At 44.1% G+C, this 72,089-nt stretch overlaps 1 non-coding gene across 1 annotated transcript; it reads right to left on the bottom strand.

The window, feature by feature from the left end:
• Positions 1 to 42,807: 42,807 nt before the first annotated feature.
• Trnak-uuu (transfer RNA lysine (anticodon UUU)) lies at positions 42,808 to 42,882 on the bottom strand. Its single transcript has one exon. It is a non-coding gene; the product is annotated as a tRNA-Lys (tRNA).
• Between the last annotated feature and the right edge of the window lie 29,207 nt (positions 42,883 to 72,089).

Here is a 72,089-nt window from a genome sequence, read left to right as displayed (position 1 = left end):
CAGCGATCTTACCTTGTGGTGGTCAGACGTGGTCGAGCAGAACCTTCACGAGGAGTATGCCTGTTCTCACGTTCCCATTCAGTGCCACATCGGACCGCAGCCACATCAGGACGCCCCACAAAACTTCGTATTGCACAATTCGACCAGACGGCCAAATGGAGCCCCATACTGAGTCCTGTTACAGATTAAATGATAATTAAGTCAAGATCCTAAGCTGTCGGACAAGTCCGAAAGAAATGATACCATCGCCCGCATCTCGTGGTCGTGCGGTAGCGTTCTCGCTTCCCACGCCCGGGTTCCCGGGTTCGATTCCCGGCGGGGTCAGAGATTTTCTCTGCCTCGTGATGGCTGGGTGTTGTGTGCTGTCCTTAGATTAGTTACGTTTAAGTAGTTCTAAGTTCTAGGGGACTGATGACCATAGATGTTAAGTCCCATAGTGCTCAGAGCCATTTGAACCATTTGAACACTTCGTCGCTAAATACACTCCTGGAAATGGAAAAAAGAACACATTGACACCGGTGTGTCAGACCCAACATACTTGCTCCGGACACTGCGAGAGGGCTGTACAAGCAATGATCACACGCACGGCACAGCGGACACACCAGGAACCGCGGTGTTGGCCGTCGAATGGCGCTAGCTGCGCAGCATTTGTGCACCGCCGCCGTCAGTGTCAGCCAGTTTGCCGTGGCATACGGAGCTCCATCGCAGTCTTTAACACTGGTAGCATGCCGCGACAGCGTGGACGTGAACCGTATGTGCAGTTGACGGACTTCGAGCGAGGGCGTATAGTGGACATGCGGGAGGCCGGGTGGACGTACCGCCGAATTGCTCAACACGTGGGGCGTGAGGTCTCCACAGTACATCGATGTTGTCGCCAGTGGTCGGCGGAAGGTGCACGTGCCCGTCGACCTGGAACCGGACCGCAGCGACGCACGGATGCACGCCAAGACCGTAGGATCCTACGCAGTGCCGTAGGGGACCGCACCGCCACTTCCCAGCAAATTAGGGACACTGTTGCTCCTGGGGTATCGGCGAGGACCATTCGCAACCGTCTCCATGAAGCTGGGCTACGGTCCCGCACACCGTTAGGCCGTCTTCCGCTCACGCCCAACATCGTGCAGCCCGCCTCCAGTGGTGTCGCGACAGGCGTGAATGGAGGGACGAATGGAGACGTGTCGTCTTCAGCGATGAGAGTCGCTTCTGCCTTGGTGCCAATGATGGTCGTATGCGTGTTTGGCGCCGTGCAGGTGAGCGCCACAATCAGGACTGCATACGACCGAGGCACACAGGGCCAACACCCGGCATCATAGTGTGGGGAGCGATCTCCTACACTGGCCGTACACCACTGGTGATCGTCGAGGAGACACTGAATAGTGCACGGTACATCCAAACCGTCATCGAACCCATCGTTCTACCATTCCTAGACCGGCAAGGGAACTTGCTGTTCCAACAGGACAATGCACGTCCGCATGTATCCCGTGCCACCCAACGTGCTCTAGAAGGTGTAAGTCAACTACCCTGGCCAGCAAGATCTCCGGATCTGTCCCCCATTGAGCATGTCCAACTGAGGCGCCAGGTGGAAATGGCATGGCAAGCCGTTCCACAGGACTACATCCAGCATCTCTACGATCGTCTCCATGGGAGAATAGCAGCCTGCATTGCTGCGAAAGGTGGATATACACAGTACTAGTGCCGACATTGTGCATGCTCTGTTGCCTGTGTCTATGTGCCTGTGGTTCTGTCAGTGTGATCATGTGATGTATCTGATCCCAGGAATGTGTCAATAAAGTTTCCCCTTCCTGGGACAATGAATTCACGGTGTTCTTATTTCAATTTCCAGGAGTATATATATATATATATATATATATATATATATATATATATATATATATATATATAGTACAGAGTTACAGATTAATATTTCTATTATTAACACCATTCCCTTGAACGGCACAAAATGCGTATACTATATTTATAGGTTTATTTATTCCTATTCAAGAATTCATCTATGGTATAGAAGGAGTTGTCAAAGAAAAATGGTTCAAATGGCTCTGAGCACTATGCGACTTAACTTCTGAGGTCATCAGTCGCCTAGAACTTAGAACTAATTAAACTTAACTAACCCAAGGACATCACCCACATCCATGCCCGAGGCAGGATTCGAACCTGCGGCCGTAGCGGTTGCTCGGTTCCAGACTGTAGCGCCTAGAACCGCACGGCCACTCCGGCCGGCATTTGTCAAAGAGATATGATTTAAATTTATTTTTGAAGCTATTATAGCAGTCTGTCAGACACCTTATTTCATCCGGTAATTTGTAGAAAATTTTTATAGGAGCAAAGGATAGTGTAAGTCTTTCTTTTTTCTGATATTATAATCCTGAATATCACTGTTGTCTTTAAACTGGTCCATGTTTTTGAGAACAAATTTCATTAGTGAGTAGATGTATTGTGAGCCTGTTGTAAGAATTACCATTCTTTTAAAAAGATGCCTACAAGATGTGCGACTATGAACCCCACACATTATTCTAACCACATTCTTTTGAGCAGTGAATAGTTTTTGTCTAAATGTTGAGTTACCCCAAAATATTATGCCGTATGACATCAGAGAGTGAAAGTATGCAAAGTATGTTAGCTTACTAATTTTTACATCCTGAAAATTGGCAATTATTCTGATCGCAAAAGTTGCTGAACCTAGTCGCTTTATGAGATTCAAAATACGAATTTTCCAATTAAGATTCTCATCTATATGTACACTCAAAAACCTAGTATGCTCTACCCTGTCTACTGACTTCTGTTGATGTGTTACATTTATTGAAGGAACTGTATTTTTTGCAGCAGAAAATTGGAGGTACTGTGTTTTTTCAAAGTTTAGAGCAAGCCCATTTGCAAAAAACGAATTAATGACTTTTCCAAAGACCTTATTTGTATCATTTTCAATTGGACTTTCTTTTAGAGCCCACACAGAGGCATACCGACAATCTTACTTTCCACGAACAATACGAGACTGGAATAGAAGGGAGAACCGATAGAGGTACTCTAGGTACCCTCCGCCACACACCGTCAGGTGGCTTGCGAAGTATGGCTGTAGATGTAGATACTGGATTAATAATGATGCTTGTATCATCAGCAAACAGTGTCATTTCAGCTTCCTGTTTCAGTTAGGAAGGTAGGTCGTTCACATATATGAAGAAAAGAAGGGGAACCATGATTGAACCCTGTGGAACACCTAATGTAATTTCACCCCAGTTAGATCACTTGACCCATATAAGGAAACTTTTTCCTTCCTGTTCTGTTCAAATGGTTCAAATGGCTCTGAGCGCTATGGGACTTAACATCTATGGTCATCAGTCCCCTAGAACTTAGAACTACTTAAACCTAACTAACCTAAGGACATCACACAACACCCAGTCATCACGAGGCAGAGAAAATCCCTGACCCCGCCGGGATCCTGTTCTGAAGGTATGACTTAAACCACTCATATGCTATTCCATTTATACCATAGAATTGTAATTTCTATAACATAATGTCATGGTTCACACAATCAAATGCTTTCGGCAAGTTACAGAAAATTCCTATTGATGACATTTTACTATTTAAAGACTCTATTATGTGGACAGTGAAACAGTATATTGCTGTCTTAGTGGAACAGCATTTTTGAAATCCGAACTGTGATTTACTAAGTATCCCATTACTGTTGAGATGGCTAACCACTCTTGAGTACATTACTTTCTCGAAGATTTTTGAGAATGCTCTCAAAGGCGTCAAGAGAAGCGCCCAGATGTGGTTAAAGGGGTGTGGGGGGAGGGGCGGGTGAGGGGGGGGGGAGGTGGCGTAATTGCCACCGTGGGACACGTCCACGCTAGCGTTGAGCGGAATTGTAGTGAAATTTGGTTCCAGTGTGTACTCCTTAATCCACCTTGCACCTCACATGAGCTTCCGAGACCTGGCCTTTTTTTTCGAATGTGTCGACACTTTGTTGTTCAAAGCGTCGCAGAGCCTGAGATGTCGCAGGGCACCTTGCTTTCGCACCATCACAGATGAAGGTTGTAGGCACTTTTGAGACAGATTTCTCATTTATGCATCACAACGTGGGAAAATGACGAGGTTTCAAAAAGTTACCCTTTATTCATTTACTCAGTGTATAAACGAAGTTTGAAAAAGGTAAGACTGTTTGACACTGCTGTTTTATGTTTGCTGATACGAATGATAGCAACAGGCATAATTGATTGTTATTAAACTTTAAAAGAGCTTCCGAATGTGAGCCCGGTTAATGTGAAGAACTACGTCGTTGTACTAGGCTGTGAGTCATCCATCATGTCCACACAAAGCCCTTAGAGTGTGATGCCATGTACCATTTTCCTTCGTTCGAATCGAACGACGTGGCGCGCAGTGGTTAGGGCAACGAGGAGCGGATTTCAAACCTTCTTCGTGTCATCCAGGTTTCTAATGGTCAGTCTGAATCAGGTAACGCGAATCCGGTGATGGCCCCTTTGCGATTATCCCAGCTGATTTCTTTCCCTAACCCTTGTCCTATTCGAGTTTGCACCTGTCCTAAGGCCTTGTATTCGATGGGAAGGGCAACCGTAATCCATTTTTATTATTCCACAAGCCACAGATGGTACTTTTATACAACTCTGAGTGACCTCATATGTATATTCTTTTAGTAAGCAGTTTTTGGATGGTAGTATGGCCCTTAAAATCCTTGTCCTATCGCCTCTCGATGGTTCGTTATGTCTCCAACTTCTGCACAAGACCTGTAACGCATATATCATACAATAACTGACAAGGATAAACGTTTATTGTGACGTACAGAACGAATTGGAATTCAGCAGTACTTATCATTTAATTTCTTAGCTCTAACTGATGATTATGTTTAGTGATCTTTGATGATTCCACCTCAAAATGCTGTTGCTAATTGTGCATCTAATGACACGAAACTCTTGTTAAATCACTCTGATGGGCTGTATGCTCACACTCAGCTCAGACACTGTCTAAATTGTCGGCTTTAATGATTATTGGTGGTGGCGATTTAAAATTAGGAATGTTTATTCTGTTATACACACACACACACACACACACACACACACACACACACACACAGAGTGTTTCAGAAGTGGTGGTCCATAATTCACACATGGAAAGTAAAGACCAAAAGTAGCTAAAAAGCTCCAATAAACATGGTTTCACTATTCGACCGTTGTCGAGATACAAAACATTTTCTGTTGCGGTTCGTCGGTATCTAGGAACATATGGCAGCTCTAAATAACAGTAGGTGTTCGAAACGTTGTCCATGTGTCTGAATGCAACAGTTAAATCGTCTCTGGAATGAGTTGCGAATCCTCTCAGGGCCGGCCGCTGGTGGCCGAGCGGTTCTGGCGCTACAGTCTGGAACCGCGCGACCGCTAGGGTCGCAGGTTCGAATCCTGCCTCGGGCATGGATGTGTGTGTTGTCCTAAGGTTAGTTAGGTTTAAGTAGTTCTAAGTTCTAGGGGACTTATGACCTCAGCAGTTGAGTCCCATAGTGCTCAGAGCCATTTGAACCATTTTTGAATCCTCTCAGGAAGTCCTGTCCAATTCTGTAAATGCTGGAGGGCTGCTTCAATCCGCAAGTACAATTCCTCAAGAGAGTTGACCTCGGCAGTGTACACCACGCTTTTGACATCATCCCGAGCACAGAAAACCATGGGATATCAATACGGAGACCTTGGAAGCAACGACACAGGCCCTCCTCTACCTGTCCTATGTTGACCATACGCCTGAGTTAGAAGCCGGCGCACTCGTAAATGAGAATGTGCCGGAGTACCGTCATGCATGAACCACATGTTCAGTCGTTGGTTCAGTGGGACATCATCATGTAAATCTGGAAGTACAGTCCGCAGAAATCGCATTTACTGCTGTCCAGTTAGTCTTTGGTAGTAAGAGTGGTCCAATTATGTGGTCTCCAAGTAGTCCTGCCCAGATTTTCAACGAATAACGCTGCTGATGTCATGATACGTGTGTTGCATTAGGATTGACATAGGCCCAAATGTGACAGTTAGGGTAGTTAAAAGTACTGCCACGGGCAAATCCGCGTCAGCCATGAACGTAATACTGCTAACAAACAGGGAATTCAGGGTACACTAGCCGGCCGAAGTGGCCGTGCGGTTAAAGGCGCTGCAGTCTGGAGCCGCAAGACCGCTACGGTCGCAAGTTCGAATCCTGCCTCGGGCATGGATGTTTGTGATGTCCTTAGGTTAGTTAGGTTTAACTAGTTCTAATTTCTAGGGGACTAATGACCTCAGCAGTTGAGTCCCATAGTGCTCAGAGCCATTTGAACCAACCAGGGTACACTATTGTTGCACCCACTGGCAGAAATTCTCTCTAGGAAGGAAGTGTGCATTGTTGAGAGCTTGCACTCGCTGGAGATGGTATGCTTAGAGTATTTGCCGATGTAAAACCCGTCACACGCTGCTATGACTCACGACACGCTCTTGGGTAACAGTCCTCCTTGTTGAAATAGTTGGATGTTCATGTAGAATGCGTAACCCCCTTCCTTCAACGTCAGGTGTTATGATTATTGGTGGACCTCCTCGTATGTGGTGTGTGAAACTCTCGGTTTCTCTAAGGGACTGATGTAACTGGCTACATGTACGCCTGTCGGACTGCCTGCAGTGAGGAAAAGCTTCATCATACAATGACGCAAGCTTAACGGCACTGTCATTCGCTTTGCCATTCATAAAGTGCATGTCAGCATATTCTTCACTGGTATAAACTCTGTCTATGGTGCCTTCACGTTCGTAACAGATTGTAATTTTCATTGGCTGGATGATAAATATTGCGAGTGATGACCAGTAAAGGATCTTGTGTGCAACGTTGGCTCGGTTTCAAATAGTGCAGTTCATGACATAAGTTCATGTCTTGTAGGAAATAAACTAACGCTAAATCGCAGTAAGACTCAGGTTTTACAGTTTCTAACACAGAATTCAACAAAACCCGACGTTTTAACTTCACAGAATGGGCATATGATTAGTGCAATTGAACAGATCAAATATCTAGGTGTTCAGATAGTAAACTGTCCTGGAAAGCCACATTTAGGATGTTGTTCAAACACTTGATGCTGCCATTTTTACTATTCGGACGGTATCTGAAGTAATTGATCGTTCGACACGAAAATTAGTCTACTTTGCTTATTTCCATTCGCTTATGTCGTATGGTATTATATTTTGGGGTAATTCTTCCCATTCTAAAAGTATATTTTTGGCTCAGAAACGGGCGGCTCGGGCAATGGGTGGTCTAAGTTCGCGAAACACTTGTTGACCCCTGTTCACGAGTCTGGGTATTTTGACGTTGGCCTCTCGATATGTATATTCCTTATTATCATTTATTGTTAACAATATTAGCTTATTCCCAAGAATAAGCAGCTTTCTCTCAGTTAATACCCGGCAGCAATCAAACCTGCATTTGGATCGGACTTCCTTAACTCTTGTGCAGAAAGGTGTGCAGTTTACTGCTGCATCCATTTTCAATAAGCTACCACTAGAATTCAAAAATCTTAGCAGTAATCCACGCGTTTTCAAATCGAAACTGAAGAGTTTCCTCGTGGGTCACTCCTATTCTGTCGAGGAGTTCCTTGAAAAATTAAGCTGATTCTTGTTGTATTGTTGATTGCGTTTACTTAAACTTATGGCTTGACTTTTTTTCGGTTCATAAACATTTTATTTTTATCTGTTATTACTTTAACGTTGTAGTTTCATCTACTGACACGTTCTATGACCTTGGAGATTCGCTCTTCAATTTGATCCTACGGAACTTGACGTGTAAATAAATAAAAGTAAGAAGCTGTCTTAAAAGAAGTTGATGAGAACTTGGCGTGGTTAATCAGTTACAAAATTCGTTATATTTGGCGCCACAAAAGTTTTTCCTACTCTCTCTCTCTCTCTCTCTCTCTCTCTCTCTCTCTCTCTCTCTCTCTCTCTGTGTGTGTGTGTGTGTGTGTGTGTGTGTATGTGTGTGTGTGTGTGTGTGCGTGACTCTCTGTCTACGTTCATGTGCTGGCCAATGAGGGTGTATCTTTACAAGCAGAGCTGTATTTGTATTTCTTACTCCCACTTCTAAATTATTTCGGTTAACTAGTGTTAATTGTTTTTACAGTTGGTCAAACATTTTTTATTGCATGAGCTGGGCATAGTGGCTGTGTCTCACCATCTCCAAAGGTGCCCTGATCTTATTTGTTCTCATTCCACTCTCGCAGATGTTATCTTAACGGTCTGTGCATTTAGGAAATTTCTGACTGCCTGGAGAACTATCCACAATGGGTGTTCTTCAAGGACTCTGCTCAAACAGCATGTATCCACAGACCACACAAAACTCGCTGAAAACAGTCTCCGTTGTTCCCGCAACGCCTAGAAATACAATCCGCATTGTCACTTTTGGTGTGTCAGGTGCCAAGTGGACATTTTTCAAAGCACTGTCCAGTGTGACCGCCCAGGAAGGTCCTTGGCGACCGAGCAGACCATCCGTGGGTTCTGCTGGGGCTGTTTCCCCTGCCGATTTATGACACAGGGCGCGTCCCTTCGCCCACAGCCAAGTGCAAGATGCTTTCAAAGGGGCTTCTTATAGAGGTGACACATGACATTCAATACCTTAAATTGTTAGTCTCATAGCTAAGTACTGTCTATCACTGGTACTGATTAATATTTCATTTATCGGTGGGGATTAATTTATTCCGATTTGATTTGTGATTTTTTTCCTGGTTTTACATCAGTTACGTAACAGTTTGGGAAAAACAGTCGCGTAACAACAGTCAGTTCACTTAGTCGACTTCTGACAGAAATAACTTCTATAGTATAGAAATATGGTCCATACATACGTACCGAGTGTCTCTTGACAGAGATCAGAAGTTTTTCACTGGTATTTCTGAAGACATTTTCTTGTCAGTTTTTGTAATGTGTCTGTGGAGTAAGTAAGAAAAATTGGTCATTATGTGTTTTATACCGACATTCAGTGTTAAATGAAAATGTCGCTGTCTTTCTCATTACAAATAAAATGAGGTTTTCAATGTAATTTTTTGCATCCAGTCGACAGCGTTAGGTAAGTTCAGATGTTCAGATGTGTGTGAAATATTATGGGACTTAACTGTTAAGGTCATCAGTCCCTAAGCGTTCACGCTACTTAACCTAAATTATCCTAAGGACAAACACACACACACCCATGCCCGAGGGAGGACTCGAATCTCCGCCGGGACCAGCCGCGCAGTCCATGACTGCAGCGCCGTAGACCGCTCGGAGGGAAGTCTAGTGTGACTAGACTACTGTTCAAGGATATTTGATATCAGTAACTGCAAAAAAGAAATAAACTTTTCGTGCAACAACTGAATATGAGTGCTGTGCCACGTTGCGTCATCTGTACGGAATCCTCACACTGCGGCCTACTCCCTCAAGCGCGGTTGGAAACTGATTATTTTCCTGCTGTGCTATGACAGGCAGCAAAAATCCTTGAGCAAAATATCGAATCAGACTAAACTTATGGACAGGGCACACAAAATTACGTTCTGAACACTGTTCTGCGTTTAGTGAAAACCAAGACACAAAGAAATTAACGACATTAGTTGCTAGTGGACATTGATTTATATCAATGGGGAAAGTTGAAAATTTGTGCTAGGGTGAGATTCGAATCCAGGTTTCCTGCTTACAAGACAAATGCGCTGACCACTACGCCATCCAGACACAACTATGTCCAGAACTGCACGATTACCCTACCACGCCTTCCGCCAGACCGAAATTCTCAACTTATACCACACACTACTGGTGTACTACCGCTGCTCAGTAGCCTCATTACTCACGGCTTCTCACTGAGTCCTGTAAAAGTTCGAACTTGGTGTGCATCTGCAGAGAAGGGATCACTGGCCGTCATCGCCTTAATTATATATGTCTTGTCTATTCTTTCGGACATGTATCGCCTTTGCTCGTTATTTCCCAGAAATACTCGGTAAATTGCGACATTTCATTTAGTAATGCAGTGTGACCTTATTCAATATGCACAACTCTCTTCAGTTGGGCGGAATCGCGGTGTCAGTGCTGTTTACCCTTCGTTGTTCGTTCGTGGTATGAAGGACGTTCACTGGTACAGTGGATATTTGCGCAAAAAGTGACACTCTAGCGATCTATCGCCACAAGCCTTTAAAAATGAATTAGAATGGCATAAGAGAGGGATCAGAATTCTCAGTATATATTAACCAATCTCTTAAGTGGCGGGTACTACAAATTTCCTAGGATACGATATTACAATACCATGCAGAAAGAATTTAAAGATTTAGTTAACAATGAAAGAACAAAGAACTACAAAGATCGACAAATGGGATTCATTGTTCAATATATCAAGAAGCACTTTACCCTAAATATGCAGGCATGCAGCACGTGAAGTTATTGGTGGTATGAATAGTAAAATTTCTGAACTCACATCCATTAATCCACTGTCAGCTACAAGTGATTTCGATGGAATTAATGGAAGAGTATGGTGACTTTGCCTATTACTCCAAAGTACATTGGTTCAGTCAAAGGACGAGCATGGAACGATTTTTCGATTCGATTGTCGAATTTATGAAGGAAAAATGGATGCAGAAACGAAAATTAGAACCTCCTGAATGGATTGCTGACCTCACATTGTAAGTAGACTTGACGGCACACTGCCCACAGTAAGACATTGCAAGGAGAGGAACAACTTATTTCAGATTTGATGGGGGAGCGTTTAAAAAGAAAATCCCTAATTTTACTGCCCTTAAAGAGAACACAAGGTCTGAACAATCCATTGTAGCCATTAAAACTTACAAAGAAACTTTCCTAAACGTTTTGAGAACACTGTCAATCTTACATCGGTTTTTCAAGCTGTTTTCAGTTGAAAGCGCCCTGTGCATGTGCAAGACAATTCCCATTTGAATGTCAAATCCTTTTACGTTAAAGCTGCGTAGGATGTCTAGATTGCTTCCCTCAGGTAGAGTTTCTGCATCTTTATAATGAGGTTGCAAAAGTGCTACAATATGTCGATTGACATATTTGTGTGGAAGACCTTTTTTCGATTATGATACTACATAAGTCATGATTATGTGGCAACCTGAGTGCAAAATATCTGTGAAACTGTCTGCGTCTGTCCGTATACCGACAGTTTGTACCAGATAAAAATTACGTCTACTGAACGCCAGAAATAATTAAAATAACACTGAAAGTTTGTTTTACTTGTGATCTACGTTTTTTGAGAAATGTGAATTATAAAACCAAGTCGTATGCAATGAGACTGCATTGCTATTATAAATGCGGTACGTTCTGTTTACCGCTCTCCTTCCTTACCCTCCCCCCTCCCCCTCAGACAGCGTGGACAGCGTGATGGGAGAAACGTGCAGTCAATCTGAGCGCTGTGGCCCTCGTGCCAGGGCACAGCCTGCGAGCCGAATTCTTGGCCACCCCTGGTTTATTGTGTGTGCTGACCCCTTCTACACAGTGCAGCAACGAAACAGATGGTACCAGAGGAAAGTCACCTACTCGCTGTCAGGACAGACTTCCAATATACACTGCCCGGCTTTACTTACAAGGGAACCTCCCCATCGCACCCCCCTCAGATTTAGTTATAAGTTGGCACAGTGGATAGGCCTTGAAAAACGGAGCATATATCAATCGCGAAAACAGGAAGAAGTTGTGTGGAACTATGAAAAAAATAAGCAAAATATACAAACTGAGTAGCCCTTGCTTAAGACAGGCAACATTAAGAAAAGTGTGAGCCCAGGAACGCCGTGGTCCCGTGGTTCGCGTGAGCAGCTGCGGAACCAGAGGTCCTTGGTTCAAGTCTTCCCTCGAGTGACAAATTTACTTTATTTATTTTCGCAAAGTTATGATCTGTCCGTTCGTTCATTGACGTCTCTGTTCACTGTAATAAGTTTAGTGTCTGTGTTTTGCGACCGCACCGCAAAACCGTGCGATTAGTAGACGAAAGGACGTGCCTCTCCATTGGGAACCGAAAACATTTGATCGCAACGTCATAGGTCAACCGATTCCTCCACAGGAAAACACGTCTGATTTATTCTATACGACACTGGTGACGGCATGTGCGTCACATGACAGGAATATGTTGTCGAATGGGTAGAAAGATTCTTCTATCTTGCCCGATTTAAGATTTGTTGTGGATGTGATAATCACTCCCAAAAAAGTGATGAAAACATAACGGACGGACAGATAATAGTTGTCTGAAAATAAAAAATTAAAATTTTTCACTAGAGGGCAGACTTGAACCAAGGACCTCTGGTTCCACAGCTACTCACGCTAACCACGGGACTACAGCTCTCCTGAGCTCACATACTCCTTGATGTTGCCTATCTTGCGCATGGACTACTCAGTTTGTGTATTTTGCTTATTTTTTCATAGTTCCGCACAACTTCTTCCTGTTTTCTTGATTGATCTGTGTTCAGTTTTTCAAGGCCTATCCACTGTGCAACTTATAACTAAATCTGAGGGGGGTGCGATGGGGAGGTTCTCTTGTTAGAGCGAATTTGATAGTGTGTCGCCAGCCGCTGTGGCCGAGCGGTTCTAGGCGCTTCAGTCCGAAGCCGCGCTGCTGTTACGGTCGCAGGTTCGAATCCTGCCTCGGGCATGGATGTGTGTGATGTCCTTAGGTTAGTTAGGTTTAAGTGGGCTCTGAGCACTATGGGACTTAACATCTATGGTCATCAGTCCCCTAGAACTTAGAACTACTTAAACCTAACTAACCTAAGGACATCACACAACACCCAGTCATCACGAGGTAGAGAAAATCCCTGACCCCGCCGGGAATCGAACCCGGGAACCCGGGCGTGGGAAGCGAGAACGCTACCGCACGACCACGAGCTGCGGACTAGGTTTAAGTAGTTCTAAGTCTAATGGAATGATGACCTCAGATGTTAAGTCGCATAGTGCTCAGAGCCTTTTGAACCATTTGATAGTGTGTCCTGAGACTTGTACCCACACGATCTAATACAGTAAAAAGAATAAAGTTCTGTGCTGTGAATTCAGATTGTTGTCTTTAAAGTTGAAACGCTTCTGCGACTAACGCTTTTCGTATCTTTTAATGTGTGACATATTCACAAATTTCAGTGAAATGTGATGAGTTGTAAAGGTATTTTGTGATTCCAGTCCCTTCCGTCTTGTAGTATGTGATCAACCTCGCTTCTCCGTAGTTTAGTGGCTTCTTAGAACATATCATTGTACGATGTGAACGTTCTTACAATTTTTTTCACAATTTTGAATTTCTGGAGGAATTTGATGGAATATTTTACCTAGCTCTACTGCTATCAGAGTCTCTGGGTGGCATAAATAATGCAGACAGGGCTACATAAGTGTTTGTGTTCCCATCGAAATGTATTTTTTATTAATTTATGAGAACGTTCAAAACTAGGAAAGTATTTGTTTTGGTATGGAAAGCAATTTATGAAAATGTTTAGCAAAAAGGTTCAAAATTTACGAAGACAGCAAGAGTGTGTACAAATATCCGATAATCGTTTGTGACCCCCATTAGTTGACAAATACTTTCAAAATTTTCTTCTCTTTATTTTTCTCCAGAATTTGCAGATCGTCGCGTTTTCTGTGCGATACGTTGCCCGATACAAAATTTTGTAAAGATATGTTATTACTTATAAAAAATTGTTATAAATTGTCATAACGTATTTTAATGTCTATAGGGTATTATTTATGAGTGTCACTTCATGGTCTCATCATAAAGCCCGAAAAGGGTAGTTTGGTTTCGCCGCATTACTTCTTTTTATCGGAATGCCGTTGTTTGATACATGCAGATTCCTAATTCCGACGTTTCACATCATGTAATCTTCGCTTTATGTTTATACGAGGATTAGTTATAAATTTTTAATCATCACAGCGAGATGATCTAACTGATAACAGGTGATGGTGTTAGCCCATCTCTATACAGGCTGGACAGAAACAGTCTAAAAAGGTAGTACGGGTGTTGCAGCGAAGGCTATGCTGAGAAATAATGGTTTGGAAAAAAGGCGATACGTTACACCATTTCCTAGTTATTTAGCACTGAAGTTGGCCAATCAGATCGCAGCGCTCGCAAATTCAAGTAGCCTACCAGATACACTGCGTGTCAGTTGCTCGCGTAGCGTAGACGATAGCGCACTAGACTGCCCAGTAGTTGACTCGGGTTCGATCTTTACTACCGTCCCACGTCCAATTTTTGTATCTTTCCCTCGTTCAGTTTTACAACCAAACGAAGAACACGTTTTGCGACACCGTCTCTGGAAGGCCACAGGAATTTCTGCATACGGCGACCTGATTAGCTGACGTCAATGCTGAATAACTCGGATTTTTGTCTTAACAATTATTTCTTAGCACAACCTTCCCTGTAACTCCATTACAAGCTTTCCAGACTGTTTCTGACCACCTTGGATATTTACTCTTCAATGCGACACATTATTATCATGGATGAGTGACTTGGCGGAGAGCTTGGTAGTAGGAGTCTGTATTTTGCCTCCGAAATCAGCTCTTCCTCTGTCTCGAAACGTCTGTCAAGCAGTGTTTTCTTCGTACCTAGGATCGATTGCAGTCCTCTGGTTTAGAATAGAGTGGAAGGCTTAAACTAGAGGCTCAGACGAGTCTGCGACGGCGCCGGATGCCAATTTATCGACTTCCATCCACCTACTTAGCTGAGTGGTAAGTGTTTGCCTACCGTGCATGGGGCTCGGCTACGTTTCCCGGCCGGGCTGGAGATTTTGTCCGCTTGTGGACTGGGTGTTGTGTTGTCCTCACCATCATCACATCATCACCGACGCGCAAGTCGCCCAATGCCTCATCACCTGACCTGAGACCTGCACCGAGAAGCCGAAATTCCCCCATTCCCCTTAATAGGTCAGGCGTGCACTACACGCAGGAAGCGGCTACTAGAGTAGCGGAGTATGTGTGACGTGAACATAGGGGGTTTTTAGGTTAGAGAAGTCGCTCCATGGGGGTCAGAGATGAACTGTCTCCCGAAATCGGAGATTCGTCAGCCACAATGTTCTCAGAGAATATTCGTCCTCGCAGATTGGGTACAGAAAAGGTTAATATGATATTAGTAAACTGCTTGAGCATCCCAGGAAAGGTCTCAGAGTACTATTGCTTATTGAATGTTATAATGCTCATATAGTATGAGGAACAGAAAGGTAGTTGAAACAGGATGTGAGTAGCAACGAAAACCTAAGTTCAAATTGGAATTTTCATCGTAAGGATAGGTTACTCGCCAATGGTTGCGGCGTATTTATTGCAGCGAAGAATTCGATAATATCTAGCGAGTTTGTCACGGATTCCGAATGTGAATTAATGTGGGTGAAGTTAAGGATCAAAGATAGGTCAAAAGTGACAATTGGATACTTTTATAGACCACCTTGGGCGGGAGCAGTAGTGGCAGAGCGCTTCGGAGATAAGATTAGATTAGATTAGATTAGATTAATACTTGTTCCATAGATCATGAATACGACACTTCGTAATGATGTGGAACGTGTCGGTTAATAAAAGATGTCTGTACAAGATATTACATTACACAAAATATTGCATGACACTAATGTTTAAGTTTTTTTTTTTTTTTGCCCCTCTTAATTTATATCTAAAAATTCAGCCAATGAGTAGAAGGAGTTGTCATCTAGAAATTCTTTTAACTTAGTTTTAAATGTTAGTTGGCTATCTGTCAGGCTTTTGATGCTGTTTGGTAGGTGACCAAAGACTTTTGTGGCAGCATAATTTACCCCTTTCTGTGCCAAAGTCAGATTTAACCCTGCATAGTGAAGATCATCCTTTCTCCTGGTGGTATAGCTATGCACACTGCTGTTACTTTTGAACTGGGCTGGATTACACTGTTCTACAAAAAAAAAAAAAAAAAAAAAAAAAAAAAAAAACTTTTTTTTCTATTTCTGATAAAAAAATATTGTGATTCTAGTTGTATTTTGAGTGCTGAATTGAAAACTGTTTTTGGTTTTTTTTTCTGTCAGGGATAGTTTATGAGTAATCGCAATTTTATTTCTCTTTTCAGTTTCTGATATAGTGCAGCAAACGTGAGGTGAAATTCGACAAACAAATTCACATCTTTATGATATTATAAGTTCATCACATTAATGGAGGGTGGGATCTAACATATAACACAGTAACCTTTGTGTACACACTTTGAAGCATTTATTTGACATGAGAAATTACAGAAAATTGACAAACAATGAGCCGCTGCCTTGTAATGCACATCACTTTTTTCTCTTGTATTGTGAATCTTTCTTCTCTCGAATGATATTCCGCCGGCCGTGGTGGCCAAGCGGTTAAAGGCGCTACAGTCTGGAACCGCGCGACCGCTTCGGTCGCAGGTTCGAATCCTGCCTCGGGCATGGATGTGTGTGATGTCCTTAGGTTAGTTAGGTTTAAATAATTCTAAGTTCTAGGGGACTGATGACCTTAGAAGTTAAGTCCCATAGTGCTCAGAGCCATTTGAACCATTTTTTTTGAATGATATTCCAGCAATAATCTGCTAATATAGAAGGTACCCACTTCCCTTCATAGCGCCTTTCTGTGGTAGAAATGTCTTTATGGAATCTTTCCCCATGTTAATTCGATAGGTCACTACAACTCTCTGTGAAGTAGTCCAGATGAGAGTCCATCATATGTACCTTCAAAGACATATTGCACCCCAAATCCTGATATGCTGCACCATTGCTTTGTAGTTAGTAGCTCTTCTTCTTCCGGGGAAGTTTTCCGAAACCATCTTGAAACAGTCACATACAGTTTTTTCTTTATCAGTTAAACATGCTTCAAAATTTGCATCTTTCTGCAGCTCCCTGATTTGTGGGCCCACAAATACACCATCCTTTATTTTTGCAGCTGAAAGACGGGGGAATTTGGTAGCTAGATATGCAAACCCACAGCCTGTTGGATCCATGGCCTTCACAAATTGTTTCATCAGGCCAAGTTTGATGTGAAGCAGTGGAAGTAGTATATATTCAGGAGCTACCAGACTTTCACGTTGTACATTCTTTTCGCCAACTTTCTATCTTCACCTAGGCCATTTATTTTTCACGTAGTGAGAATTTCGGCCTCGACTGTCCCACTCGCAAAGAAAACAGGCATACTTTGTGTAGCCTTGTTGCATTCCCAGTACCATAGCAATTACCTTGAAATCTGCACATATTTTCCATTTGTGTTCATTGTATTTTAATGAATTTAGCATCCTTTGTACGAATTCGTAATTCTCTTTTGTCAAACTAGCGTAAGCTACTGGAAGAGAGGGTATTTTATTTCTGTTATGGAGCAAAACACCCTTCAGACTTGTTTTCGATGCATCTATGAAAAGTCTCCACTTATGTGAAATATAAGTGAAGTTCAGTACTTTCATCAGGCCAGCAACGTCATTGCAAAATGTCTGTGCTTCGTCAGTTGAAAAATAAGAAATAAAGGCATATTCTCTGTGCTTGAACACACTGATTTTAGCACTTTGGTGCAGTATATTATACTCTTGTAATCTTGAATCAAGCAGCTGCGCCTTTTGTTTACTTAGTCCTAGATCACGTATTAAATCATTTAAATCTGCCTGTGTTAACAAATGTGGCGATGACTTACTTGTGCAGTGATATAAAGAATCATCATCTGTGATTTCTTCAGTACTACTTATTTCACTGTCACTCGGAATTTGACCTCGTGCTCTTGAAGGTACTGGAAGGTTGTCGGAATGCTGCACTGGCATTCTCGCTGAAAGCAGATCTGGGTAAACAATGTGCCTCTTCGACTTTTTGTTTGTAAAACCCTGAATTTTTGTTAGATAGAAATAACAATCAGTAACATGGTCCTTAGGCTCCCTCCACACCATGGGAACAGCAAACAACGCCACATTCTCTTTACCTTTCCACCACTGAATTAGTTTGCAGTAACATGTATCACAACAGAAATGTGGTGCCCATTCTTTATCTTGGTCTCCTACCTCTACTCCAAAGTAATGTTTGTATGCTTTCTTTATGACTGAAGAAGTTTTCTTCCTATTTCTGGCAAAAGTGAACTTCCCACAGATGTAGCAGAAGTTGTCCGGCTTATATCGACATCCACGACGACGTGGTATTTCTGCAAATTTAAAAATACCACTTTGGTAAAAAATGGTTCAAATGGCTCTGAGCACTATGGGACTCAACTGCTGAGGTCATTAGTCCCCTAGAACTTAGAACTAGTTAAACCTAACTAACCTAAGTACATCACAAACATCCATGCCCGAGGCAGGATTCGAACCTGCGACCGTAGCAGTCGCGCGGTTCCAGACTGCAGCGCCTTTAACCGCACGGCCACTTCGGCCGGCTCCACTTTGGTAATACACCTGTATTAAATTAATAGTAGGGAACTAGAGGAACGCTGATGTGTAAAAACAAACAGTCGTTTTACCTTCAGCGCCAGGCTCAATCAGTTTACACACAGGAACTAAAAAATTCAACCGTGCTCGGAAATATGACAGACAGTTACTTGTCAGCCAAAACACCCACTCGTTAAGACTGACACAAATTGCGGCTAACACCACTGTTGTAAACTCGATGCACCTGCACCTAAGAGGCGTGAAGCTTTACTGCCGAGGCAGCGACCGGCTGTCGCCGTTTGAGTTAATGAAATGTTTCAGGTGGTCTTAATGAAATAGGTGTGGCAGGGGATAACCTAATCATGTCTGATTCTTCCCACCTGCTGTTGCACAAGAAATTATCACGTTCTATCACTACTGGATGCGGCAACATACCTGTATTTCTCTATAAAGTCTCTGTGTTTGCCATGAAATGTGAATATATATATATATATATATATATATATATATATATATATATATATATATATATATATTACATAAAAAGTATCCCTGACAACGATATTTTGTTTACATATTTGAATTTCCCACGGTAAAATGGTCTAGAAGCACATACTTTAATATCAGAAATAGAACCCATGTCGAACAGTGTTATTAACAACAAATTTCATAAGTGAATATATATACTGTGAGGTTACTGTGAGGATCCCTAGATCCTTAAATAGATGTCTGCAGGATAACCGTGGGTGGGCTCCAGCAATTATTCTGATTACACGTTTTTGAGCAATGAATACTTTTCTACTCAACGATGAATTACCCCAGAATATGATGCCATACGAAAGCAGTGAATGAAAGTAGGCATAGTAAGCTAATTTACTGAGATTCTTATCACCAAAATTTGCAATAACCCTAATAGCATGCGTAGCTGAACTCAGACGTTTCAGCAGACCATCAATGTGTTGCTTCCAGTTTAACCTCTCATCAATTGACACACCTAAAAATTTTGAAAATTCTACCTTAGCTACAGACTTCTGTTCAAAGTCTATATTTATTACTGGAGTTGTGCCATTTACTGTACGGAACTGTATATACCGTGTTTTATCAAGATTTAAAGAGAGTCCGTTTGCTGAGAACCACTGAATAATTTTGTGAAAAACATCATTTACAATTACATCACTTAGTTCTTGGTTTTTGGATGTTATTACTATACTTGTATCATCAGCAAAAAGAACTAACTTTGCATCTTCATCAATGTGGAATGGTAAGTCATTAATGTACATCAAGAACAGTAAAGGACCTAAGACCGAACCCTGTGGGACCCCGTACTTCACAGCCCCCCAGTTTGAGGAATCAGCTGTTGTTTTAACATTACATGAACCACTTATTTCAACTTTCTGCATTCTTCCAGTTAAGTCTGAATTAAACCTTGCAGAATATCGTTAACAACTTTTCTGATCATGCCGTTGTAATAGGGGGTGGCTTCAACTTGCCATGTATAGCCTGGTAGAGTCATCCAGAGATAGGGATGCGTATCACGTTATTCTGTATGTTTTGTTCGAAAATTACATCGAGCAGATAATTAAAAGATGTCCGTCCCCAGTAGCTGAGTGGTCAGCGTGACAGAATGTCAATCCTAAGGGCTCGTGTTCGGAGATTTTCTCTGCTCAGGGACTGGGTGTTGTGTTGTCCTAATCATCATCATTTCATCCCCATAGACGCGCAAGTCGCCGAAGTGGCGCCAAATCCAAAGACTTGCAACCGGCGAACGGTCTACCCGACGTAAGGTCCTAGTCACACGACATTTACATTAAAAGATCAACTCGTGAAGGTAATGTCTTAGGCTTCCTGTCACCAAGCAGACCTGAAGTTATAGAATAAGTTAACATAGAGGAAGATATCTGTCGTGTCGTCCGAAGAACGACCTCCAATATCAATGTTGGTACCTCAAGACGGACTCACAAAGGACAGTAGCTGCCTTGCGGAGCAACGAATGGGAGATATCGGCGTGGACACGTCCTCGAGAAGTTCCATACGCCGCCACTGCTTACTTACGTTAGAACATAGCGCCGCTCACCCCTACTCAATAATCATCCCCTACGACGACGGAATCGTCTTACCTCATCTGATCCGGCTGCAAACTAACAGAACTATTAGTCGTAACTGCGAATGAAAGTTTATAGTTAATTGTACCTTGAGATGTGACTATTATTCTGTATTGTATCAAGCGATAACAGTCACAGTGTTCAGCGACAGTAACAAGTACAGATTGTCATTCATGTGTACATGAATTGTTTCCAAGTTAAATTTTCTCTCTCGTTCAAGTTTCAATAAAGAGATCTATTATCTCGTGTGTGTTGTAGCATCCGATCGACCTCCTCCCGAAGTAAACCTAGGCAAGTTACAACACTCTACAGTATTAGTGATAATAATATGGCTGTGATAGCAACTATGGCTACGTGTGTTACAAGGAATGCTAAGAAAGGTATGAAAATATTTTTTTCTTATAAAGAGTGACAAGATACGAATCGCAGAGTATTTGAGTAGTCAGCATCAAATGTTCAGCGCTGAGGACGAAGATGTGGAGCATAAACGAAAAGAATTCAAAAGAATCTCTCAATATGCCTTTCAAAAGTATGTTCCGAGCATGGTCTTAAGGGACGAGAAAGACCCACCGTGGTTTAATAGTCGTGTTAGAAAACTGCGACGTAAACAAAGAGAGCTTCATCACAGATTCAACACAAGTCAAAATCTAGCTGACAAACTAAAGCTAAGCGAAGAGAAAATGAGCGTAAGGAGCGCAGTGAGAGAAACGTTTAGTGACTTTGAAAGTGAAATTTTGTCAACCGGTCTGCTAAAAACCCTAAGAAGTTTTGGTCTTACGTAAAATCAGTAAATGGTTCGAAATCACCTATTCGCTCAGTCGTCATGTTGTTGTTGTTGTTGCGGTCTTCAGTCCTGAGACTGGTTTGATGCAGCTCTCTATGCTACTCTATCCTGTGCAAGCTTCTTCATCTCCCAGTACCTACTGCAACCTACATCCTTCTGAATCTGCTTAGTGTATTCATCTCTTGGTCTCCCTCTACGATTTTTAACCTCCACGCTGCCCTCCAATGCTAAATTTGTGATTCCTTGATGCCTCAAAACATGTCCTACCAACCGATCCCTTCTTTTAGTCAAGTTGTGCCACAAACTTCTCTTCTCCCCAATCCTATTCAATACCTCCTCATTAGTTATGTGATCTACCCATCTAATCTTCAGCATTCTTCTGTAGCACCACATTTCGAAAGCTTCTATTCTCTTCTTGTCCAAACTATGTATCGTCCATGTTTCACTTCCATACATGGCTACACTCCATACAAATACTTTCAGAAACGACTTCCTGACACTTAAGTCTATACTCGATGTTAACAAATTTCTCTTCTTCAGAAACGCTTCCCTTGCCATTGCCAGTCTACATTTTATATCCTCTCTACTTCGACCATCATTAGTTATTTTACTCCCTAAATAGCAAAACTCCTTTACTACTTTAAGTGTCTCATTTCCTAATCTAATTCCCTCAGCATCACCCGATTTAATTTGACTACATTCCATTATCCTCGTTTTGCTTTTGTTGATGTTCATCTTATATCCTCCTTTTGAGTCGTCATACTGGCATCGAAATGGAAGACAACAGAGAGAAGACCGAAATACTGAATTCAGGCTTCCGAAATAGATACAACGCGGAAGATAATAATACGGTCCCTTTTTTCAGTCATAGTACGAACGTCGAAATTGCAGATACTGAGATAATGGATTGCGGAGTAGATAAGCAACTGCAATTGCTTGGCAGTGGAAAGACATCAGGACCAGTGGAGATGCTTATAAGTTTCTAAAGACTGTGTGAGATAACTTGTTACCCTTCTAACAGCAGTTTACAGTACAGTGACGAAAAAAATCGCAACTACAAGAAGGGCTTGTACGAGGTAAACGAAAGTTGGTAGGTGTGTCTCTACATCTGAAAGAAGATTTCTATTCAAAGTTCCTTCAATGGTTTATGTCACGATAACATTATCCTGTGATCTTGCAATGTTAATCACTTAAATATGTTACATACACAAATATATTTCCAAAATTTTATTACTCTGCGTTAATTATTTGTAGGTGTTGAGATTTTTCTCCATTAGTGCACATCCCCGGAGCAACGAAGAGTACCAAACGACAGGAAAAAAGCGCAGGTCATTCCGGTTTTCAAGAACGTTCCTAGGTCAGATGCACTTACTTATGTGTCTGTACCGCTGACGTCAATCTTTCGTAGAATTATGGAGCATGTTTTATGCTGTAGATTTATGAAGATTTTGGAGAACGAAAATCTCCTACACAACCAATATGGATTGTGCAAAGAGAGATCTTGCAGAACTCTGTTCCTCCATGAGATTTATAGCGCTATAAATAATGACGCTCATGTTGATGCCGTGTTTCTTGACTTCAGCAAGGCATCTTACTCCGTCCGACATTGCCGTTTAACCAAAAAAATAATAGCTTAGCGAGTATCGGAACAGATTTGCGACTGAATTCAACACTTCCTGTTGTTGTTGTTGTTGTGGTCTTCAGTCCTGAGACTGGTTTGATGCAGCTCTCCATGCTACTCTATCCTGTGCAATCTTCTTCATCTCCCAGTACCTACTGCAGCCTACATCCTTCTGAATCTGCTTAGTGTATTCATCTCTTGGACTACCTCTACGATTTTTACCCTCCACACTGCCCTCCAATGCTAAATTTGTGACCCCTTGATGCCTCAAAACATGTCCTACCAACCGATCCCTTCTTCTAGTCAAGTTGTGCCACAAACTTCTCTTCTCCCCAATCCTATTCAATACCTCCTCATTAGTTACGTGATCTACCCACCTTATCTTCAGCATTCTTCTGTAGCACCACATTTCGAAAGCTTCTATTCTCTTCTTGTCCAAACTAGTTATCGTCCATGTTTCACTTCCATACATGGCTACACTCCATACAAATACTTTCAGAAACGATTTCCTGACACTTAAATCTATACCCGATGTTAACAAATTTCTCTTCTTCAGAAACGCTTTCCTTGCCATTGCCAGTCTACATTTTATATCCTCTCTACTTCGACCATCATCAGTTATTTTGCTCCCCAAATAGCAAAACTCCTTTACTACTTTAAGTGTCTCATTTCCTAATCTAATCCCCTCAGCATCACCCGATTTAATTTTACTGCATTCCATTATCCTCGTTTTGCTTTTGTTGATGTTCATCTTATATCCTCCTTTCAAGACACTGTCCATTCCGTTCAACTGCTCTTCCAAGTCCTTTGCTGTCTCTGACAGAATTACAATGTCATCGGCAAACCTCAAAGTTTTTACTTATTCTCCATGAATTTTAATACCTACTCCGAATTTTTCTTTTGTTTCCTTTACTGCTTGTTCAATATACAGATTGAATAACATCGGGGAGAGGCTACAACCCTGTCTCACTCCTTTCTCAACCACTGCTTCCCTTTCATGCCCCTCGACTCTTATAACTGCCATCTGGTTTCTGTACAAATTGTAAATAGCCTTTCGCTCCCTGTATTTTACCCCTGCCACCTTCAGAATTTGAAAGAGAGTATTCCAGTTAACGTTGTCAAAAGCTTTCTCTAAGTCTACAAATGCTAGAAACGTAGGTTTGCCTTTTCTTAATCTTTCTTCTAAGATAAGTCGTAAGGTTGGTATTGCCTCACGTGTTCCAACATTTCTACGGAATCCAAACTGATCTTCCCCGAGGTCCGCTACTACCAATTTTTCCATTCGTCTGTAAAGAATTCGCGTTAGTATTTTGCAGCTGTGACTTATTATACTGATAGTTCGGTAATTTTCACATCTGTCAACACCTGCTTTCTTTGGGATTGGAATTATTATATTCTTCTTGAAGTCTGAGGGTATTTCGCCTGTCTCATACATCTTGCTCACCAGATGGTAGAGTTTTGTCATGACTGGCTCTCCCAAGGCCATCAGTAGTTCTAATGGAATGTTGTCTACTCCCGGGGCCTTGTTTCGACTCAGGTCTTTCAGTGCTCTGTCAAACTCTTCACGCAGTATCTTATCTCCCATTTCGTCTTCGTCTACATCCTCTTCCATTTCCATAATATTGTCCTCAAGTACATCGCCCTTGTATAAACCCTCTATATACTCCTTCCACCTTTCTGCCTTCCCTTCTTTGCTTAGAACTGGGTTGCCATCTGAGCTCTTGATATTCATACAAGTGGTTCTCTTCTCTCCAAAGGTCTCCTTAATTTTCCTGTAGGCAGTATCCATCTTACCCCTAGTGAGACAAGCCTCTATATCCTTACATTTGTCCTCTAGCCATCCCTGCTTAGCCATTTTGCACTTCCTGTCGATCTCATTTTTGAGACGTTTGTATTCCTTTTTGCCTGCTTCATTCACTGCATTTTTATATTTTCTCCTTTCATCAATTAAATTCAATATTTCTTCTGTTACCCAAGGATTTCTATTAGCCCTCGCCTTTTTACCTACTTGATCGTCTGCTGCCTTCACTACTTCATCCCTCAGAGCTACCCATTCTTCTTCTACTGTATTTCTTTCCCCCATTCCTGTCAATTGTTCCCTTTTGCTCTCCTTGAAACTCTCTACAACCTCTGGTTCTTTCAGTTTATCCAGGTCCCATCTCCTTAAATTCCCACCTTTTTGCAGTTTCTTTAGTTTCAATCTGCAGTTCATAACCAATAGATTGTGGTCAGAATCCACATCTGCCCCTGGAAATGTCTTACAATTTAAAACCTGGTTCCTAAATCTCTGTCTTACCATTATATAATCTATCTGATACCTTTTAGTATCTCCAGGATTCTTCCAGGTATACAACCTTCTTTTATGATTCTTGAACCAAGTGTTAGCTATGATTAAGTTATGCTCTGTGCAAAATTCTACAAAGCGGCTTCCTCTTCCATTTCTTTCCCCCAATCCATATTCACCTACTATGTTTCCTTCTCTCCCTTTTCCTACTGACGAATTCCAGTCACCCATGACTATTAAATTTTCGTCTCCCTTCACTACCTGAATAATTTCTTTTATCTCGTCATACATTTCTTCAATTTCTTCATCATCTGCAGAGCTAGTTGGCATATAAACTTGTACTACTGTAGTAGGCATGGGCTTTGTGTCTATCTTGGCCACAATAATGCGTTCACTATGCTGCTTGTAGTAGGTAACCCGCACTCCTATTTTTTTTATTCATTATTAAACCTACTCCTGCATTACCCCTATTTGATTTTGTATTTATAACCCTGTATTCACCTGACCAAAAGTCTTGTTCCTCCTGCCACCGAACCTCACTAATTCCCACTATATTTAACTTTAACCTATCCATTTCCCTTTTTAAATTTTCTAACCTACCTGCCCGATTAAGGGATCTGACATTCCACGCTCCGATCCGTAGAACGCCAGTTTTCTTTCTCCTGATAATGACGTCCCCCTGAGTAGTCCCCGCCCGGAGATCCGAATGGGGGACTATTTTACCTCAGGAATATTTTACCCAAGAGGACACCATCATCATTTAACCATACAGTAAAGCTGCATGTCCTCGGGAAAAATTACGGCTGTAGTTTCCCCTTGCTTTCAGCCGTTCGCAGTACCAGCACAGCAAGGCCGTTTTGGTTAATGTTACAAGGCCAGATCAGTCAATCATCCAGACTGTTGCCCCTGCAACTACTGAAAAGGCTGCTGCCCCTCTTCAGGAACCACACGTTTGTCTGGCCTCTCAACAGATACCCCTCCGTTGTGGTTGCACCTACGGTACGGCCATCTGTATCGCTGAGGCACGCAAGCCTCCTCACCGACGGCAAGGTCGATGGTTCATGGGGGGAAGACAGAATTCAACATGTCACTCTTAACGGTACAAAATCAGCTTATCTGAAGTTAATTTCGAGAGTACCCCAAGGAAGTGTGATACGACCTTCACGGTTTAAAATGTACGTAAATGATTTGTAAAAGACGCCTGAAGCTCTTTAGGACAATTTGCAGATAATGTGGGTGTCTATGCGAAAGTAACAACAAGAGAAGGCAGTATCGATGTACAGTATCGATTTACAGGAAGACCTATAGAGGATTGATGAATGGCTTAAGGCCCGGTAGTTGACCCTGAATGTAAATAAATGTGACATACTGCATATATATCAGAAAAGACATCCAATACTGTACAGCTACACTACTGAGGACTAATTGTTGGAAACAGTATCTACCGTAAAATATCTACAAGTAAAACTGTGTGCCTGACGAAGACTCGAACACGGGACCTTTGCCTTTCGGCTTGCAGGTTTTGCAAGAGAACTTCTATGAAGTCTGGAAGGTAGGAGACGAGGTATTGGCGGAAGTAAGATTGTGAGGACGGGTCGTGAGTCGTGCTTGGGTAGCTGAGTTGGTAGAGCACTTGCCCGCGAAAGGCAAAAGTCCGGAGTTCGAGTGTCGGTCCGGCACACAGTTTTAATCTGCCAGGAAGTTTCAAAATCAGCGCACACTCCGCTGCAGAGTGAAAATTTCATACTGGAAACATCCCCCAGGCTGTGGCTAAGCCATGTCTCCGCAATATACTTTCTTCCAGTAGTGCTAGTCCTGCACGTTTCGCAGGAGAACTCCTGTGAAGTTTGGAAGGTAGGAGACGAGGTATTGGCGGAAGTAAAATTGTGAGGACGGGTCGTGAGTTGTGCTTGGGTAGCTCAGTTGGTAGAGCACTTGCCCGCGAAAGGCAAACGTCCGGAGTTCGAGTCTCGGTCCGGCACACAGTTTAAATCTGCCAGGAAGTTTCAAAATCAGCGCATACTCCGCTGCAGAGCGGAAATGTCATTCTATCTACAAGTAACTATCCAGAGCGACCTTACGTGGAACGATTACATGAAACAAATAGTAGGAAAAGCAGCTGCCAGACTGAGATTCATAGCAGGAAACTTAAGGAAATGTAAATCATCCGCAAAGGAAGTGGCTTACAAGGCGCTTCCTCGACCAACGTTTGAGTACTGTTCGCCGGTCTGGGACTGATAGAAGAGATGGAGGAGATCCAACGAAGAGCGACGGGTTTGGTCGCGGGATCGTTTAGTCGGCGCGAGAGCGTTACAGAGATGCTCAACACACTCCAGTGGCAGAATTACAAGAGAAGAGCCAATACAGAGGCTTACGGACAATCATTCTTCCCGAGCGCCCCTCGCGAGGAACGGGGAAGTGGTACCAGAAGGACACTCCACCGAACACCGCTACGTGACTTGAGAAGTATAATGTACACATAGATACGAAGAAAGAGGAAGACGTCGCTGGGTATCGTGTCAGGAAAATAGGGAGGAAGTTGCGAAGGAAGGGGGGAGGGAGTGGAGCGTTAGGCACAGTTTGGCTACCCAAAGAAGCAGCATCTGTCATTGCGCACTGTGCAGAATGAGCTTGGGTGTTATCGTGAAAACACCCCCGCGATGCTTCGTGCTGACAACCTCCCGTTGCCTCGTCAGAAGGTGTTGGTAGTGCGTGTGCTCCAGTGCCAGTTAGCCCTTAGGAGCATCTACAGGGTGTTACAAAAAGGTACGGCCAAACTTTCAGGAAACATTCCTCACACCCAAATAAAGAATATATGTTATGTGGACATGTGTCCGGAAACGCTTACTTTCCATGTTAGAGCTTATTTTATTACTTCTCTTCAAATCACATTAATCATGGAATGGAAACACACAGCAACAGAACGTACCAGCGTGACTTCAAACACTTTGTTACAGGAAATGTTCAAAATGTCCTCCGTTAGCGAGGATACATGCATCCACCCTCCGTCGCATGGAATCCCTGATGCGCTGATGCAGCCCTGGAGAATGGCGTATTGTATCACAGCCGTCCACAATACGAGCACGAAGAGTCTCTACATTTGGTACCGGGGTTGCGTAGACAAGAGCTTTCAAATGCCCCCATAAATGAAAGTCAAGAGGGTTGAGGTCTGGAGAGCGTGGAGGCCATGGAATTGGTCCGCCTCTACCAATCCATCGGTCACCGAATCTGTTGTTGAAAGCGCCGGCCGAAGTGGCCGTGCGGTTAAAGGCGCTGCAGTCTGGAACCGCAGGACCGCTACGGTCGCAGGTTCGAATCCTGCCTCGGGCATGGGTGTTTGTGATGTCCTTAGGTTAGTTAGGTTTAACTAGTTCTAAGTTCTAGGGGACTAATGACCTCAGCAGTTGAGTCCCATAGTGCTCAGAGCCATTTGAACCATTTTTTTGTTGTTGTTGAAAAGCGTACGAACACTTCGACTGAAATGTGCAGGAGCTCCATCGTTCATGAACCACATGTTGTGTCGTACTTGTAAAGGCACATGTTCTAGCAGCACAGGTAGAGTATCCCGTATGAAATCATGATAACGTGCTTCACTGAGCGTAGGTTTAAGAACATGGGGCCCAATCAAGACATCACCAACAATGCCTGCCCAAACGTTCACAGAAAATCTGTGTTGATGACGTGATAGCACAATTGCGTGCGGATTCTCGTCAGCCCACACATGTTGATTGTGAAAATTTACAATTTGATCACGTTGGAACGAAGCCTCCTCCGTAAAGAGAACATTTGCACTGAAATGAGGATTGACACATTGTTGGATGAACCATTCGCAGAAGTGTACCCATGGGGGCCAATCAGCTGCTGATAGTGCCTGCACACGCTGTACATGGTACGGAAACAACTGGTTCTCCCGTAGCACTCTCCATACAGTGACGTGGTCAACGTTACCTTGTACAGCAGCAACTTCACTGACGCTGACAGAGTTATCGTCAACTGCACGAAGAATTGCCTCGTCCATTGTAGGTGTCCTCGTCGTTCTAGGTCTTCCCCAGTCGCGAGTCATAGGCTGGAATGTTCCGTGCTCCCTAAGACGCCGATCAATTGCTTCGAACCTCTTCCTGTCGGGATACCTTCGTTCTGGAAATCTGTCTCGATACAAATGTACCGCGCCACGGCTATTGCCCCGTGGTAATCCATACATAAAATGGGCATCTGCCAACTCCGCATTTGTAAACATTGCACTGACTGCAAAACCACGTTAGTGATGAACACTAACCTGTTGATGCTACGTACTGATGTGCTTGATGCTAGTACTGTAGAGCAATGAGTCGCATGTCAACACAAGCACCGAAGTCAACATTACCTTCCTTCAATTGGGCCAACTGGCGGTGAATCGAGGAAGTACAATACATACCGACGAAACTAAAATGAGCTCTAAAATGGAAATTAAGCGTTTCCGGACATATGTCCACATAACATCTTTTCTTTATTTGCGTGTAAGGAATGTTTCCTGAAAGTTTGGCCGTACCTTTTTGTAACACCCTGTATATTACGAGTTCTAATTGAATATACTGAAACCTGGAATCCGGAATCCAGTTTCAGTTGCAGAATGCCTATTCAAAGGCTTCCAGGGGCAACAAATATTTCATTTTCAATATTTCGCGTGATTACTGACCGAATTTAAAATTTTAAAACATTGTCATAATCTGCTCATTAAGAGGTATAATCTTATGTTAAAAGTTTAACACAATGAAACAAGTGTTAATGTTAGAAACTGTGTGTTTCTCTTGAGGTTGCGTGACTGGCGGCAGGCAAATACCTGGACTTCATTCATCCAGTATTTGAGAATGAGAGCACTTAGCGACTTCCATCAAACTTTACGCGTAATTTCAAACCTTTTCTAAACTTTTTATCGCTGACACCTCTTACAGAATGGTAAAAGAGAAAAAAGTTTATTGATTAACAAGTTTCGCTGTTCGTGCACTAAAACGACAGTATCACATATGACGTTTTAAATTATTATTTCTTTGTTACGATCTCTATACCTGCAAAATCATATCATTGTGCGACACTTAGCTCAGGAGATATGACGTAATAGGCATTTATATGAGCGAAAAACTAGCTTCTGCTTAAAAAGGTGCGCAATAAAACAGCAACATCAGGCATGACATTTTAATTCATTACTTGTTTACTACCGGCTCTATATTCACAACACAGTTTACAGACAGTATCCACATATACCTCTGAGTGTTCCTTCAAAATTATGTCATTATATGGCTCATTGTTCAGGAGATAAGATGTCATAAACACTGAGGTAAGTGGAAAGCCTGCGTTTATTTAAAATGGAGTGCATATTACCCAGACTATAGTCATCCATAATGATTTCATAGTGAGAGCACTTAGTGACTTCCAACAAACTTTAAGCATAACTTCAGACCTTTCCTAAATTTTTTCGCTTTCATGCTTACCGTCAAATACACTGTCCAGTTACGTTAATATGACCGCCTGTCAAAAGCCCGAATAACCACCTTTTGAAAGGACGGACCGCTGCGAGATGTACAGGAAGAGAGTCAACTTTTCGGAGTATGCTGATGAATTAACTCCATACTTAACAGCCGGCCGGAGTGGCAAGGCGGTTCTAGGCACTACAGTCTGGAGCCGAGCGACCGCTACGGTCGCAGGTTCGAATCCTGCCTCGGGCATGGATGTGTGTGTTGTCCTTAGGTTAGTTAGGTTTAATTAGTTCTAAGTTCTAGGCGACTGATGACCTCAGAAGTTGAGTCGCATAGTGCTCAGAGCCATTTGAACCATTTGAACCATACATAACAATCATGTACAACCGTTCGCCCGACGAAAGATCTGTACCCAAAAACTGGAAAGTTGTACAGGTCACACCAATATTCAAGAAATGTAGCAGGAGTAATCCACTGAATTACAGGCCCATATCGTTAACCTCGATATGCAGCAAGATTTTGGAACACATATTGTGTTCAAACATTATGAATTACCTCGAAGAAAACTGTCTATTGACACACAGTCAACATGGGTTTAGAAAACATGGTTCCTGTGAAACACAGAAAGCTCTTTATACACATGAAGTGTTGAGTGCTATTGACAAGGGATTTCAGATCGATTCCGTATTTCTGGATTTCCGGAAGGCTTTTGACACTGTACCACACAAGCTGCTTGTAGTGAAATTGCGTTCATATGGAATATCGTGTCAGTTATGTGACTGTATTTGTGATTTCCTGTCTTAGAGATCACAGTTCGTAGTAATTGACGGAAAGTCATCGAGTGATTTCTGGCGTTCCCCAAGGTAGTGTTGTAGGCTCTTTGCTGTTCCTTATCTATATAAACGTTTTGGGAGACTTTCTGAGCAGCCGTCTTAGGTTGTTTGCAGATGACGCTGTCGTTTATCGACTAATAAAGTCATCAGAAGATCAAAACAAATTGCAAAACGATTTAGAAAAGATATGTGAATGGTGTGAAAATTGGCAGTTGACCCTAAATAACGAAAAGTGTGAGGTCATCCACATGAGTGCTAAAAGGAATTCGTTAAACTTCGGTTACACGATAAATCAGTCTAATCTAAAAGCCGTAAATTCAACTAAATACCTAGGTATTACAATTACGAACAATTTAAGTTGGATGGAACACGTAGAAAATGTTGTGGGGAAGGATAACCAAAGACTGCGTTTTATTGGCAGGACACTTAGAAAATGTAACAAATCTACATTTCACATAAATTTCCTCAGCATGTTATAGTCTTAGGTGGAGATTTCAATTTACCAGATATAGACTGGGACACTCAGATGTTTAGGACGGGTGGTAGGGACAGAGCATCGAGTGACATTATACTGAGTGCACTATCCGAAAATTACCTCGAGCAATTAAACAGAGAACCGACTCGTGGAGATAACATCTTGGACCTACTGATAACAAATAGACCCGAACTTTTCGACTCCGTAAGTGCAGAACAGGGAATCAGTGATCATAAGGCCGTTGTAGCATCCCTGAATATGGAAGTTAATAGGAATATAAAAAAAGGGAGGAAGGTTTATCTGTTTAGCAAGAGTAATAGAAGGCAGATTTCAGACTACCTAACAGATCAAAACGAAAATTTCTGTTCCGACACTGACAATGTTGAGTGTTTATGGAAAAAGTTCAAGGCAATCGTAAAATGCGTTTTAGACAGGTATGTGCCGAGTAAGACTGTGAGGGACGGGAAAAACCCACCGTGGTACAACAACAAACTTAGGAAACTACTGCGAAAGCAAAGAGAGCTTCACTCCAAGTTTAAACGCAGCCAAAACCTCTCAGACAAACAGAAGCTAAGCGATGTCGAAGTTAGCGTAAGGAGGGCTATGCGAGAAGCGTTCAGTGAATTCGAAAGTAAAATTCTATGTACAGACTTGACAGAAAATCCTAGGAAGTTCTGGTCTTACGTTAAATCAGTAAGTGGCTCGAAACAGCATATCCAGACACTCCGGGATGATGATGGCATTGAAACAGAGGACGACACGCGTAAAGCTGAAATACTAAACACCTTTTTCCAAAGCTGTTTCACAGAGGAAGACCGCACTGCAGTTCCTTCTCTAAATCCTCGCACAAACGAAAAAATGGCTGACATCGAAATAAGTGTCCAAGGAATAGAAAAGCAACTGAAATCACTCAACAGAGGAAAGTCCACTGGACCTGACGGGATACCAATTCGATTCTACACAGAGTACGCGAAAGAACTTGCCCCCCTTCTAACAGCCGTGTACCGCAAGTCTCTAGAGGAACGGAGGGTTCCAAATGATTGGAAAAGAGCACAGGTAGTCCCAGTCTTCAAGAAGGGTCGTCGAGCAGATGCGCAAAACTATAGACCTATATCTCTGACGTCGATCTGTTGTAGAATTTTAGAACATGTTTTTTGCTCGAGTATCATGGTGTTTTTGGAAACCCAGAATCTACTATGTAGGAATCAACATGGATTCCGGAAACAGCGATCGTGTGAGACCCAACTCGCGTTATTTGTTCATGAGACCCAGAAAATATTAGATACAGGCTCCCAGGTAGATGCTATTTTTCTTGACTTCCGGAAGGCGTTCGATACAGTTCCGCACTGTCGCCTGATAAACAAAGTAAGAGCCTACGAAATATCGGACCAGCTGTGTGGCTGGATTGAAGAGTTTTTAGCAAACAGAACACAGCATGTTGTTATCAATGGAGAGACATCTACAGACGTTAAAATAACCTCTGGCGTGCCACAGGGGAGTGTTATGGGGCCATTGCTTTTCACAATATATATAAATGACCTAGTAGATAGTGTCGGAAGTTCCATGCGGCTTTTCGCGGATGATGCTGTAGTATACAGAGAAGTTGCAGCATTAGAAAATTGTAGCGAAATGCAGGAAGATCTGCAGCGGATAGGCACTTGGTGCAGGGAGTGGCAACTGTCCCTCAACATAGACAAATGTAATGTATTGCGAATACATAGAAAGAAGGATCCTTTATTGTATGATTATATGATAGCGGAACAAACACTGGTAGCAGTTACTTCTGTAAAATATCTGGGAGTATGCGTGCGGAACGATTTGAAGTGGAACGATCATATAAAATTAGTTGTTGGTAAGGCGGGTGCCAGGTTGAGATTCATTGGGAGAGTGCTTAGAAAATGTAGTCCATCAACAAAGGAGGTGGCTTACAAAACACTCGTTCGACCTATACTTGAGTATTGCTCATCAGTGTGGGATCCGTACCAGATCGGGTTGACGGAGGAGATAGAGAAGATCGAAAGAAGAGCGGCGCGTTTCGTCACAGGGTTATTTGGTAACCGTGATAGCGTTACGGAGATGTTTAGCAAACTCAAGTGGCAGACTCTGGAAGAGAGGCGCTCTGCATCGCGGTGTAGCTTGCTCGCCAGGTTTCGAGAGGGTGCGTTTCTGGATGAGGTATCGAGTATATTGCTTCCCCCTACTTATACCTCCCGAGGAGATCACGAATGTAAAATTAGAGAGATTAGAGCGCGCACGGAGGCTTTCAGACAGTCGTTCTTCCCGCGAACCATACGCGACTGGAACAGGAAAGGGAGGTAATGAGAGTGGCACGTAAAGTGCCCCCGCCACACACCGTTGGGTGGCTTGCGGAGTATGAATGTAGATGTAGATGTACTAAGAAGACTGCCTACACTACGCTTGTCCGTACTCTTTTAGAATACTGCTGCGCGGCGTAGGATCCTTAGACGGCCGGTGTGGCCAAGCGGTTCTAGGCGCGCAGTCCGGAACCGTGCGACTGCTACGGTCGCAGGTTCGAATCCTGCCTCGGGCATGGCTGTGTGTGATGTCCTTAGGTTAGTTAAGTTGAAGTAGTTCTAAGTTCTAGGGGACTGATGACCACAGCAGTTGAGTCCCATAGTGCTCAGAGCCATTTGAACCATCAAAAGGAAGGGGTTTTTCAAATGGTTCAAATGGCTCTGAGCACTATGGGACTTAACATCTGTGGTCATTAGTCCCCTAGAACTTAGAACTACTTAAACCTAACTAACCTAAGGACATCACACACATCCATGCCCGAGGCAGCATTCGAACCTGCGACCGTAGAGGTCGCGCGGCTCCGGACTGAGCGCCTAGAACCGCTAGACCACCGCGGCCGGCAGGGGTTTTTCGTTGAGACGGAATCTTCTCACGAAATTCCAGTCACCAACTTTCTCCTCCGAATGCGAAAATATTTTGTTGACACCTACATTGGAAGAAACAGTCACGACAATAAAATATGGGAAATCAGAGCTCGTACGGAAAGATATAGGTGTTCGTTCTCTCCGCGCGCTATACGAGATTGTAATAATAGAGAACTGTGAAGGTGGTTCGATGAACTTTCTGCCAGGCACTTAAATGTGATTTGCAGATTATCCGTGTAGATGTAGATGTTTGGTAGGTACCGGAAGGGAGTGGAGCCACGCCAACTGCAGTGCTGTGACCAGCTGCGCTAGGTTTCTCAGTTGACGATCCATGTCGCGGACAGTCCGATCGAGGCAGTCCCGCAGATCCTCGATTGCGTCTAAATTCTGGGAGACTGATGGACAGGTGAATTTGGTTAACTCATCCTGGTGCTCATCGAACCACACACGTACACTGGGAGGTCTGTGACATGTTGCATTGTCCTGCTGTTAGATTCCATCATGTCAAGGAAAAACAAACTGCATGTAGGGGTGGACGAGGTCCCCAAGGATAGACGCATACAAGTGATGATCCATTGTGCCTTCCAGAATGACGAGATCAAACAGGCAATGCCGTGAAAACATTCCCCAGCTCATAACACTCCCTCTTCCGGCCTGGATCCTTCCGACGATTATTGCAGGGTGTTTGCTTTCAGCCATTTCACGGCATAAAACGTTAATTAATCCGAAAAGGAGACCTGTTGCCACTCAGTGCACGCTCAGTTGTGGTATTGGTGTGCAAACTCTGCCTTTGTCGCCGATGAATAGCTACCAGCATGCTTGCATGAATCAGACTCATGATGCAGAAAGACAGTGTTGGTAGCTTTTTGGTTCATCTGTGAGGTAAGTTGCACGTCTATTCTTTCGTACACATCTCTGCCGTCATTCAACTCTCTCATTTGTGGATCGTGGTGCACCACATTTCCATCGGCACCAAATTTGAGCAGCGCCATTTTGCCATGCACGGTATACTTTAGCCGCAGCGGCACGCGAATTTTTTGCATACTTAGCCGTTACGGAAATGGTCCCCCCTCCTTGGTCCGAAAGCAAATGATCATGCCCTTTTGGACTTCAGATAAATCGCTCCGTTTCCGTATAACAACAACGACTGCACTGTTTCTCGTGTCTCCTGGACATGCTTTATATACCCTCCACTGCTGGTGCTGCCACCTGCCGACTGTGGGTGGTTATAGCACCTGACGTTGAACAAAGGCGGTGGTCACATTAATGTGAGTGGATCGTGTATTTAACAGATATTAACTCATTTGTAAAGTAAACAGACGTTTGGAGCTGTTTTATATATTGGAGATCAATTATTTAAAGAACTGCAGTTTTACTGGTAGTCTGTGAACACCAAACTACGCTCTCAGAAAGCGCTCGGCATCACCTAGCCCAGTGATGGTTGGATCATCGCCAGTTTCGTCTGTGGGTTATCCACATTCTTCCATTCCTCGCTTTGCTCCTTTGTGCAACATACAGAGCGCTCGTTCGTGGTGATTAGGTGGCTAAATACATCTGGATTGGTCAGACACTGCTGCAACATTTCATCTTCTGTCTCGCTCCGGCGGGGCTTTTTGAATGAGTGTGAGCATGTGACATGTTCAAAATGTCGTGCAATACGTTGAAAACTGATTTTTACGTTTTTCACTCGCTCCTCATTTGTGATTCTCCGGTCTTCCATCGCGAGGGCCTTCACTTCTCTTGCGATTATCAGTTCTTTCTTTATTCCGTCTTATTTGATCACAATGGGAACGACTGCGCCATCTAACCAATGTGTCACATGATGGTGCGTTACTGCTGTACGTGTTCACCAACGTAGCATGGATTGTTGTAGCGTTGTCCCGTTTCAGTTTCAGAAAGTTAATTATTTCATGATATTCCACTTTATCAATGGACTATGCCATATTCTTTTGACTCTCTAGTGGCGTGATAAGGTACTGTGGCGTGGCGATTTCGACGTATACCAGGACTACAGATATACAGGGTGAGTCACCTAACGTTACCGCTGGATATATTTCGTAAACCACATCAAATACTGACGAACCGATTCCACAGACCGAACGTGAGGAGAGGGGCTAGTGTAATTGTTTAATACAAACCATACAAAAATGCACGGAATTATGTTTTTTAACACAAACCTACGTTTTTTTAAATGGAACCACGTTAGTTTTGTTATCACATCTGAACATATAAACAAATACGTAATCAGTGCCGTTTGTTGCATTGTAAAATGTTAATTACATCCGGAGATATTGTAACCTAAAGTTGACGCTTGAAACCTCCGACGTTCAGTTGCGTGTTGTAACAAACACGGGCCACGGTCGGCGAGCAGCATCTGCAGGGACATGTTTACGATGGCGACCGTGTTTACGAGTGTGGCTGTAGTGCACTGTTGTGGTTTGGTCTAGCTGTCGCAGTGTCCGCATGTAGCGCTTGCTGCTATTGTTATTCTGCATTGTCTCCGCACGCAGACCAACTGTAGTAGACCGTGTTACCAGACGTCTCTGATAGTGTAGTGTTGTAGGAACTGTGACCATGGTGTATTCGAACTCTGAAAAGGCGGAGATGATACTCATCTATGACGAGTGTCGACGAAATGCAGCTGAAGCCTGCAGGGTGTATGCAGAGCGGTACCCGGACAGAGAGCATCCAACGTGCCGCACATTGCAAAACATCTACCGCCAACTGTATGCAACAGGTATGGTCGTAGCACGCAAACGGGTCCGTAACAGGCCCGTCACAGGAGAAGCGGGTGCAGTTGGTGTGTTAGCTGCTGTTGCCATGAACCCACACATGAGTACACGGGACATTGCGAGAGCCGGTGGACTGAGTCAAAGTAGTGTCATGCGCATACTGCATCGTCACCGCTTTCACTCGTTTCATGTGTCGCTACATCAGCAATTACATGGTGATGACTTTAATCATCGAGTGCAATTCTGTCAATGGGCATTAACAGAGAATGCGTTGCAGTTCTACCTGTTTACCGATGAAGCGGGTTTCACAAACCACGGGGCAGTGAATCTACGGAACATGCATTACTGGTCGGTGGACAATCCTCGCTGGCTCAGACAGGTAGAGCGACAGCGACCGTGGACTGTAAATGTATGGTGCGGAATCATTGGCGACCACCTCATTGGTCCTCACTTCATTGCAGGGGCCCAAACAGCTGCAACATACATCGCGTTTCTACAGAATGATCTGCCAACGCTGTTCGAAAATGTCCCACTGGAAACGTGTCGACGTATGTGGTATCAGCATGATGGTGCACCTGCACATTCCGCAATTAACACTAGGCTGGCCCTTGACAGGATGTTCGACGGGCGTTTCATAGGACCTGGCGGACGCATAAATTGGCCAGCCCGTTCTCCTGATCTTACACCTCTGGACTTCTTTCTGTGGGGTACGTTAAAGGAGAATGTGTACCGTGATGTGCCTACAACCCCAGAGGATATGAAACAACGTATTGTGGCAGCCTGCTGCGACATTACACCAGATGTACTGCGGCGTGTACGACATTCATTACGCCAGAGATTGCAATTGTGTGCAGCAAATGATGGCCACCACATTGAACATCTATTGGCCTGACATGTCGGGACACACTCTATTCCACTCCGTAATTGAAAACGGAAACCACGTGTGTACGTGTACCTCACCCCTCATGGTAATGTACATGTGCGTCAGTGAAAAAGACCAATAAAAAGGTGTTAGCATGTGGACGTAATGTGCTGTTCCAGTCTCTTCTGTACCTAAGGTCCATCACCGTTCCCTTTGGATCCCTACGTAATTCGGTGCTCTCCGATACACACGATCGAACAGCGGAGGAGTGGTACTCGAGCGTCAACTTTATGTTACAGTATCTCCGGATGTAATTAACATTTTACAATGCAACAAACGGGACTGATTACGTATTTGTTTATATGCTCAGATGTGCTAACAAAACTAACGGGGTTGCATTTAAAAAAACGTAGGTTTGTGTTAAAAAACATACTTCCGTGCATTTTTTTATGGTTTGTATTAACCAATTACACTAGCCCCTCTCCTCACGTTCGGTCTGTGGAATCGATTCGTCAGTATTTAATATGGTTTACGAAATATATCCAGCGGTAATGTTAGGTGACTCACCCTGTATATACCTATAAACATATAACATATCCAGCGATCACAGGGCCAGCCGACCACGCTCTGTTTCCAAAAACTGCCTCCATTCCCTTCTGTTTTGTACTCGGTTCCTCCAGGTGTCTTCAAACCCAAGGCTGCCAGGTCCTTCGTCAGGTCGTCCATCCAGCTCTGCTTTGGAGTGCTACGGTGCGTCTGATGTTTGGTTTTCCTCTGAAGTGCTTTCCTCACCTGTCTTTCTTCTGGCATACACAGGATTCTTCTGCTCTTCAGCATCTGTAAAATTGTTGGTTGTTGCATCAAGAGGCAGATTCCCTCATTCTCCCTCCTCCTCCATTCTCCTTTATCTAAGAATAGGTCCTCATGTCTTCATCATCACTCTTCTTTCAGCTACTACGAGGGTGAGTCAAATCAAAACCTTAATTTTTTTGAAAATATTATTTATTGTGCAGAAGTGGTAGAAAGCTGTATCACTTTTGAACATAATCTCCCCCACGCTCAATGCAAGTCCTCCACCGCTTACAAAATGCATAAATTCCTTTAGAAAAAAATTCTCTTGGTAGTCTGCGCAACCACTCATGCACCGCTTGGCGTACCTCTTCATCAGAACGGAGCTTCTTTCATGCGATTGCGTCTTTGAGTGATCCAAACATATGGAAATCACTTAGGGCAAGGTCTGGTGAGTATGGTGGATGAGGAAGCGGTTGGTGGAAGTGAACCCAGATTTCGTCCCCAGTAACGATTCTTGCAAATGAAGCCATCCCCTTCTCATTCAAAGCGCCGAAGAAGTTCCTCACAAGCATCAACACGTCGTTCTCTCATTTCAGGAGTCAGCTGCCGTGGCACCCATCTTGCAGACACTTTGTGAAACTGGAGCACATCATGTACAATGTGTGGTGACCCATGACTAATCTGTAAACATGCTGCAACATCAATCAGTGTCACTCGGCGGTTTTCCTTCACTATGGCTTGAACTGATGCATTGTTCTGTGGAGTCACACCTCGTTGTGCCTGACTTGGACGAGGAGCATCTTCCACTGAAGTCACACCATTTGCGAAGTTCCTACTCCATTCGTAGACTTGCTGCTGTGACAAACATGCTTCACCATATCGAACCTTCATTCTTCGATGAATTTCAATTGGCTTCACACCTTCACTACTCAAAAACCGAATAACAGAACGCTGTTCTTCTCTGGTGCAAGTCGTAAGTGGGGCAGCCATCTTTATACTGATACTGCGACGATATATGGGCATCTGCACTATGCTGCCACCTACAGCCCATTCTGCACTCTGTTTGTAGTACGCTTGCCAACTTACAGGATAACGGCGCGAAATTTCGATTTGTTATTGCAAATTTAAGGTTTTCATTTGACTCACCCTCGTATTAGTTTTTTGTTTTCTCGTTCAGTCATGCTTCAGATTTCTGAACCGTACATTACTGCTGAGCATATCACTGTGTTATAGATTCTCGTCTTAGTGTTCGCTGATGCTGATTTTGAGCTGAGCGTCTGTCACTGCTGTTATTTCCGTGATGTCCACTCCTATGTTATTCTCATTACTAAACCGAGATCCCAAGTATCTGAAATAGTGAACTCCCTTGAACTACATGACATCTATCTCAAGAAATTCTTCCTGCTATTGTCTTGTTCCCAAGTGCATGAACTCTGTTTTGTATCGATTCATCTTTAGCCCAAGAGATATCGAAATGCTGTTAATACTTTTTCATCTGAAATTAATGGAATAGGTTCTCCCCCTCAGTGCTTTCTTGCCATTCTGTACTTTATTTACATATTTCCGAAATAATGAGTCGTATTTGTTTGTTGCACTAATATGATTCGTGTAATTTGCATATAACAACTAACTAATTTAATTACAGACTTATCACAGTACAAGTTCTGTACGATGCGTGCCGTTTCTTGATATCTCCACGCCTATTTACCATCGTTTTGTTTTCATTTAATTTTTTAACTTGCAAATTGTTCATTCTCTTCTCCTTTGTCCAATGAACTCGATAATAATAAAAATATTGCTGCGCCTTGGTTCCGCAAAGACAGGAAAAAGTGTGTACAGCAAGTTTACTTAACTTAGGGCAACCTGTCTGTAACTTTGTAGACACTGTATCTTATCAAGATTTTTTTGAAAAAATCGATTCGATAATTTCAGTGTTGTGCCTTTTTCGATGATACAAACATAAATTCTGTTTCAGAGTTTTATTTTATTAGCGTTCGATAGAAAGAGAGTTATGAATTTTCGAAAGCAGTTTGTGTAGAGAAACAAGAGTATGAAACCTTGCAAACATCAATCTATATTAGAATCTGAAGGAATTGCGTATACTTACTGCGTCGTTTTCTTATTACGTTTATTTCGTGCGTATACACTGTTAACGTGGAATTCCGAAGTAACGCCTGTACATAGCGCTATTTCTTTGTGGCTCCTCATAGCGCTTCAAAATTCGTTTCCTGTTTCATTATGACCTTTCTGACTGAATCTTTTGCTTCCGAACGACAGCTAGTTTCTGTAGAATGTCGGCCTAAAGGTCACAGCAAAGGTCACGCTAAGCAAACAGCTCCCGTCTGCTGATCACCAACTAGCAGTCGTACCAAAGACGTACGCTACCCTAAATACGTTTGAAATATCTCTGCTGTATTTCATCTCTAAGTAACTTCAGTTTTTTTAAGTTCCTAGAATTCTTACGCTCATATTTCCAAGAAAGAACCATTCAACTCACAAGAGCGACAGATGTTCACTAGTGCTGACTTTAGCATACTATGGTATATATTGCAGTATGATTAACTACTTTTGCAAAGAAGTTTCTGTCTCTCTGCCAGCAGTTATTTACACCAAACCTATGTTGCGGGAGGGTAACTGTATTTCTGTGTCTTGTTATTCGCACGGTATGAGCCTCATTAATCTGAGACCGTGATAGCGACAGTGCTGTTACTTAATGTCCATCACGCTAGGCACAGCTGTGCCAATTTAGTGAATGTGGTTATCCGTTTAGACCTCTTGTAAACATGTGACGAAATCTTCCATATCGCACATAGTGCCCTTGAAGCTTCTGCATCACTCGAAATTTCTCTGGTAAGCGAAAACCAAAGCAGTTAAAACTCAATTTCGTTTATAGCTGTGTTGCGTTAACGAGGACAATACATTATACTACATTACATTGCATATGATGAAATGATTCGTAGCATCGATGTTTGCGTAGTCATGGAGCGGTCCTAGCACCAAATGAATTGTATTCAGTGCACAAATCAGTAAATGATGAACATCATTTTACGCACATTCTTTACGCTGCACTGACATGATGCCTCTGAAACGTGGCTTTCATCATTTGCAGGTCTCCTTTGTGGCCATTTGTAGTCCTGAACTAATTGATGGCAAGTTGTTACTGATGCATGCAGTGATTTCCTTGACTGTATTACAGGATAAAAATGTGTCTCGATCACAAGAAGGACTATTATGCTGTAAAATTCCGGTACGATCACGATTTTCCAGTGGCTTCATGTGATGATTTTTAAAAAAAATCTTGTGTGTTTGGTTGTGTTGTTCGAAGAGAGGGAACAATCACAAAAGTTTGGCTGTAGGGAAAACGAACACCCAATTAAGCTTTTCCAGAAAAATGCTGACAAAATGTAGCTTAGTTATGAATCAGGTTACCTATAAAATTTTCCTCGAACTATTTTTGGCACTCATGTATAATATTAAGGAAAAAAGTTGCTACCAGTCACAGTTCCGACAGACTAACTATTTAATATATACGAAGACAGTATCTTGTTCTCGAAAGAACAGTTACTGTTGATGACCGTGCAGCATTTCCCTGGAATAAATTATGACTAACTGACAACCTCAGCTGCCGACAGGTGTTGTTGATATACCTCGGTGTGGACAGCCGAAAATTTGTGCCCCGACCGGGACTCGAACCCGGGATCTGCTGCTTAAATAGCAGACGCTCTGTCCATCTGAGCCACCGAGGGCACAGATGAATAGCGCGACTGCAGGGACTTATCCCTTGCACGCTTCCCGTGAGACTCACATTCCCAACTGTCCACAATTCTACATATGTATTGTACCTTGCCGGCCGGTGTGGCCGTGCGGTTCTAGGCGCTTCAGTCTGGAACCGCGTGACTGCTTCGGTCGCAGGTTCGAATCCTGCCTCGGGCATGGATGTGTGTGATGTCCTTAGGTTAGTTAGGTTTAAGTAGTTCTACGTTCTAGAGGACTAATGACCACAGATGTTAAGTCCCATAGTGCTCAGAGCCATTTATTGTACCTTATAGACATTTTGCCCACCCACTCATTACTCGCGCACGCTTTGGCGATTCCTGTAAGAGTTTGGGCAACCTGTGCGCATTCGCACAGACGAAGGTCAACGGCTAGGTAGCCTTTAACCATATATACGAAGACAGTAACTTGTTCTCGAAAGAACAGTTACTGTTACTGTTCTTTCGAGAACAAGTTACTGTCTTCGTATATATAGTTAAAGGCTACCTCGCCGTTGACCTTCGTCTGTGCGAATGCGCACAGGTTGACCAAACTCTTACGGGAATCGCCAAAGCGTGCGCGAGTAATGAGTGGGTGGGCAAAATGTCTATAAGGTACAATACATATGTAGAATTGTGGACAGTTGGGAATGTGAGTCTCACGGGAAGCGTGCAAGGGATAAGTCCCTGCAGTCGCGCTATTCATCTGTGTCCTCGGTGGCTCAGACAGTCGGCTTTCAGCCGTGTTACCGTGCGGACGGGCTCGGCGCGCCGGGCAGTGCTCCGCAGGTGTTGTTTACCCGCTAGCGCGCGATCGCGTCGTTGTATTGCCGTATAGTACCTGTACTGACCCGACATGGCGTTCTCATATCGAAAAGCTACAATCAAACTAACGTTCAACGCATCGTACACGAGACCGAAGGCCCATGAAATTGAACGGTTTCTACGAGACATCATGCACATCGAACCACAAGAACTGATAGGAATTCATCTGTCTATTGTAACCAGCACAGTGTACCTCAAACTGATCGACGAAGCGGCCTGCGACAGATTACTCCAACGATCTGCAAATGGCTCTCGCTTCTGTCACGCAGACGGTAACGTGAGCGTGGTAGGAGTTGACCATGCTGGTCTGGGGGTGCGTACCGTGCGCATCTTTGAACTACCGTTCGAAGTTCCTGCCAACCTAGTCGTTGATGCGCTGCGGCCATACGGCACAGTTCTGAGCCACACACAGGAGAAATGGAACACATTCGAAATATACCCTGTCCTTAACGGGGTACGACAAGTGCGCATAGAACTTAAGAAGCACGTTCCATCATATGTTTTCGTTGGTGGCTGCCGCGCAATTGTTATATATGATGGACAACCGAGGACCTGCTCGGGCTGCGGCCAGGAGGGCCATGTTAGAACTGAGTGTCTGCAGCGCCGCCTCGTTCAGGTGCCCCGCAATGAACTTCCCCAACGATCCACTATGACCTCTCTCCCGCTAACATATGTGGAGGCGGAACGACATGATGTGATGGATGATCAAAACCTGCTACCTCCTCAAGCCGCTGTCAGCTCCGTTGGAGAGTCAGCGCCGTCGAAGACGCCGCAGCCCAACGGTGCAGAGGCTCCTACAGCCTCTGCCCACCGCAGCGTCGTGGGCACCCAGCCACCGTCACTGTCCGGATCAGACACAGGGGTTCCTAGCGACCGAGACTGTGTCGAGCCCCGCCCTGCAGTGGATGTCGAATCTCGGACCAGAAAGCAAAAATCACCCAAGCGACACAAGAAGAGGCGATTGTCAGCTGAAGAACAGGACAGGGATATGAAGCCGGCGGAAGACATCGACTTCGTTGACTCGCCCACAATTGCAATGGACTCCAGTGGCATCATTCACCAGAAGGTGCCTGAAGACAAGGAACACTCTCCTAAATCTGGTGGCCCAGAAAACGAGGCGCACTGCGGCGACTCCCAAAATGTGGGCTCCTGTGAAAGCGACCAGCCCCCAATGACATCACAATCGTCTCTTGGTGATTGGGCAGACGATATGGAGGCAGATGACGCACAGCAAACATCGATATCTCCACCAGAGCCCATGGCTGACATTGAGCCCGGAGGGCTCTGCCAGTCAGGGACTCCTACGGCACAGTAATGCACAGCATGCAGATGGATGGCTGTGTGGTGTGTGGTGTGTGAGATCACCGTGGGATTGCACCGGCACACTGCCTCCGCCACTTGATATGTCTCGTTCATACCGTGTGGGAACAGTCAATGTAAATGGTGTCCACTCCACTGTCAAGACCCGCATGTTACACGACATGATCAGAGCGGCAGACTTGGACATTACCCTTCTCCAGGAGGTCCGTCCCGAGCTGTGTTTAGACCTATATGGCTACACCACGTACAGCCTACCCGTAGGTGATGGCGCAGGAGGAACGGCCATCCTTCTCCGAGATGGCATAGACGCGACGGACGCGACGTACTTGCCGAACGGGCGAGGCGTCGCACTCACACTTGGCGCAGTCCGCCTCATTAACGTCTACGCTCCCTCCGGTAATTCGCACCGTGGTGACAGGCATGTCTTCTATTCGGAGGAGGTAGCCGCACTTTTGCAAGGAAATATGGACCATTAGATAGTGGGCGGCGATTTTAACAGTGTTCTGCGGCCCGAGGACCAGATACCGCATTACGTCCCATGCCCGGCTCTACAAGCATTGATACGTGACTTCGCGCTCCACGACACATGGCTCTTACATCATGGGACCCAGAGTGGATATACGCACTTTACCAGCCATTCTGCCAGTCGTCTGGACCGGATATACGTCTCGCGTGCCCTCCGTACAGCAACCCGTGATGCAGAACTCTGGCCGACGGCCTTCACGGACCATCTCGCGTACATCTGCACTGTCACCTTGCCCCGACAACTCACAAGACGCAGCAGGGGCCCGTGGACGCTGAACGTCTCCCTCCTTCGCGAGGAAGCGTGTCGGCGAGCAGTCACTGACACATGGCGTCGATGTATCAGGCGCCTGCCTATGTATGCTTCCACGTTGCTGTGGTGGCTGGGATGTGTCAAACCTGCACTCCGAAAGACCATGATGGCCTACGGGCGTGACAGATCGAACTGGCAAAGGGCAACATCGGAATTTTACTATACAGCGTTACGTGAGCTGACGACGCAACCGCCGTCTCCCGAACGTCAGATGTCCGTACAACGCATCAAAGCTCGTCTACTTCGCATCAGGACAGAGCAGCTAGACGGTGTCCGCATCCGTGCGCGAGTGCAAGACTGTATCCCCAACGAAACAGCGTCAGTGTATCACATTGTGCGCGAGAGGTGCCACCGCAAACGTCAGCTCATTACGGCGGTAAACACGGAGGACGGCAGGCGCGCAATGACACAAACGGACATCGCGCACACGTTCGCCAGACACTATGGGACCTTGTACATGGAAGATCCGCGAAATGTACGTGATTATGACGAGCTGTTGCACGATTTTCCCGCCCCTCGGGACGTGGCACCCGATGATAGTCTGCTGTTGCCCATTACACCCGACGAGCTGACATCGGCCTTGGCACGTGGAGCACCGAACAAGTCGCCTGGACCGGACGGTTTACCCCTGGAATTCTACCGCACTTTTTACCACCTTATGGGTGACAAGTGGCTCCAAATGTTTCAAGACCTGATCCGCCATGATTTCACTGTCCCCACAGAATTCACAGAAGGCATCTTGATCCCAGTTCCGAAACCGAATGGTGGTTGTAGGTGGCAGGATTTTCGCCCACTCACACTCCTCAACAACGACTACGAGATCTTCGCCCGTATCCACCGCGCGCGTCTCCACACCGCTATCGGGAAAGCCATCCACACCGATCAGAGATGTTTAGGTGGTGTCAGCAACATTCATACGGCGTTAGGAGCATACCGCGACGTAATTGCTTTGACGGCGGCCTGCAAAATACGAGGCGCCCTTGTCGCCGTAGATTTTGACCACGCATTCGACCGCGTCGACCACGGCTTCTTACGCGCAGTTTTGCAACACATGGGCCTCTCTCCGGAGTCTGCACAGGTGGTCCTTCGACTGGTCCACGGAGCGCGCTCCCGCATGATGGTCAACGGTTATCAGTCTGGTCACATTGTTGTTGGACGGTCAGTGCGACAAGGGTGCCCCCTGTCGGGCATATTATTTGCTGCAGCGCTTGAACCAGCTCTACATGGTCTACGGCAGCGATTAACTGGTATCTCCTTGCAGGACGTGACCTTTTGTTGTGGTGCATTCGCCGATGACGTGGTGTTCCTGGCCGCGTCATCAACGTGAAGAAGACAAAATACATGGATGTCGGAGGGGGGATTTCCCACACAACGGCGGTGCCCTTTGACAAGGTGCCCGTACTCAAGTGTTTAGGAGTGCAATTCTATAGCAATGTCCGCCGCACGGCGGCGGCTACGTACCGCCGGCTCCTACACCAGACACGTGCTCTGCTGCAGGACAACAAACTGCGTCGCATGGATATGCTCCTCAGAACACGTTATATCAACACCTATCTTGTCTCAAAACTGAACTATTTTGCGCATATCCTTCCCCTGACAGCTACGATGGCCGACAGATTCCAAGCAGCATATGGACATTTCGTAAGCACCTGTCTGGTTTTTAAAGTCCGATACGCCACCCTGACACTGCCGCAGCGGGCGGGCGGTATCGGTTTAATTCACGTATATAACCGTGCGCGATCGCTTTATCTCAACACTATGCGTCGCACGTGGACCTCTGCCCACGCCACTCTGACGGGCACCCTGATAGCGGAAGTGGCACCACACTCTCTGCATCCCCCGGTTTCTGTAGGACACATTTCACCGGCACTCACCCACATCAGAGAGTTCTTTATTGACTTCAGCTACTTACGGTCAGAACTTCCGACGACACGGAAGCCCAGCACAAAAGACTATTATCGCCTCTATCAACAGCGGCAACCTGTAAATATGGTCACCCACACACATCCTGAAGTTGCCTGGAACACGGTGTGGCGAGCGGTACACACGCCTTTTCTACTTACGACGGTGCGTTCATTGTGGTACGTGGTTGTGAATGGGAAGTTCGCTACTCGCCAGAGGTTACATTCCATACGTATGACGGACGACCCCTTGTGTCCGACATGCTCAGTCGCTGACTCGGATGCACACCGTCTGACGTGTGCCGCGACCAGCGAGTGCTGGCTACTGACGCAGCGCATGCTGGCATTACTCTTGCGGCGATTGCCGGAGTCTATCTCCCCTGATGAGGTATTGCGCCCCGACGGCGTATACTTTCCATCAACCAGAACGAACGCCGTTAACTGGCTAAAAGGCATGGCCGTTTACTACATATATTGCGATGCTCCCAAAGGCACACTCGACTTCTGGTCCCTATTGATGACGACACATGCAGCTTTCAGCCGCCACCCGAAGTACAGAACTCGTTTCGCAAATTATTTAGGTTCATTATTTGCGGATCCTCCTGCTCACTGGGGCGTTCTGGGTATGAGACGCTGAAAATGAAGATGAATCCTGGAGCATATTGATCCTCTACGAACGGAATAGGGGGGAACCCCTCCCAACAGACGAGAAGACGACTCGGACGCTCGGCTACGGCAGTTGTACGAACTTTCTTTGTAATGAAACAAAAATAAATCTATAATACAAAAAAATGTTATAAAAATTAAAGAAATAAATAAATAAAACAACATCGACAAACTTACTACATCCTCTTCCTGATCCTTCGATCCTCGAACTCGAACACGTTGCTTGGGCGTGGCGGCGGGATGGCCAGGCTTCGGGTGTCGACCCCTGCCCTACCCGTCGTCCTGCTCCTGCAGCGGTTCATTAAATTAAAAAAAAAAAAGATGGATAGAGCGTCTGCCCTGTAAGCAGGAGATCCCGGGTTCGAGTCCCGGTCGGGGCACAAATTTTTAGCTGTCCACATCGAGGTATATCAACAACACCTGTCGGCGGCTTAGGCTGTCAGTTAGTCATAATTTATAACTATTTAATCTTGAGCTAGCGTTTGTGAATCTGAGCTCATGTTCAGGTGGCTGCATAAATTTCCTATGCCAATAACATAATATTTCTGGAAGAAATTTATCCACGATCTCATATGTACAAGAGGTTAGTGACGTATGAAGATTTATGCTAGACCAGGACTCGAACCCGTATTTCCCGCTTATCGCGCGTGGTCACCTTACCCGTTTCGGCTATTCAGGCATGCCTCCTGGAACGACCAAAATCTTATGTTATAGTGTTCACATCCTACGCTTGTACCACTTTCATGTGATTCCCACACAGGGACAGAGAGTCACATGAAAGGTGTGTAATCCTTGAACTTGGACACTGTGACATATGGAGGCTTTGGTCAGTTTGGAAAGCATGCCTGGATAGCAGAAGTGGCAAAGTCTGCCTTCGGCAGTGTAGCGGCATAGACGTCTCTGTTTACATCCTTGCCGTACAGCTCGCACTCAGGGTACTTTGTATGCTCCAGCTGTCTTTGAGTGCTATGTTTCCTTTTGAAGAAGAATAACTTACATGTATCGTAAATCGACACTGGAGATCAGTTTTTCGAATGAATATGCACTTCTGAAAGCACATGAAATTGAACAGTTTCTCTGAGATGTTGATAAGATTGACTATAACGATACTGTTGACATACACCTATCCATAGTAAGCAGTTAATGTGACAAGATTTCAAATAACACTAGGAATTGTCTCAAATTCCGTCATTCAGGCTTCAAAAATGGCTCTGAGCACTATGGGACTTAACATCTGAGCTCAACAGTCCCCTAGAACTTAGAACTACTTAAACCTAACTAAGCTAAGGACATCACACACATCCATGCCCGAGGCAGGATTCGAACCTGCGACCGAAGCGGTCGCGCAGTTCCATACTGAAGCGCCTAGAACCGCTCCGCCACATTCAGGTTTCAATATTGGAGATGTGTCTATAAACTATGCAGGACTTGGACTGCCAGTGATACGTGCTTTTGAACCCGTGTATCAAATACATTCAGAGATGGTGATTTCTGTGCTCCGCGCATGTGGCGATGTGATTAGCCATATGGCTGAAAAGTTGGCTCACTTCACCACGTACATAGTCCTCATTGGAGTGAAGTAGACCTGTATTGAACTGACCAAACGCGTGCCATCCTATTTATATATTGGTGGGTGCCACGCCATTGTAATCTATGATCGACAGCTGAAGACATTCTTGGGCGTTGGCCGAGCAGGACACGTTCTCTCAGAATGCTTGCAGCAAAGGGTCATGCAGTTGCCACCTGGTGATCCACTGGTTTCGACTACACTGACAACGTTTTCAGAGACGTATGTCGAAATTCTCTGAAATGACTCTAGACCATTGTCTGCACCGCCCCCCACTACTGAACCCTTGCCGACTGTCACTGTACAACTGATAGGTACAGAAGGATTTTCGTCTATGCCTGTGCTCTCACTTGCTCCACCTGTGCTGACAGATGGTGAGGAGGTTCTCACGGGAGGGATGGACGTCGACTTCATGGTCATATCTACTGAAACCTTCGTGCTTCCCCATCAGAACCCGCTAGCATCCTCAGATACTGAAGCAAACGTGCGTAAACGGTCGCTGAAGAGCCATAAGAAGCATCAGCTTACTCTGTCAAACACCTGCCGGCTACGGACGATGGACGATACTGATCATCTCTACCAAGGCCTCCTGTTGGATGATCCCATAGTGGAACATCATGCCCATATCCCGTCTGATACACAACAATCATCGCCACATAGCAACATGCCTCCCCTCGATGGACAGTAACTGGAACATCGCCGTTCTTTCTCTAACGCCACACTGTCGCCCTCGGGTGCTACAGAGGTTCTGCTGGACGCTCTGGCCCAGGCACTAATGCGTGGTTTCATGATGCTGAAGATGGCTCGACGAATGTTGAAGTAGCTGCGTTCATTGCAGCAACAACCAATGACTTAATCGACTGGAGATTTGGATGGAATAGCACTGTCTGTTGGAAGGGCCTTCACGGACACTGCTGGTCTTCTTGCTTCAAATGGTTCAAATGGCTCTGAGCACTATGCGACTTAACTTCAGAGGTCATCAGTCGCCTAGAACTTAGAACTAATTAAACCTAACTAACCTAAGGACATCACATACATCCATGCCCGAGGCAGGATTCGAACCTGCGACCGTAGCGGTCACGCGGTTCCAGACTGAAGCGCCTTTAACCGCACGGCCACGCCGGCCGGCCTCTTCTTGCTTCAATTAGTGTACCTCTGACTATGGTTCCGCCACAGTATTATAGGGTTGACTCCATAAATGTCAACTTAGCTGGGACACAGGTCAAACTGCACTTGCTCCACAAAATATTGCGGGCATGGGACATTGATATTGCCCTCGTGCAAGAAGTTCCCCATGACAAGTTTCTGGCTTTTTATGGATACAATATCTGTGTTATGCCATGCGCTGAAGGCAGTAGGGGGATGGTGATACTCCTCTGGGAAGGGGTTGTGGTTGAAGATGTGATCTTCTGCTGTAGGCCAGGAAGCTCTCGGTGACCTTCCATGGTGTTTGGGTCATTAATGTTCATACTCTATCTGGCTCCTGGAAAAGCGATGGGTTCAGTCGCAGTTTTATTTGGATCAAATCACCCCTTTGTTTGCTGGCCACTGTGAACATTTTATTCTTGATGAAAACTTCAAGTATGTGTTATCCCAGAGGGATCAGTTGCCCCATTATACCTCATGCCTTGCACTACATCTTTCTGACACATAGGAATGAGTTCATGAAGATCCCGGTGGGTACACATATGTTAAGAACAATTTAGAGAGTCGTCTTGATAGTGTCTGTGTTTCCCAAGGTCTCACTGTCGATGCCGAGTTGAGGCCTAAGCACTTCTATGACCATATTGCATATATATATGCACTGTTTCCCTCCAACAGAAGAGAGAGTGGCGCGGTCGAGGCACTTGGAAGTTGAATGTCACACATTCCAGAATCTGGAGTCCAGGCAGTTAATAGAAAAGGTATGGGCCACATGCAAAAGATACCTTCCGACACACCCTTTATTGCTTTGGTAATGGGTTGAATATACTAAGTCTGCTTTGCGTCACACAATGGTACAATAATGGTTCAAATGGCTCCGAGCACTGTGGGACTTAACTTCTGAGGTCATCAGTCCCCTAGAACATAGAACTACTTAAACCTAACTAACCTAAGGACATCACACATATCCATGCCCGAGGCAGGATTCGAACTTGCGACCGTAGCGCACAACGGTACAATATGGCCGTGGCGAGATGTTTTGGCATCAAAATAAGTTGAAATTTTATTTCATGCTGCTCTGGGAGCTCTCTGGCTGAGCACCGTCCCTTGATCGACAGGTTGATGGCGCAGATTATCTCACATACTCGTTGCTACCTTGAAGGCGCAATAATAGGTGCGAGATGTCAAGATTAGGTCCTGGGGCAGCTACCATCAATGCACCACATAGTTAGAGAGAAGCAGCGGTGCTGAGAGGACTGATGCATGCTCTTGGTACGCTGGATGGTCGCCATCTGACGTCCCAGAAAAATATTATTAGTGTCTTTGTGGACCACTATCGACAGTTCTTTGCAGAAGTGGACCAGGATGCTACAGCCTTAGATGATGTCCTCCAGTCTTGTCCTGGTGTTCTTGATGGGGCAGCTATGGAGATAATTATAGCTGCAGTTTTGGCTGATGATGTCGACGACACTTTCAATATGGGAGCCCGCAGCAAGTCCCTGGATCCAGATTGTTTCCTGCAGGAAAATGTTTGTGAATCAGTGATGACATGCAGCATTTGGCTATTTCCAGAGCTCGAATCTTACCTTCAAAGTTCTTTGTGACACATTTACTCCTTCCTCTCGAGAATGAATCCTTAGTCTGATCAACGTCCATGATAGAGTGACTGCCCTCTATGTCTGCATAAGGGTTCACTTGTGGAGCTGCCATCAAACTGGTTTCTCGGGAGCCCTGGTTTGTGAACTTGTTCCTCCTTCCAGAGTGCCACCCGCTGCAATAGCACATAAACAGTTGAGCCCATGCAGACTTACCTCATACCAGAATTCCTACAGCATGGGACGTTTATCTCAAATGATGAGAAGTCACACCAAGAACATGGTGGAGGCCGGCATCCTGAGATAACAGAGCCCATAGTGTGTCGTCCCATGCACCACATCATCCTCGACATCGAGTCTCATGTGGCATGGTTTCTGGTTGTCAATTAGAAACCCATTACGTAACTCCGTCTACTTGTCAATAACGTGGCCGATACTCTGCTTTGCCATTACTGTCAAATGCTTGACACATATGAACATCGACTGGTCTGTGGATCTCCTGCAGACGTGTGGCTGCTGATGTGGAAGATACTTGCTTTACTTCTTCGTGCTGCTGTTGTGCCGCAATCGCTTCTGTTCCCTTATGACACCTTTTTCCACAGCACGAGGACAAACGTAATGAACTGGATCAAAGGACTGGCAGTTCATTGTTTGTTTCAAGATGGTAGCAAGAGCGAACTTGAATTTTGGGTGTTTCTCCAAGCTCGTCATAGTGCTTTAATGCACCATTCGAGATTTCATTAATATTATGCCGATTTTAGGATAGTGTTTTCATGGATCAACCCTGCAGCTGGGGTGTGCTGTGTATTAGTAGATGAATTCTTGTTTGGTGTTGTTCCGCAATTTGAACCATGGAATATTTATCGAGACGACGTGCCTGAATCACACCTCCTGGGTAAATGGAGATCAACGTGAACCTACTCATCTCTTGTTGACATGTGGTCACTGTTTTGATTTGTTTCGACAGGAGAGCGATCCTATGTTAATTATTGTCGTTTGTTATGTTTATGTTGATCCCAGTCCTTGAAAGAAACAATTCTATGATTTAAAAAAATCCATTAATGGCATTATAATAAATTGAGCAGTATGTTATACACTGAAGCGCCAAAGAAACTGATACAGGCATGCGGCCGCGCGGAGTGACCGCATGGTTTGAGGCGTTATGTCACGGACTGCGCGGCCCCTCCCATCGGAGATTCGAGTCCTCCCTCGGGCATGGGTGTGTGTGTTGTTCTTAGCATAAGTTAGTTTAAATTAGTTTAAGTAGTGTGTAAGTCTAGGGACCGATGACCTAAGTAGCTTCTTCCCTTAGAAATTCACACACATTAGAAAATCTTTGAACAGGCATGCGTATTCAAATACAGAGATATGTAAACGAGCAGAATACGGCGCTGCAGTCGGCAACGCCTTTATAAGACAACAAGTGTCAAGCGCAGTTATTAGATCGGTTACTGCTGCCACAGTGACTGGTTATCAAGATTTAAGTGAGTTTTAACGTGGTGTTATAGTCGGCGCACAAGCGATAGGACACAACATCTCCGAGGCAGAGATGAAGTGGGGATTTTCCCGTACGACCATTCCACGAGTGTACCGTGAATATCAGAAATTTGGTAAAACATCAAATCTCCGACATCGCTGCGGGCGGGAAAAGATCCTGCAAGAACGGGTCCAACGACGACTGAAGAGAATCGTTCAACGTGACAGAAGTGCAACCTTTCCGCATATTGCTGCAGATTTCCGTACTGGGCCATCAACAAGTGTCAGTGTGCGAACCACTCAACGAACATCATCGATATGGGCTTTCGGAGGAGCGGGTGGACGTGTACGGACATGGAAACAACCTCATGACTCCATGGATTCTGCACGTCAGCAGGGGACTGTTCAAGCTGGTTGAGGCTCTGTAATGGTATGGGGCGTGTGCAGTTGGAGTCATATGGGACGCCTGATACGTTTAGCTATGTCTCTGATGGTGACACGTACGTAAGCATGCTGTCTGATCGCGTGCATCCACTCATGTCCATTGTGCATTCCGACGGACTTGGGCAATTCCAGCAGGACAATGTGACACCCCACACGTCCAGAATTGCTACAGAGTGGCTCCAGGAACACTCTTCCAAGTTTAAACACTTCCGTTGGCCTAGACATGAAGATTATTGAACATATCTGTAATGCCTTGAAACGTGCTGTTCAGAAGAGATATCCACCCCCTCGCACTCTTACAGATTTATGGACAGCCTTACAAGATTCATTGTGTCAAATTCCTCCAGCACTACTTCAGACATTAGAAATAAGTTACTGCAAAAAATGTGGCCCCCGTCTGGCAAAAGAATTCATATGACACTAATCATTTGTACCGCTGTGTAAAACCATATTCAAAATTTGCGAATAAATTTCTTCCATTTAATACGGCTCTTGATGGTCGACAGTGTTTGTTCCTTCAGACATGCATGCTTGCCTGAAGGACCTGTATATTACTATTCAGACACTGTGAAATGCAGACATTTCAAAACCTGTATAACATTTCTGTTGCATCATGGAAGTAGTAAAGAGTTTAATAATATGTTGAAAGGTAACGGTATAACTATGCACAGAAAAGTGGTCTGTCTGAAACACTACAAATGCGCCCAGTGGACCGGTTCACTTCACCAAATAGATTGAAGAAAATATGAGGGATACATTGGCTTTTGAATGGGGTTTACCACTGGAGTCGGTTTAGGTCACTTACGCTTAGCAAAATATAATTGAGAAGTCTTTAGCGAAGGTTTAAAAATCGTTATTGGATTTTGTAGTTAATCTCTTGAGTGCCAGACTTCGTTTTGTGAACGTTTGCGTTTCGTGCGGCAATATCAGTTATCTACTTTTATAATTATGTGATGGGAAACAGTTATGACATGAAAATATTCCTGATCTTCTTGTCATACATATTACATACAAGCGTCCTATGCGTGAGGTACCGACTAATTTTGGGTCCGACCTCCGCCTTAAGTTCACTGATCACGTAGGCGCTGAACAATCCGTTTACTACGCATTGGAGGATTTCTGCCATTAAGTGTAACACCCCTTCAATGTTTACGCGCTTGCTTCTGCAAGGCATGCACACAAGCGATAGTCATGTTTTTGTGGTTGTTTGTAGTAGTATTTACGGTGAGAGTCTGCAGGTATCGATATATGAAATTGTTGCACTAGCAAGCACCCTTTGTTTGAGATTCGCGAAGGCATTTTGCTTTCACTGCATGTAAGTGATATGTGAAATGAAAACTGCGTTTGACTACTGTTGTTCCTATTGTAATTTTGTATATATGACAGTAGATTTTAAGTTTTGGAGACCTCTTTCAATATAATTAGCATGTTTTTATTTGCAGGACAAAGAAATGCAAGTTACTTTACTTTTTTTAGTCCGGTGTACTGCTGTCCCCATTTATCAAGCATGTCAGTTACACGTTAAGATTATTTTTGCCTTCTTTCATACTTAATTATGTCCCCTTTCCATATCTTTTTAATACAGGGCTGTTTTCTTCTTGTTTATTTACCATATGGTTGCGTTATCGTGTAATAGTCTGTAGTGTCGTTCGAGAGACTTATTCTAGCTGAAGGTGAACACTTAATTTGCCTTATCTTTTGGCTTATACTTCTACTTCACTTAACTACTTCCAGATGTGTATAGTCTAAGAGGATTCACTACGTCTTTGAGTCATGTGTTCCTTTGCGTTATAGGAAGTTCTACCGTTTAAACGACAACTGATGCACCGTTATTTTTATTGTATGCTACTTAGATTGTCTCCCTTTTCTCTTTGTCGACTTAAAGGTTGACTTAAGGACTTGAGCGCCAAAATTAAAGCACTAACGTGTTGCAGTAGCTTGGTCGCGTCTCAGCATTCACTGATCAGCCAGAACATCATGACCACCGACCTACTATCGATATAAACCCGTTCAGTCGATAGCAGTGTCGCCTGTCGAGAAATGACTGTTCGTCAGACACACGCATGGTGCATGTAGGATCAGTGAGCATGCTGTCAGTGTGTAGAATGGGGAAGGCACGTGATCTATCTGAGTTTGACCGATGGTAGATTGTGATGGTCCGGAGGCTCGGTACGGCATTTCGAAAACTGCACGACTTGTCGGGTGTTCGAGGAGTGCTGTTGTGTGTCTGCAACACGTGGCGAAACCAAGGTGAAACCACGTCCAGATGTCGTGGGGTTGGGCGGTCACCCCTCATTACAGATGTCGGACGTTGTAGGCTAGGCAGGCTGGTAAAACAGAACAGGCAGCGAACAGTGGCGAACCTAACATCAAACCTTAATGCTGGGCAGAGTACAAGTATGTCTGAACACACAGTGCACCGAACACTCTTAACGACGGGTCTTCGTAGCCGACGACCCAATAATGTTCCTATCTTCAGACCACGACGTCGGTAACTACGACTGAAATGGGCACACCACATCGGCACTGGACGTTGGCACGGTGGCAGGGTGTTGCATAGTCTGATGAATCTTTATAGATTCTTCATCATGCGGATGGGAGAGCGCAATTCCGCCGTCTATTATGTTCTGGAAGACTCTCACGTGTGTTCCATGGGTCCAGTGGAGCTCGTGCAAGGCACCATTACGGCTAAGGAGTATCGTACATTGGTTGCAGAGCATGTACACCCCTTCATGACGATCATGTTTCCAGACGGCAGTGGCATTTTTCAACAAGATAATGCACCATGCACAAGGCGAGGAGTGTGATGGGAGTAGTTCGGTGAACGCAGTAGCGAGTTCTAATTGATGTGCTGGCCTCCGCCGGCCGAAGTGGCCGTGCGGTTAAAGGCGCTGCAGCCTGGAACCGCAAGACCGCTACGGTCGCAGGTTCGAATCCTGCCTCGGGCATGGATGTTTGTGATGTCCTTAGGTTAGTTAGGTTTAACTAGTTCTAAGTTCTAGGGGACTAATGACCTCAGCAGTTGAGTCCCATAGTGCTCAGAGCCATTTGAACCATTTTTTTGCTGGCCTCCAGCTCGCCAGATCTGAACTCGATCGAACAGGTCTGGGATGTGACTGAATGATTGGACGTGACGTCAGAGCTCAATGCACCCCCCATACACGTCCGGAATTTACGGGAATTGGGTTACTTGTGCGTGCAGATGTGGTGCCAACTCCCTCCAGCGACCTACCATGGCCTCATTGCTTCCATGCCACGACTTGTCGCTACTGTTAGCCGCCACAAAGGTGTACGTGCCGGCTATTAGGTAGGTGGTCATGATGTTCTGGCTGATAAGTGGACATTGCTCTGGCCGTGAATGATCCTCGTACAAACATTTCACGAAACTACCACTACGAGAAAATAAGGGAAATCCGAGCTCGTATGAAGACTTCGCAACAGTTGTTCTTGTCACGCGCTAATCGCAAGTGGAACAAAAAAGGCTTGAAATGATAATGGTAGCCAAAGTATCATCCACTATACACCATACACTGGCTTGAGAAGTGTAGGTTTGGACATAAACTTGCATTAGCTTTTATCCACACTTAAATATCATGGCAATCACAGTGCGATTCGTGGGTTTTATCATAATCGCTGCTGTATTCTTAACATTCGTCACTCACTCTGCTTTCCTCCCCATCAGCGTATTTAATATAGCTCTCCTTTGTCCTTGTGGAAGAATGAGTATTATTTCTGAAATTACTTTTACACGGGAATTGTGACGGAATTCTTCCTTTCCGCAATGAAATATTATATCCAGATTCGTAGCCTCCGCTCTAACATACTGCAGATACTGTCGGTGGTGAGGCATAAAATCCTGTGGTTATAGTGCTCCCCCCCCCCGCCCCCCCCCCCCGCCCCCCCGCCCACCATTGCAGTGATGGAATCTTATCTGGGTCATACGGGAGTTTCATTTCATTCAAAGTCCATTCTCACTGTGCGAAGTTTTTATGTTGTCATTAGAGTATTCAACGATTTTTTTTTTCTAAACAGAGAGCGACCCTGATTATTTGGATTGGGCAGGGTTTACAGTAACGGCAGAATATTTCGCTTCTGTAGCCGAGTGTTGTTATGAAGAAGCCACGCTCGATGTTTGTCATATTCATCTGCTCAAGAAAATCCGCAGTTCTTTTGGGACCGGGAAAGCAGCGCAGTTGGCAGTATGAATCTCTTAGCGGAGACGGCGCGGAAAAGAATGAGCCGACTGTGAATTCCTGCCGGCACTGGTATTATTCGTAGCCGCGTATTGTCTGTCTGGACAACGGAACTCGCATAGCTTGTATTCTCCCACGTTTCGTCAAATCGCCCTAAACTGCCTGGAACTGCTTTCAAAACATCCTGCACGAACATTATCACTCCGCAATAGCCCTTCCTTTCAGTATCAAACATTTCTCGCAGTATCTTCTGAGTGAATTTTTCAATAAAAAAAAGTAGGCCTATATTCTCAAAATAAATAAATTAATCTTCTTGTGTAGTTCCCAGATTTTGCACTTTCTAAATGTTATTGTTGCGGATAAATCACCCACGTATTGGACTTCTCTTCTTTCGAAACCTGTTACAATCCGAGCGAGGTGGTGCACTGGACTCGCTTTCGGGAAGACTACGGTCCAGATCCCCCTTCAGTCGTATAGATGTAAGCTTTCTGTGAGTGCAAGTTTTCCGTGATTTTCTAAACAACTTGATGTCATCTCCAGGATGGCTCCTTTGAAAGAGCATGGCTGACTTACTTCCCCATCCTTTCCTAATCGGAGTTTCTGATTCGATTATAATGTCGTTGTCGACGAGACGTATTTCGTTAAACAACCACCGTATGATTCAGTTATTGTGCGTTATGGAAAATTACATAATCGTTATCAGGTTTAACACTCTGGCAACATACTTGATTCTCATTCCCTCTTCTGTCCATTGTAGCCAGTTCGCCATTATCACGTATGTGTCCACATTTTTCGAATCGGGTATAGGAGAGAAGGGGGAAGCACCGATCACTTAAAGAAACTGATCGCTCATATAGAATGTGTACACCTGAATATGTAAAATTTTGTATAAAATAACAGATAAATCTGTCCTACTGCGTATGGTCAAGAAGTGGAAGTCACACAAGTTCTACTTTGTAGCACAGAATTTGAAAAACAAAAAAACAGTTTTTCTCGGCATTCCCCAACCCGTTGAGTAATACTGTTCATATGTTTGTGCCATGTATTTTATATGGGAAATACTAAAATTTAATTATTATATACATATACTTTATCCACTGCGTTAAAAATTCTTATAAATAATACATACTGCAATTTTCACCAAAAGGCTTAAATAATTGACTCACCTGTAACTCTTAGGGTAAAACTATTAAATTTATGATCAAAATATCCACGGGTGTGCTCCCGGTCTATAGTGTCCAACGTGCCCGTTGGACACTATAGACCGGCAGCACACCCGTGGATATTTTGATTATCAAATACGCCGGGAGAAACTCAAGAATCATATTAAATTTATGTTTTGCAAAAAATTTATTGACCGACACAAACGCGTTACAAACTAAGAACATAATGGTTTAAATGCAAATATTAATAAGCAAATAGGCCTTGCAAGAAATTTAGCTAAACGTTTTACAATGTGTTTAGCCCATCTGAGGAAAACGAAAATTTGAGACAGTTTTTTTTAATTTTAACTTAAACTTAGGCCTACTATTTCTTCAAGCAAATGTCAAAAAAATAGTGAATCAGCTTCTCTATAAAGAGTATGGTGCCAAAGCCCATAACCTGTTCTATACCTGTACCACTCTTCACAATTTTGTCCAAATTCGCCGCAAACGAAGCACACATCTTCATCTTCATTGCCCGTCAAATCAAGTTATTATCGTCACACGACTCATCTTCATTATGTTAATATCGCTGTCTTCAGTACCTGAACGAAACTTTGAATTGCGTTTGCGTTCCTTAACTTTCATCGTCTTAATTGGTTCCTTTCGCCCTACGTTCCTTAGGGGAGTTCTTGTTTAGTAGTTTCCCCTCAAGTCTTTTTTTTTTTTTTTTTTTTAAGGGACTTCCAGTCAAACTTTCTGAGTGTTGTCTGGGTGACCCATTTTTGGATTGAGAAGTGATGTCAAGAGTTTCGATGGGCTGAGTCACTGGAGCCAAATGACCACTGGACGTTGATGTGGGTGATTTGCTTGACATACAGAATGCTGAATACGCCGAGTCATTCGGCTTCGTTTTGCTGTTAGGTGACGTGATCATTGACTCATCACTCTCTACAGCTATTTCTGGAATTTAATCATGTTGCAAGGTGGTTTCAGCACGTAAGTAAACTTCATCTCTGAATGTATCTGAGTTCATAGGAAAAATACGTATTTGTTTCAACCCTGAAGCAGTATTTCCAACAGTGGCTACACTGGAATTCGCAGTTTTAAACAATCCAGGAGTATCTTACGGTTTTTTTCCGTATGCAGGTGGATATGATCTTGAGTGGGAACAACTATAAAACGCAAATGGAGGTCCATCCTTTTGCAAATGTGGGACCATTCTTTTCCGAGGGAAGTGCAACAAATCACGGGTATTATTTTTCCTCGCTCCAAACTAACTACAGAGCCAACTTTTTTCCTAACCATTTTACACGCACTTGCCAGTTGTCACTCCCGTCTCATCCATATTAAAAATACGATCCAGTGTGCAAGCAAATTTTGTTATCACAGCTCCCAAATCATAAAAAAATTTCTTACTTCCTGTCGCTTAAAGTCTGTAAGACGGTTGCTTCTGGTTTTCGAACACTTAAGGGATTTTGAATACATTACGGGAAAGGCAGTGATCAATGTCTTACAAATATTTACTACTAAAACAGTCTTGATCACGATTTATTTATCAAGGTGACCGGTTTCGACCACTACTGTGGTCATCTTCAGACCATTGAGTAGGGACCTCTTTCTGTTGGAGAAATTCACCAACTCAATGGTCTGAAGATGACCACAGTAGTGGTCGAAACTGGTCACCTTGATAAATGAATCGTGATCAAGACTGTTTTAATAGTAAATATACTTAAGGGATTCCTTTTGAGAAAACCATAAAGCCAGTCTTTACGAGCTAAGCGGGAAACTTTGTGAAATTTTTATGGACATTGTTTGCCTCGGCATATGTAAAAGCTACTATGCGCACTTGCAGTGGAGTGAGTCCCTAAAAAATACTGTCCATAAACTTTATTCGTTCAGGCAAAGCTCTCTCCTGCTCTTGAGTAAAAACTGCTTTTCGGTCTAGAAGTGGACCCCCTGCAACTCCCTTAAATTTTCTGCCATGCTGTGTTGTGAATGGAATATTGAACTGTTTACTTACTGCTCTTATGGAATGCGTTTCATTGATAACTAAAATCGCCTGTTTCAGCTTTTGATCAGTTCGTTCTCCCCTGGTAGTGGCCCTTTTCCACGTCCTGGGTGTCTGAAAGAGAATAAACTTTTATGCATTCTACTATAGTTACAAGCAATAGAGGTATAAAAGGTCAACGCATTAGTATTTAAGTCTGGGAATTTGTTTCAAAAGCACTTGCGTAGTTCACTGCAACAACGATGCGAAACTTGGTCAGTGCCCGATAGTAGTTACGAGGGTAATCCCAAAAGTAAGGTCTCCTATTTTTTTATAAGTACATAGATCTGTTTATTTCTACAGTGGTTTACATCAGCTTACAGCTTGAGCATTTAGCTATTTTTCGGCATAATCACCATTTCTGTCGGTGCATTTTTGTAGACGCTCTGGTAGTTTTTGTATGCCCATGTCATACCAGCTCGCCGCCATGCTGTTCAGAAAGTTGCTTGGTCTCAGGTGTAAAGTGGCATGCCCAGGTTTCGTCACCCTTGACAATTGAGTCCAGAAAGTTGTCCTGTTCGGCTGCAAGGCGGTGAAGAAATGCGCGGGAAGCATCAACTCGTTGCCGCATGTGGTCCTCAGTTAGCACGCGTGGCACCCATGTCGCACACACCTTCCGGTAGTTCAATGTTTCCGTTAAACGTCTGTGAGCGGTGCTTCGGGAAACCTCAGGAACCAACGTGCAGAGATCATCCAGGGTGATCCGACGATCTTCACGCATGCTTTGCTCAACCTTCAACACTGTCTCCTTTGTTCGTCGTGAATTTCGGTCCGACCAGCTGCAAACTTTCTATACCACTTACGAACATATTTGACATCCATGCACGACTCACCATACACTTCCGTCGATTGGTGATGGATTTCAATCGGCGCAGTGCCCTTTGCGTTCAAAAACCGAATAACTGGGGGCAATTCGCACTTGGCGGTAACATCCAACAGGAACTCCATTCTCAACGGCTGCCAAGCCGAGACTGAGTGCCCCATCGCGGCGTGCGCATGTTTACACACAGCGCGTGAAGCACTCCTCATAACAGTGTGACCAACTGCCACACAGAGTTCTGTACTTATAAAAAAATAGGAGACCTTACTTTTGGGATTACCCTCGTAGTTCAGTGCTGAACAGGGCAAAGCGAAGCACTCACTGTACTTCCCTAGAGTAGACTGTAGTGATGTTAATAACCAGACTGATGCTACCCGCTGATCGATGCCACCCCACTATTCCCTAACATTTCCCTACTGGCATTTGGAGAGCGCTTATTTATGAAAGTCCATTTTCTCTCCGTTAAAGGAGCCGAATGTGCGTGCTTAACAAATTTAAGAATATCTTAACGATGTGGCGACTGTTGTTCGACTGACGAAAGCCTATCGCGTCAATGCTCACATACACTCTAGGGAAAAAAAGGACGCACCAAGAAGGAATTATCCGAATGGGACGGAAGTCGGTAGATGTGATGTACAGACAAACAAATGACCACAATTTCAGAAATATTGAATCATTTATTCAAGAGAAAGAGCTTGACAAATTGAGCAAGTCAATGACGCGTTGGCCCACCTACGGCCCATATGCAAGCAATTATTCGGCTTGGCGTTGGTTGATAGACTTGTTGGATGTCTTCCTGAGGGATATTGTGCCAAATTCTATCCAACTGGCGCGTTAGGTCCTCACAATCTCGAGATATATGGAGGGCACTGTCCAGAATGCTTTAAATGCTCTTAGTTGGGGAGTTATCCGGCGATCTTGCTGGTTAAGGTAGGGTTTGGAAAGCACGGAGACAGACAGTAGAAGCTCGCCATGTTGGACGAGCATTATCTCGCTGAAATGTAAGCTCAGGAAAGTTTGCCAAGAAGGGCAAGAAAATGGGGCGTAGAATATCGTTGACGTACCGCTGTGCTGTTAGGATGCCGCGGATGACAACCAAAGGGGTCCTGAAATGAAGTGAAATGGCACCCCAGATCTTTACTCGTGGCTGTCGGTCCGTATGGCGGGCGACAGCCACATGTGGTTCAAATGGCTCTGAGCACTATGGGACTTAACATCTGAAGTCATCAGTCCCCTAGAACTTAGAACTACTTAAACCTAACTAATCTACGGACATCACACACATCCATGTCCGAGGCAGGACTCGAACCTGCGACCGTAGCGGTCGCGCGGTTCCAGACTGAAACGCCTAGAACCGGCCACACCGGCCGGCGACAGTCAGATAGTCAGGTTGGTATCCCACCGCAGTTCGGGACGTCTCGAGACACGTCGTCGCTAGACATCGGTGCTCAGTTTGAAGGGGGACTCATCACGGAAGACATTTCCACTCCACTCAATGAGATTCCAGATCGAAGACGTGACCGGAGACAGCCCGGACAGCGTCTTTTTTGTCTTAGGGTGTATAAAACAAACTATTGTATCGAGTAAACATTCAGTTCGACTAAGACTAATTTAGCTTAACTGTTATTGTGTCAGTTATCGGTAGTGCCTTTCACTTTAAAGCTGCTCGGTTGTTTTTTAGCTCCCTGTGTGTATAAATTTGACGATTAGGCAGATTTTAACAATCAACGACTACATTAAGTGATAGCATACTCTTATAAAGTGCATTTCTGTATAAGATAATTAGCCAGCCATATTTTGGTTTTCAAAGTACCTACTGAGAAACAAGTTCCTTACAAATTAAACAATGTACGAGTACTCAAGATTTTAAACATGGCAGAAACAGCAACTGCTGAAATTCTTTACGGTAAATAATAACAGCCAAACAGCTGCAGGATAAAGATTAATTAAAATCCTTGATCACGGTTTCGGTATATCTAAATATACCTTTATCAGAAGCAAAATACACTAAAATCACATCCTTCAGTGGAGATACATAAACAATCGTGCCAAAGGCGTCGTCACTTCACAGGCGAAGTACTGATGCTATGTTGTGTTCGCAACGACCTTCTCTTCATAATTATGTTGTATAAATGGAGATGATGTTTCTGTGGTGTCACCGCCAGACACCACACTTGCTAGGTGGTAGCTTAAATCGGCCGCGGTCCATTAGTACATGTCGGACCCGCGTGTCGCCACTGGCAGTGATCGTAGACCGAGCGCCACCACACGGCAGGTCGAGAGAGGTGGACTAGCACTCGCCCCAGTTGTACGACGACTTTGCTAGCGACTACACTGACGAAGCCTTTCTCTCATTTGCCGAGAGACAGTTAGAATAGCCTTCAGCTAAGTTAATGGCTACGACCTAGCAAGGCGCCATTTGTACCATTGCATGTATCTCAAGATAGTCTCACGTGTATCATCAAGAATGCTGTATACCAAAGGACGATATAAAAGTTAAGTGTTCTAGTAGCTACGTTTTTTTCTTTATCACATTCATTACGAATCCTGTTCCAGACTTCGCGCCAGTCGGCGTGTGTGTACGTGTGCCCTTTCGGCTACCCGTCACTGTGGACTGGCTGCCTTGTCAGTCCACTACAGTTTCAACTACTGACGACGCCTTTGGCGCGATTGTTTTATGTATCTCCACTGCAGGATGTGATTTTAGAGCATTTTTCTTCTGATGAAGGTATATTTAGATGTACCGAAACCGTGGTCAAGGATTTTAATAAATCTTTATCCTACAACTGTTTGGCTGTTATCATTTACCGTGATGTACGAGTATTACAAAATGTTTATGTGTCGAAACTTGACAGGCCCTTTTACCGTTTCTGGTTGGGGGCTTCTTACAACCGTGCAGCATATCTTTTTGTAAATATTACTTTTACTGATTATACTAGTATCTTCGACCTCGTCATAAGCTGTATCACATGTTAGGTATTGTAAATGGAATAACTGTTCCCAAGCTATTCGTTCGATGACAATTTGGGATCGTTCTAAGACCGTCATTAGTTTAGTTTCAGTATTAAAATATTTAAGTTATTCATGGAGTTCAGGAGAGTACATTGTATTATAAAATGTCATAGACGATGACATGATAATTAGCACTGAGCAAGTTATTCAGGTACCTTTGGTTTCCATTTTAATGCGCAAAGGAGTCCCATACTCCCTCGTCCTTTGTAAATGGACAAATTCTTCTTATTTTTAATTATGTGCTTATTTAATAGGGCTACGCTGGAACAGGCAGGTTTCAATCGTCCCATAGACCTTCCTGGATGGTGTTAATGTTGGATTTCCTTCGTAATGAAATTCCTAGATACAATTAATCAATTTTTATAGGAACTAGAGTAGAGGAGCGCAACTCGTAACCTAAGTTTTGTGGGAAACCAAATTCCTGTGAAATATAGACTACAGCGAAGTCTTTATCGATGTACTTGGTATAAAGTTAGGACAAGTACCCACATAAAAATCAACCTAAAGGTAAACGGTCGTTCACACACTCAAATGTATCAAAGGAAGGTGTTCTTTTCATTCAACATTGTTCTGTGTTGGTTTTCTGTTATTAGTAGCACTCCTGTTTCTTCCCTTATGGAGTAATTTCTGATCTTCTGCAGTAAACTTCACCTTCAGTCGAGATGTTTATACCTTTAATTCTTTCTTCCTTGAATCACTTTTTTATGTGTTTAATATGATTATATGCTATTTGTAATCATCCATGTATCTTTTTCTATATTACGTTTCTAAATGTGTCGAACGATAAATGTTGTGCTCTTCTTACTACTTACTTATCTCTGTTCCTTGCTATATGACTCTACTGCTTTGTATCTTCAGACTTTAACAGTAAATAATATTTGCGTGACCTGCTTCCCTGCTTCTCTCTATTTATATCATTGTTCCAAACTTTTAGGCCTTTTTCGCGGTCCTTCAGAGATCTCAAAATGGTTCAAATGGCTCTGAGCACTATGGGACTCAACTGCTGTGGTCATAAGTCCCCTAGAACTTAGAACTACTTAAACCTAACTAACCTAAGGACGTCACACACATCCATGCCCGAGGCAGGATTCGAACCTGCGACAGTAGCGGTCGTGCGGTTCCAGACTGTAGCGCCTTTAACCGCTCGGCCACTTCGGCCGGCTCAGAGATCTCAGCGATTGACTTTGCTACAGCGTCTCTGAGGTTCTCTCACTTCATATTAATATGTATGTTTTCCGCTCGATATTTGAATCAGATAATAAGACAGTCTGCACTGATGAAGAGAGCGGTTCCTGGAAATTTCATAATGGATATTCCTACAGGAAACTTGTGCACAAAACCACTTCCTTCAGTACTTGTTATCTTACTTCCTCATTCTAGATACATAAGTGTAGTGTGGGACGCTTCATACTACAAACCAATTATTTTCGTATATTTTTATGTACCGCCACTACAAGGAATAGTTATCTCGCAACATGTGCGTCATTAACCATTGGCTGGGATCTTGATTCAGTGGCAAACAGAGACTAGGATTCCTCCCGCCATACCTAGGTGATAAAACTTTACTCTCTACGTGCAATGTCTTTTGCTAGCAAGTCACTTAGAGTCTGTGTAATCAACCCATTCACAATATGTGTTATGTGTTTCTGTTTGAAACACAATAGGAAAGTTAAGCACTAGAAACTGGATTCTAGTTAGCCCGGAGAGAGTGCTATCAAACATGTTTTAATACATTTCATTTGCATAACAGCACGTATTCGAACAGTAATGGGGATATTTTAATGCGATTTCCGAATCGAATCTGAAGAGAAAAGGCATAATTTTAGTGCGATGTTTACAGTGTGCTCTAACACATTAGTACATGATCACCGACCGCCACTCGTCATACCAGAAATTGATGTAGCACATGAACAGCAGTCAGTAAATAGGGTAGAATGTTCCAAATTTTGCTGACGAAAGCTTGAACTGGAAGAAGGATATTGGCGAGCTTCTCAAGCAGTTAAGGTCAGCTACTTTTGCTCTTCCTATAATAGCTATTTTTGGAAACAAACGAATCAACCTCCTGACGTTGAGAGGTGGCATGAGCCCCCTCTCATATTTCTATCTTACGATTTTCGTCTCTAATTGCATGCGGTGAAAAGTTGCTATTCCTTCCCACGCGGACTTCCCACGCAGCGTCTCTCGTCACCCAAGTGGTCCGGTGACAGGCGGGCACTGCTGATCTCGAGAGGGTTAAGCCGACGGGTGTGAGGCAGTCGAGTGAATGCTTTCCAGACGCCGACAATGTCAAAAGACACGCCCGGAGGGGCCTGAAGTAGCGGCTGGGCTAGAGGTTCCGTTACTTCGCAGAAACTTGGCGAAAACACTTTCTGGCGGGCTAACAGCGAGGCGTGGGAATGGCTTGTGTACCCAGGCAGTTGTGGCGGGAAAATTCCCGCGCTTTCTGCAAAATAGTAACTGTGATTGGCTTGCTCAGGGCATAGCTCCGTGACGTAGCAAAATCAGCGCAGAACTTGGCGCCAAGAATCTCCATTGGTGGAATGGTAGTGCTCCGGCAATGGAGTGGAATTTTCCGCCGGTTTTCGAGTTGCTGATTGGAACGTTTAACCACGGCCACTGTCGTGGGGACGGGAATGTTCTGTGTTCGGCCTGTACGGGTGCTCAGTGGTAGTCGGCTCTCGCCTTTCGGTCGAGGACGTCGAAGCAACCAGCCATCGCCTCCGGTACGCCAAATCGTGTTCTTGCAGTTAAGAAGACAGATTGGTAATGTATGATCGCAGCACCAGCAGACAGGGATTTTCCTAGGTGATAATCAGAGCTCAGCAGAGCGCGTGTTCGTCTTTTTCTAACTTTGTTCTGTCTTGGGTAGCAGCAATTAATGTTGGGTTGGCTATGTGTTTTCTCTTAAGATTTGAGTTGCAAGGAATTGGCTCCACATACCACTTCATCATAATCCTCACAATCTAGTTTAGGGACAACTTCACATTCACCGCGTTTGAGTATCCAATTTGAGCCAATTTGATGTATGGTAAATGTTTCATGTGTTTTTGTTTATTATTTTGTGTTTAGTCTTAATAAATCATATTGTTATTTTGGACAGAACTTTCATTCTGTTAATCGGTAGAGCAACCCTATCATTCCTCACTATGTTAATGAAACCTTCGTTTATTTAACTTATTTATCAAATTAAATTATTGCAGGTGCCAAACTCTCTTCTACTCCACTGGCAGGGTTGATTAGAGTCAGTTCGCGTATTTTTTTTAATCCTTGTGCAACAGCAAAAGTCGGAGTTAGAATAGGGGGGGCTTAGAGCATCATTTACATGTGTAGATTCTAGAAGAATTTAGTGTTAAATACACTGCTAGCCCCGGCACCTCGCATAAAATGGCGACCCTTAGCCTCGGATCTTTCCTGTGAATCACTGATAAGCCAACAGGAGTCTTAATAGGAACATTCAATTTTTTTCTCTATTTTTTTAGTGAGTAATACCCAACTTGTTTTTCTTGTAGTTCCGTGATTAGTTTTAAGTAGCGGCGCATGTTTACTGTTTTTGTTTTCAGCGTATATATTTGTTTGTTTGTTCATTGTTTTATATGTTTCTTTGATGTGGTGTCCATACCACTTCACACTTTGTCGGGTTTGTGTGCAGTTTCTGTGCATGTAATTACAGCGTTGGAACGGCGTTGTTGAAATTTTGTGTCTATGTCGAAAAATATATGGAGTAGATTATTTTTATTGTGCATTTTAGATAAAATTGTTTTTCATGAATGATCACGAGAAGTAAGGCACGACCATTATCGAGCGAAGTTAAAACAAAAGAGGATTGCAAAATGGATAAGGGGCAGTTTACTGATGGGGATAGGTTCGGAGATGAGATGGGCACATTTTTAGCAGGACAGGACGACAGGGTCATTGATGAGGAAGGTGATTTGGACGCGATCTTAGAGCAACTTCGCCGCCGTGATTATGATAGTGAGGTAGAGGATGAAACAAAGACAGGCACACAGGTCGAGACGGTAGCAGAAGTTTATAATCAAACGAACGAGAGCAGACAGGGGCCAGCTCGGTCACGTCAGAGCTCTAGCGCCCAGGTGTCCAGAGTTACATCGCCCATAGGTGACGAGGATCAAAAAGATGACATAAACCCAATACTGAGCTTCCTACGTTCAATGAAAGAAGAAGCTGACGAACAACGCAAGAAGGAGAAAGAAGAAGCTGACGAACAGCGTAAGAAGGACACTCAGACTATAATTTCGCATATAGGAGAAATTCGTGGGGAATTACTAACAATAAAGAAAGAATGTGGAGAAGCAAAACAATTGTCAATGGTAGCACAAAAAGTAGCAGGCCTAGCCAAAACGGCAGCAACAGGGGCAATGAGAATCGCAAAAGTAGCTTCTCAACTTGCAGGTCGCTTGCGACGTGCAACACAAGCCCACTCAAAATCCCTAGCGTTCTTAAAAACCCAAGGTAATATTGCGGTTACGAACATCACGAAACGAATGAAAGAAGTAGAGAGTCGGATAGCAAAACTAGAGCGAAACGGGCACACGAGCACTGCGCGTTCGGATACCAATGATGGAGTACACAGAATTGTGTCTCCGAGGAAAAGCCCGCCGTGCTCTAGCCCAGTGACAGAGTGCGGAACTAACAATGCACACGCAGAAACACCTAGTAATAGCTCCAATAATTGTAGCCCACTTAGGGGAGTGAATTCTGAGTGCCACTGCCACTGTGATACAGAGGTAGCACATCACAGTTATCAGCAAGATAGATCAGGACATTCAGCAGACGTGCAAGTATCGGAAACGATTGACAACACCAGTGCCAGGATCGGACAGGATTTTGATCACAATCACTTCCTGTCGGTACTAAAATTCCAAAAGTTCAGAGATAATGGAGAGTCGATGCATCCCAAGAGCTGGGTGATGCAGTTTACAAATTCATTACCGTCATCATGGCCAACCCTGGCAAAATTAGAATTCATGTGTGGACACATCGAAGGCCAAGCCGCGGAAAAGATGCGGGGTGTGGCAGCGACGTGTCAGACTTATCAGGAATTTGTTGATGCGTTCCTGGGGATCTACTGGTCAAAGGAAACGCAAGACAGGATTAAAGAGGAAATAATATTTTGTCCTGAACTGGAAGTGTCCGGGCAAAGGAGCGCAACCAAATTTTTTGATGATTTACTCAAGAAGAATCAATTTTTAGATAGTCCATATAGCAAGGGAGAAATCATCAAATTTTGTTTTTCCAAATTGCCTGTTAGGTATCAACAGACACTTGTCGGCAAGTGTGGATCTGACATAGAAGCATTCAAGAGTCTATTGCGCGAACTCGAAGTAGTCTTCGATAAACAAGACGCAAAGGACAGGAAGAAGGCGCAAAATAACAAATACCACGGGCCAGCAAGGGCAGACGACAACAGATCGCATAATCGCGCTCGTCAGTTAGGAAACCAGGGTTACGGAAATCAAGGTTACGCAATTCAAGATCATGGAAACCAGAGACACGGAAACAAGAACGTCAGGGAACAGGGTCAATCTAGACAAGGAATCTGGGACAGGAGGAATAACGAACGGAAAAGCGACCGTAGCTGGAGAGAGCGAAATCAAGGACTACAGGAGAACCAGGAGATTGAAATTAGACCTGCAAATCCTAATGCACGTCAGAGGAGGGGGAGTCTGACAAGGGATTGGCGCTAGTCCATAGGACTCCACCACATCTCTCACACAAAGAAGTTCGTTTAATAATAGTGGTTTAAGTGGTGTACATAGTAGAATAGGCAAATATATGAACCTTACTTCGGGGAACAATAATCGTTACATTAATAGATTAAGATTGCTAAAGTATTAACACGCTGCGTTGTCTTGCATAAGAATTTACTGCTGCTATCCTCTTTTTGTTTATGTTCGAGATCTCCAATGTCGATGGAGTAGGAGACACTACCTTTTCATGAGCAATGTTTTTGTCCTTTCCTGTCTGGTGTCCATGTTGAGGGATAATGATGAGTGACGAGATGTCGCACAAACGGGCGCATACAAGAACGTGCTCTTAGAAGCGTTCTGAGAAGTCGTGATACGCTCCATAGCGGCCACAACCAGTTCGTGAGACATTCATACCAATGCTTGCAGGCACGCGTCAGTGCACTGCAAGATTGTGGTATATTGCGTGATTTCGAGGATGAATATGGGCAGTATAGTTTTTACAGTG

The sequence above is a fragment of the Schistocerca nitens genome, chromosome 3 (assembly GCF_023898315.1).
Source record: "Schistocerca nitens isolate TAMUIC-IGC-003100 chromosome 3, iqSchNite1.1, whole genome shotgun sequence".
Lineage (NCBI taxonomy): Eukaryota > Metazoa > Arthropoda > Insecta > Orthoptera > Acrididae > Schistocerca > Schistocerca nitens.
This window is presented reverse-complemented; position numbering and strand designations above follow the sequence as displayed.